Source organism: Bradysia coprophila, unplaced genomic scaffold (assembly GCF_014529535.1).
Source record: "Bradysia coprophila strain Holo2 unplaced genomic scaffold, BU_Bcop_v1 contig_297, whole genome shotgun sequence".
NCBI classification, from domain to species: Eukaryota; Metazoa; Arthropoda; class Insecta; order Diptera; family Sciaridae; genus Bradysia; species Bradysia coprophila.
Genome location: NW_023503555.1, coordinates 2,111,868 through 2,183,956, shown reverse-complemented (window position 1 = coordinate 2,183,956; position 72,089 = coordinate 2,111,868). Strand labels below are relative to the sequence as shown.

The 72,089-nt window shown below is 35.2% G+C and overlaps 3 protein-coding genes and 2 long non-coding RNA genes across 6 annotated transcripts; 1 reads left to right on the top strand and 4 right to left on the bottom strand.

Moving 5' to 3' along the window:
- The first annotated feature begins 3,501 nt into the window (after positions 1-3,501).
- Positions 3,502-5,450, top strand: LOC119078826 (integrin beta-PS-like). The gene is made up of 4 exons (XM_037186534.1): positions 3,502-3,610; positions 3,668-4,466; positions 4,526-4,745; positions 4,862-5,450. Exons 1-4 carry the CDS (start codon positions 3,553-3,555, stop codon positions 5,399-5,401), a joined length of 1,617 nt encoding a protein of 538 aa, XP_037042429.1. The 5' UTR covers positions 3,502-3,552; the 3' UTR covers positions 5,402-5,450.
- An 11,944-nt stretch (positions 5,451-17,394) lies between these two features.
- On the bottom strand, positions 17,395-41,512 carry LOC119078834. Its single transcript, XR_005088070.1, has 4 exons — positions 41,388-41,512; positions 33,753-33,758; positions 19,032-19,041; positions 17,395-17,406 (listed from the first exon to the last, which is right to left on the bottom strand). It is a non-coding gene; the product is annotated as an uncharacterized LOC119078834 (long non-coding RNA).
- Positions 41,513-45,060: 3,548 nt separating this feature from the next.
- On the bottom strand, positions 45,061-45,374 carry LOC119078831. Its single transcript, XR_005088067.1, has 2 exons — positions 45,284-45,374; positions 45,061-45,218 (listed from the first exon to the last, which is right to left on the bottom strand). It is a non-coding gene; the product is annotated as an uncharacterized LOC119078831 (long non-coding RNA).
- A 5,175-nt stretch (positions 45,375-50,549) lies between these two features.
- Positions 50,550-51,523, bottom strand: LOC119078828. Its single transcript, XM_037186535.1, has 2 exons — positions 51,383-51,523; positions 50,550-51,311 (listed from the first exon to the last, which is right to left on the bottom strand). Exons 1-2 carry the CDS (start codon positions 51,427-51,429, stop codon positions 50,636-50,638), a joined length of 723 nt encoding a protein of 240 aa, XP_037042430.1. The 5' UTR covers positions 51,430-51,523; the 3' UTR covers positions 50,550-50,635.
- An 11,077-nt stretch (positions 51,524-62,600) lies between these two features.
- On the bottom strand, positions 62,601-66,129 carry LOC119078822. Of its 2 annotated transcripts, XM_037186529.1 has the most exons (5): positions 65,741-66,129; positions 65,557-65,665; positions 65,251-65,491; positions 64,032-64,794; positions 62,601-63,803 (listed from the first exon to the last, which is right to left on the bottom strand). In XM_037186529.1, the coding sequence occupies exons 1-5, from the start codon at positions 66,013-66,015 to the stop codon at positions 62,711-62,713; spliced, it is 2,481 nt and encodes an 826-aa protein (XP_037042424.1). In that variant the 5' UTR covers positions 66,016-66,129; the 3' UTR covers positions 62,601-62,710. The 2 variants fall into 2 exon arrangements, with proteins under 2 accessions (XP_037042424.1, XP_037042422.1); XM_037186527.1 differs by having other exon boundaries at positions 62,601-64,794; positions 65,741-66,128.
- Positions 66,130-72,089: the final 5,960 nt, after the last annotated feature.

Sequence of the window (72,089 nt, the reverse complement as noted above, 5' to 3'; positions counted from 1 at the left end):
TTGAAAAAACTACCATTTTGCACACCATTTGGTTTTCAGGATCCGTACGAGTTCAACGCACTATCGAGCATCAAATTCGGTGCGCACAGGTGAGATCATTGAAATAGAACAACTTAAATGGGAGCGATATTGCTAAACATTTCCATAGATTTCTTTCAAATTTCGTATGTAGGTCAGTCTGGAATTTTAGACCAATAGAAGGACAGGAATAAATCGGTGTGAGAGCAATATCATATTTTTATAAATTTTGTTCGTCTACAAGCCAGATAATTTCAAGAAACAACTTAAATCTTACATTGTACAAATTGCCCTAACTGGCCGTAAATGTATTTTAGACCGTTTGTACCCGGTTGCAAAAAGTGTATTTTCAACTATTTGCACCCGGGTGCAAATAGCACCTACCTTATTAAATAGCACTGACGGCTAAACAAATGCATTTACGTTAACGGAAGTTTTTTATCGACATCCTCAAGAAAGTAATAAATTACAGATTGAAAATGATAAGCTGCCAATTCAACCAAAATTACCTTTATTGTCAATTAGTTTATAACTTTTTATCTGCAATTTTAAATCATTGCACCGGTAATCCCAACATTCATATCTATCGGCATTGAACAAGCTCTTATCGGTAACGTCCTAATCGGCCATATATTGTCGTTTATCTGACGATTTTATTTAAAATATCGGTCGTTTATTACCATTTAAGTTAGAAAGTTTGATGCTGATTTACAATGATTTATGATTTACTTCCACATTTCCAACAATTGCACACACACATACCTAGCAAAGCATTTCTTTTGTTATGCTGTCAAATTTGACAAGAGAACAAAAGAAAAGTGTGAATAGCCTATGCCAATCAACTTTAACTGATGATGGCATTTTAATGCTTAATTTCCTCTTACTCCCTTTACGCTCCGTTTAAATAATTTAAACTAATAATAATTTAAAATAATTTCAATTTTGTGTTAGTCACTAACGACTATCTTCCCAACAGTGTCAAGAATGGCCTGAATGGCAACATCTTTTTTGTATATTTTCTTCACAACTTACCGATACCGACTGAATTAGCATGAAACGTATTGCAGGAATTTCTAAGGACATAAATTCAGGGAATTGAACACTGAATTGCACAAATTACTTTTACATGCTACATGCGTCGAAAACCGTACTTTTCAAGCACTTCTTTCGACGCCCTTAGCATGTAAAATCCATTACATAACTCGGTATAAAAAGTAAAAAGTCTCGTTTTCGTGTGTTTATTTACCTCGGCTTCGCCTCGGATCAACAAAATTCACACGAAAACTCTACTTTTCATCTTTTTATCCCTAGTCATGTAAAATACTATTTCATGTGTCGGGGCCGAAAATGAGTGAGTTTCGAGATTTTTCTCGGGTTTTCGACCCCTTACATGAAAATTTTTTTGAGCATCTGTTTTGGACGATTGATTTTAGCCACAGGTTAAGACACTTTCGAGTTGATCACGAAGGCGGTGTGATGAAAATTTTCCTGTAGCGCCAACTAGGTTTGGAAATTTTTTTATGACGATTTCAACTTAACAAAAACCAAATTTGTTTTCAAGTTGACTTTTCAAACAATATACATGTCTGAATTGACAAGATTTGTGTTTCACCCGCCTTCGTAAGTCTCTTTACCTGTTCTTTCAGAACCTTGATCAAGGCGACGAGAATCATCACAAGAGGTGAATTTTTGAATGAAATCGGCCATTTTATCATCAAATGTAGTGTGTCATCCGCGTATATGTATTTGCGTGACCTCCCCAAAGTTTACAGCCTTGAACTGAATGAACCACACTACTGTAATTTTAATGTTGCAAACTTTAGACCTTATGTGGAATTTGGGTGGAAAATAGCGCAAATCACAATTTTCAGGAATTTATAAAGTGAAAAACCTTTCCGGTTTCATGTTTTTTCGTGAAAAGACGAGACACGGGTATCTTTATTTTGAATTTTTATACAAAAAATTGAGAAAAAAATCATTTTGGCATAGTCTATTAAGTCTTCTTTGCAACGCTATGTGTAGCTAAAGTAGGTATTGACCGGTAAATGAATACGCAAGGCCTTAAAAAGTCTTTTAGAGAATATGAAAATGAAAAATTGAAAACACTCGTCGAATAGAGAAAATAGTTTTGAAAAATGGAAAATGGTCTTCAATTTTAGAATTTTTCTCGAAATTTTGGCCCTCAGCACGAAGAGTTGTCTACGCATCTGTTGTGGACGGTTTTTTAGGCACTTTCGCTTGTCGCCCTCACTTCGTTCGGGCTGCAACTCGCCAAATTGTCTAACATATACCGTCCAAAACAAATACGTAAATAACTATTCCATTCATCGACATCTAATAAATCATTTCATTTGTACAATTAGGCGATTTCACTATTGAGTGAAATAAATGGAGAATGTAGCACTGATCACAGCAATTTAATGAATGGTTTGTGTGAAATGGAAATAAATAAGTAGTGAAAGTGTATTGTTCCACTTGTAAATAGTCACAACATAATTAGCTTAAAGCACGTAGTTAAACTTGAGCTATAGATATTTTGGAAAGCTAACGTTGGAACCTTCCTCTGCATTATATAAGGAAGAAGAACTTGCTTCCACTGCTTAAAAATCCGATGCGAAATTAACTTAATTATAACTATCTGACCTCCACTATTCTCTTGATAGTTTCGATACGATAACAAAGTCACTAAATAAAGTCTAATACGCAAGTTAAAATCTCTGATTATAATCTTTCAGAAATGACAGACGTAGTGGAGATTATAATCATTAAATCTATTACTTTTTTTGCTTTATTTTTTTATTGTTTAATTGTCAAGTAATGTTGATACCAAATCTTGTCCTTCTTGAAGGTAATGCAAATCCAGAGTTACACACGGATCCAAACTTTCAGGTGAACTTTAGCTCCGTCATGTTTCACACGTAATGAATTCGTTTGCGTCAAGTTGCATCTATTGGTGAATTTAGAACGATTTAGCGGCGGTATGTTGAATGTTGCACAGATATAACATTCGTTTGCGTCAAGTTGTATTTAGTGGTGAATTGGAAGGATTTTGCGCCGTTATGTTGCACAAGTCTTTTTCAAGGAAGAACTTGCCGATGTTGCCATAAGATAATTACATGAAAAATAGGCCATTTTGTACGGAACGGGAGTTTTCCGGAAGGAATGATTCCGCATTATTTTCACCAATGCAAAGGACTGTAAAAATTTCTTGTAAATTATTATTGATTTATTAGCCAAAATTCAAACATTGTGCATTTGCTACTGTTTCCTAGGTCAAAATAATCTCCACGTATGACTATGCAGCCCTGGCCTGTAGCATCTCGATAAAGTGTTATCAGCAGGTTATATTTTAAGATTTGTATTGCAGGAAATAAGAAATGTATGCATCGAACACGTGATTAATTGCTTTATCAGCGAAGAGATTACATGCAAACCGGTATATAAACCCACCAAAAGTGAATGCATAAGTCATACCATCGTCGATAATTCAATAGGCGTGTAACAGTCTAACAGTTTCTTGCATTAACCGAGAAAATGAATTTTCAAATAATTTTCCTTGTACTAATTTCTGTATTCACAGCAGCAGTTTCCGGTTGGTTTTTACTCTTCGCTCTTTCGTAAATGCTAACATTAAATATTTCTTATCCAGCTGAAGTTATCTGTGGTCCTGATGACGCTCTTTTGTCGAATCCCGTTGATTGTGGTTCGTTTTACCTATGTTCGAACGGAGTGCCTTACCTTCAACAATGTGCACCAACGCATGGCGTGGCATTGGTTTTCGACCCGAATTTGAACCTATGCGTTTGGGCGACTGATTATGATTGTACGGAATCAGAGACAACAACAAACTCTCCAGCATCGACAATGGAACCTTCTGAATCAACAAAGGAACCTGCTGAATCAACAATGGAACCTTCTGAATCAACAAAGGAACCTTCTGAATCAACAAAGGAACCTTCTGAATCAACAAAGGAACCTTCAGAGCCAACACCATCAGAACCTCCTTGCCATGAAATCAGTCACCCTACTACTTGTCAGGGATCGCCGCATAATTGTTCATTCTGCTTCGATACGTATTTCAGTGATGGAACTGTCGATATGCCTCGTTGCGATACGTACAATAATTTACTTGAGGGTGGATGCCACTCCTTTGATGTCAATCGAACCGAATATGATTCTGTTGTGGTTACAAATCCTAACTGTACTACTTGGTTGCCGGTAGAGCCTGGTAGAAAGAGAAATATTTCGGTAACATTCAGCTTGGAGAAGCATCCGTTAGACTTGTATTACTTGATGGATTTCTCCGGATCAATGGCCGATGACAAGGCGAATGTTGTGAAGCTTAGTTCAAGCTTACTTGAATTACTTGCTAACCTGACTGATGATTTTCGGATTGGATTCGGAACTTTTGTTGACAAGCCGATACTTCCATTTGGTGGACCTGAAGAGTAAGTAGTAACAACCGACTTACGAATGTACACTTTTGCAAGTCGTCTCTTCGTTACAGTTACAGCTTCCGCAACGATTTTCCTATAACATCTGAAACAGCTGGTTTGGTACAAAAAATCAATGACTTGCCGATATTGGGTGGTAAAGACGGTCCTGAGTCTCATGCTGATGCTTTAGCTCAAGTAATAGAATGTGCCGAACAAATTGGTTGGAGAAGCAACAGTAGACGCGTTGTTCTGTTAGCTACGGATATTGATTTCCATATTGCGGGTGATGGCGTATGTGTTGAATAAAATACGAGAAAGATATTAGTGCGAACATAGAACAAAGTCTACATTCGTGCTAGTATCTTAAATCCTACAAATAAATCCAATTTTCGAAATACATTTTACAGCGAGCAGCAAATATAACAGCTCCATACGTAGAAGGATGTTACATGGATTCCTTTGGTTCATATACTGAAGAGCTAACAATGGACTATCCCTCTATAGAGCAGCTCGCAAACGCTTATTCCAAAAACCAAGCAACAACAACTGCCATTTTCGCAACCAGTTCCAAAACAGTAACGTTCTACGAGCAAGTCGCTTCACAATTCAAATCCGCATACGTTGGCGCTCTGAACAGTGACTCATCGAACGTTCTCGAGTTGATAAGGAATGAATTTGCGAAAATTGAGTCACGCATGGAAATCGAAAAAAGCGACACAAGTGAATCGGTTTCGTTCAAATACTTTTCGAATTGCATGCGTTCGGATGATGAACGTGAGACGACCGTTTGCGAACATTTGCCGAATTCGGGTGATGTGACGTTCGTTGTGGAAATCGATTTGGCTGAGTGCCCGAAGGACGGAGATGAAACTGGTATGATGTTTGACCTGAATCCGGTCGGGCTGCCCATTTTTATTGAAGTGGAATTAAGTTATCTGTGCGATTAACTTATTGTCGATGAACAAGCATTACAATAAAATTAATATTCAAAAACAGTTTTCAATCTTTTACTGGTCAATCTCACGCCGAGTTCGAGCTCGACTCTAGAGTAGGAATCACGCACCGAGTTCGAGAAATTTTTCGAGATTAATCGTAGCCCTTTTTCTTGATTTAGTCTATTTCGTTGGTATTTGTTCCTGTTGAATCTCGAACGACTCATATGACGAGTGTTTTCACTCTACGAAGAGGCATAATCCAAGTATGCAATTACAATGAAACAAATCAAGTTACCCTTGCAAATGGGTATTACGATGTTGTTCTCATCAGATTCAGAATAAATACAACTGTTCAGCGGGCAACAAGCCCCAATAGAAGTGTTTATGTCTCAAAGTAAGGCTCTTAGTACGACATAACTAAAGCCAGTTGGAAAGTAGAAGAAGTGTTATTGGCCCAAGCAAAGTCACTGAAAAGGAAATTGCCCTTCATAAGTAGTTGAAGGTTCCAGTTTCAACAGTTCCTTTGTCAGCAAAAATCAAAGATATGTTGGGCTAGGTACTCTTAGGATTTCATAAACGCTCGGCAATTGTATCGCCATAAAAACTATGAAATCTATTACTTCATTTTGTTTTATCAACACTCAACATGATGCGTAGCTCTCAAGTTCCACTCAGTGTTTGACATCTAATCTTCATGGACGTTTGTTTCGTTAATAGATCACGGGACCCATTTATTGTGACCACGACCAACCGGTTCTTGCGCACAGGCATAAATTCAAAGATCTTTGCTGTATTGTCATGTGGTAGTGGAAAAGTCGCCCCGACTGAGCGATGCTCGAAGGCTATATTTGATTTTTTGTATATGAACGAAGGGTATTTTACAAATTTTTGTCATTCAACGGCCGAAGGATTTTTGGCCGTTTTAGCCAGTTCTGTCCTGAGAAGGTAAAGTTTCTCTTTCCTCATTCGATATAGTAATTGAACACAATTACGTCATGTAACAGCCCCTTTCATTCAAATCGAGATGTTGCCATCGTAGTGAACGGATGAAAACCATGGCAAACCTAAGCTCATCCTTTTATAAATCCCGATATTAATGAAAAGCAAGAAAAATCCTTCTTATGATAGCTTATTACACACCCACCGTGCTAACGTACACATAAGAAACAACTGAAATCTTAATTCATTTCATCATTTATTAATAAACAGCAGTCGAAAGGCGGATTATATTTTTCATTTGTTTTATTTACCGAACCATTTTCTAATCGAAGCAATGAAAATGAAAAAGAAAAGCCTTCGTTTGAGCGGCATTTGTTCTGCGTATATGTACGAATATAATGGGATGACTGGGTGATGAGGGCGAATTAATGGAAACTCATCCAACCAAAAATTAATTACATTTAAATCAGTTTGTGGCACTATATTGTTTCACATGAAAGTTTAAAATGTGATACGCTCATGCACGCACTTTAAAATATCGCTGTACCAACAAAATAAATTTACGCTTTTCTAACAAATAATATCGCAATTGTGCTGTTGTTGATGGGCGGATATAATATTCATATGTGTAATATGGAGTAGTAGATACATTTGAACGTCATACAGCTACGACAATATTTCTGAGTTGAGCGAGCGTGTAATTTTCCATAATGTTAATACCGAATAAATTCAAATTAAATTTCACATATAAATTAAAGGCTGTAGGCTGTTTGTGAAAATATGCGAAAGCCTTTCAGTTTTCGCACACATCCAAAATGGAAATATGTTAGAATTTAGCGCTGGAAGCTAAATCCAGCTGAACGCATATTATGTGTAATGTCGCAGTTCTTTTTTTTCATTTCATCCATCAGCTCGGAACAATGTTCGTTGGATTATTATTAGTCGGATCGCGATTAATTGTTATGCTTCTCATAAACTGAAAGGGACATGACAGAATTTGTTCCACTTGATTTGTAAAACATTTGCAGAGAACAGTAGAAGAATACAAGGCTTTTAGGGCTTGTTCAGAGTGTATGTTGTGTATGTGTAGAATGTAGTACACATTGTACCATGATTTACTCTCGTTCTTTTCGTAGTCAGAAGTTCAGAAGTCAGAATTAAAGTTGCTTCTCCTTGAAAGTCCATCTAACATTTTTGAGCAGTGAATAATACGTTGAAGCCAGGTTTGATAAGCATTAAACATTTTCATAATTTTTTAAGATTTGTTGTCACGGCAGAGTAAAATAAACCAGACAGTTGCGGTTCATTTTCGAAACGTCAAGTAAGGAACCTATGAAGATGAACTCAAATGAACACTGACATAAATTGAAAAATTTTATTCGCAAAAAATATAGGGCTACTAGATTATTCAGGTCCCTTGTCAAACGAAGCACAAGAATCGAGATTTAAAACGTTTGTCTTCATCAGCCTGAATCATTTAATTTGTTTGATATTTCAGTTAACTGTTGCTAATAAAATATTGCGACTTTAGAGTATCAAGGACACTCCCGCCTTCCTAGTAGACAGTTCCGAGAAACAGTCTCACTTTTCCAATATTTTCTCTGTCTTTTTTGATTCGATACACACGAAGGATGTAAATATGGAATATTTCAGTGGAATTATTTCATAGTAGAACGTTGTCTTGAATAAGAATTTAAATGGATAAACGTTTGAGGGAAAATGTCGGAAAAGTGAGACTGAATAACCTATGTACTAGGGCCTCATGATTCACAAAATGATATTTTCTTTTTACAAAATCTCATATTGTGAATCAAGCCTTTCCTTTTTTAACTATTCATGCCCGACATAAACTTCACCAACTTTAATAGTTTTCAATCGGTGAAACTATACTTGTTCCGAAGCATCTGCTGCTAAGGTTTTCACGTGCCATCTGTTGTTGTTGTCCGTTAGAAATATGTTAAACGAGTGGAAGACAGTGCTTAATAGGGTGTAGCGTTTTGCAGTCTTTTTTTTATTTTTTTAAGGCCTGCGGGTAGGCTCGATGCAGAATGGTCCACTGATCACGAAAATAACAAAAACATTTTTTTAAAGTTCGAAGCTCCCATGCGCACCTCTGAAAACCGACTTTTTGGTCACAGAGCCATGGTGAAAGCAGTTCTGCCGCCTGTGTTGAAACAAATTTGTTAAGTGTATATATATCATATATGATAACTACTCGTAGAGACTGTGGCTTCAATTTGGCATACTTTAAAATTTAAAAAAATTCGACACACCGATGAAAAATTACAAAAAGTGTTCCCGACCATGACTTTTCCAGAAATTTTTTGGAGTTAAAGCTTTCTAAAATCTGGGACTGGGAAGCAAAATAGTCGTGTCGTAGCTCATTTTAAAGGGAATTTCAAGAGCTTTCAAACGAATATAGACTCGACGTAAAGTTTCACCGGGTTGCAGATTCGATGACCTTCTAGTGTGTAGAAAATGGTACGAGAAAAACTATATTTTTTTAATTTGTCACAGAATTTATGCAAAAACGGTTCCAAATCGTTCTTAGTATTGCTGGCGTGAACAATGCAGCAATTCTGGGCGATATAATAGACATTAAACGATAATCACACGGTAGAAATGTCCCGTCAAATGTACGTAACTCGGTCGAAAAATGAAAAGTCATGTTCCCGTGCTTACACATATGAAATGTTTCGCTAGTGATTGGTGGACTAAGTTTTTCAACAAATTATTACCGGAAACTTTTTGAAAATGCAAAATCAGCCACATCAAAAGCTTTTTTTTGAATTATCGACCACCTAACGCAAACTAGTGTTCCTTTTAAAGCTCATGGTTATGAATTCATTATACATTTTTTTTAACAAAGCCACATCTATACTACATTTTCCCTCATGTACTTGCATTATAGTGCAACACGTTCGCATAAAAAATGATTACTCTGTGCTCACAGCATAACGGAACAACAAGACTGGAATATACAATTTTTTCCCCGTAATTTTTTTTATTATTTTTTTTTTGAAAATAAACAACGGTTTTTGTTCGGTTTGTTGTTGGACATTTTAAAAATTCACAAGATATCGCAGCTTATGGCGTGAAAAGTATTTGCACTTGTATGGCGTTTACCGCATTCAGTACGTAAATTTTGTGTGCATTTTTATCTCGATTTTGGCAGCAACGTGTCTGTTTGAAATGGTATTTGCGTGAATAAATATAACTGTAAAGTGCAGATAATATTGTTTGGACAGACGAATCGTTTTTTTTTGTGAATGTTGTCTTATAAAAATATGGAACGAAACAGAAATCTGAATAGAATTTATTTATAAACGTTCGTTGATTGGTGGAACAATGACTTAGCTTAGAGACGTTTTTTCGAGTTTACCGTCAACGTCAGACTTCATTTTAGTACTTTTAGTCGACAAAATGCTCTCATAGAACGAGAATTAAACGTTACCATAAATGAAACACTTGAAGCTTAATCTGCACTTTAATTCGTTTCAGCTTTTAAGCTACAACAATCGAAAGATAGAGCACTTTTCATTCGTTTACGCTAGAACAAACGACAGACGATCGAAACTTTTCATTGTTTGAAGTTCTTGAAATTCTTGAAGTTTTCAATTCGGGAATTTTCATAAAGAATTCTACATAACATCCGTAGCCCTGATATGCTGTTTTGTAAAAAGCTTGTGACATTATCATCATCATCATCTGTCGTCTTACTCCTCGAGGGATTGAGAGTCTACAAATTGTCTCCATCGTATTCCTTGACTTCCGTCCATTTTTTCTCGCCATTCAGCGCTTCGTCGACGACTGTTCGTTTCCACGTGATTTTAGGCCTACACATTTTACGCGTTCCCGTGCGTCGAATTGTGTGGCCGATCCAATTCTATTTCCTACGTTTGATCATCACTTTCATTTTCTCGAATTTAGTTAGGTTCCACAACTCGATGTTTGAAATCTTTTCTGGCCAGCGTATTCTCAGGATTTGTCTAAGGCATAGATTGACGAAGACTTGTATTTTGCTCTCGTGATATGATCAGGTAAGTGACAATTTCTTCGAAGTGGTAGTTCACCTCCACTTTTATTTCATGATTTTACAGTTATCCTTGGTGACTCTTTAGTGATTATAATCAATAGAATCCTTCTAATTTTTCATGGAAGCAGGAGGACAGGCAAGGGTTTCAAAGAAAAATAATTTTTACCATGGGAGTGAAAATAAAGACTTTATAAAAAGTATAAAAAGTGACATTTTAAATAGAAGCATAATATTGTTGTTGGTTTGTCATATGCGTGTGGGCAAATGCGTGGGCTCGAATTATTTGTAACATCTAATTTGTCTCCGGCATTTTAATAAAAAAATATTTTTAAACTGGAATTAAGTCACACAGAACGTTTTAAGCCGAAATGTGATATAGAATTACATTAAATGAATGGGAATTCTAGGTAAATGCCAAATGTCGAATGAATTTTTAAGATCAACATGGCTTTGACCTTTTTCATTTAAACCGAAACAACATCCATTTTCTACGAATTTCATAAAAGCTAATTTCCAAAACTCGTAACATCTAATTTAGACTGTTGACGGTGAAGAATTACATGGGATGATTGACACATTTTGATTTGAAATATTTTCCAATTTATCATACGCATCGTTCAGATTTCGGTAAAGGTTAAATGGTGAAATGATTTCGACGGAAAAGTATAAAGCTTCAATTCTTCGGATAAGGTAATAATTTATTCAATTATAAAGGTTTTCCTATTTTTACACACGAATAACTGCCAATGAAGTGAAAAAATTTTTTTTTTGCTTTATATTTATTGTGTTGATCTGTGAATTACGGTCACAATTTGAATGGATTTTGGTAGTTAATGTCCCATTGAATTTGGAAAATGTTAAGGTTACATCTCCATTAAAAGAAAAGTTCGGTGAAAAGTTTCGATAAAAATAATTCTCAATCGAAAATTTCGGAAATTTTAGAGATTTTTCGATAGGTTGACTGTTAAGCATGTTCAGAGATATTTAGTCAAGCTCAATAAATTGATATATCAGTGGCGTAATATTCAGTGAACGTTAAGGGCGGTATTAATGGATAGAAATAAAGTTTTCGACCATAATGTCTGGCTGGGTAAATGAAACATTTTAGATGGATTTTCAAGCGTTTTCTCACGTTGCCAGTGAGACAGTTGAATTGTAATTTTCATAATTTACAAACGGACAGCGTTTGACTAAATTACGATTAAATCTGTTAACTTTTAACGTTTAAGTACCGGTTAGTGATATACCGGCCTGAAGTTATTGACATAAATTTGGAAATAAAATTTTCCATAGGTTTTTTCTCCTAATTTTTGAGAAAACACTTGCCCATTATCTTCTCAAATTTTCCTAAATTTTTACCTATTTTCCATAATTGTATCAAAAAAAATTGTCATATATGTCGGTCATTAACTTTGATTTATCTATAATAGCTGCAGTGGTATGAACGGAGTACGACATTTTGTGAGTAGCTAAGTAGGATGGCACTATATATGTATACTATAGGTAGATGTTGTTGGCCAATCGTGACATTCCTGACTTTCCTTAGAAATGACGTTTCTAGAGAAAGCGCTTTTTCGACTGGTGGCAACTTTGAGTAGATCTAAACGTAAGTATATTCACAACGTGTAGTACTAATAGCCATGTGATCATCTGTCATCAACAAAAACCACAACAATATTAAGCTTTAATTATATAGTCCCTTTATAGGAAAACGTGCGTTACAACTAATGAAGTAAAAGATTTTCTGTAGCATAGTTCAAAGAAATGAAGTTACAGATCTAATCGAAGATTAAACGCTTATCCATTTGTAAGCAACGTTTAGTATCCCTTGAGATATAATACACTTCTACATTGCCAAGTCTGTCAATACGGCTCCCACAAACCCATTTGGTCACATGAATTTGTATGTAGCAAGCAAACAACGGATGTGCGAAGAAATCTTTTTCAATTTTCGTTTCTACACAGAAAGAACATTCAAACCCTGGAATATTGCCACCATCATTCATTCAAACCGTCCGGTAACTAATTGAGCATAAAGTGTAACGCCCAAATGTGACTGCTGAACAAAGTTACAAAATTGAATCATGTAATTAGAGGACTGACAGCCTTCCAAACACTTCGAAATTAAAAAGCCTGTACTGAACAGGTAAAATTAATCATTGCTTTGTGCCATTTCATTTAATGAAATTTCATATGCAAACCGTTACTTATTTCTCCCAGCGGTGCAATATCAGCCCCACAGATTCTTTGTGAGTTATTTCGAATACATAGAGAGAACAGAAAAAAAATCAACCCCTAAAGAAATTTAACAAACACAATAAAGTGTACGCTAAATTAAAAATTTAATATTATACTTGTGTTTCATGTTCATTCACTGGTTCCATGCTACCGTCAACTATATTATAATATACTAGCAGAACACAGCTTTTTATTTTTATTTGTTATATTATGGCATTGCTGCTGCAGCCAGCGCTTTGATGTCAGGTATTAAGCTGTTTAACTTTATTTGTATATGGCAATATGCCATGCAAATGCAAAAATTGTTACTTGTTTTCATTCTGTATTGTACATAGGGTTTTCGGGCCAGTCTATAAATGGTAGTAGTATAATACTCTTACAGTGTAGTTTTGTACGTGGAAGCATTGTTTTCAGTTTATTTCAAAATAATAAGCGAGAATAATTAAACAACAACAGAAGCAGAGTAGAGGGATTGGTTCAACAACAATAAAAAATAAATATTTCGCATTTTGAACTAATTAGAGAAAAGTTCTGCATAGTTCTTAAGCCGAAGTGGGTTTCTTGCTTGACATTGTTTGCAATTTGATAAATACGAAAAGTTGCAACTAATTCGAGTTTCGACTATATTTATCTAATTATTCGTTTCGAGTGAACATATATCCGAGCAAAAATTAAGTCTCAAATAGGTTTCAATCAAACCGGACAGTTTCTGTGGAGATTGCTCTAATGAGGACCCTCTTAAAAGTCTGACAATTCAGCTTTTTACAATGGTTTGGCAACAATACCTGTACACCATCAACCAAATACATCTCGGAATTCATTTATTCAATTCAAATCATCATCAGCATCTTCATTTTCTTCTACTCCGCTGGGGAGCATAAGTTTTCCATAATGAAAATCAGTTGGCTTCATCACCAAAACGAGAAGAAACAAAAGACGTAAGAGAACGGCTCGTGCTTAACGCCTGTTCGAATCGTAAACCATTCTCCCAGATTTCCACAATGAATTACTCACTTCGTTTCTCTTTAGAGTCCCATTGTTACGTTCAGCAGTCTACGAGGTATAACTTATCAATATTATTTGATACTTCGTTTCCTGGTCGTTACTGTTAAAGGCCTGTTTAAAATCAATGAAGAGCAGAAATAGCGGTACGACCACTCAGTTCAAATGCCAGCTGAAAATTTTTAGTGTTAAGATCCATAAATTCGGTTTAGAAAGTAGGGTCGGTAGGGTCCTACGTGTTTTCGTGGATCTGCACTACATACTTCGTTAATTTACTTTGGGTAAATTTTACGAACCATGCCTCTCGCTTGGTGTTCACAAAATCACATTTTTCCTTTCCAAATGTCATATTCTCATTTTCACTTTGTAAACGTATAATTGCTAGCAGCAACGCAAACCAAAAGTGCTTCGAGTGACAGCTGTCAAATGGAGTATTTTGTATGAAAAATGATTACAGATTTTTTTACAGTGCAAAAATTTTTCTGCTTCTCATCTGTTACAAACAACGATAACAAAACATGACAAGGACGTGTAAATAACAGGTTGCATAGGAAGAAGTAAAAAATTTGATGTCAATCACCTTTCGAACCTCTTCGAAGTTGTTGCGAAAATTTTCATGTTACTAATTTTGGAATTATACTTCGGGTGGGTGAACTATAGTCATTTGTGTACCTGTTTTGGACGATTGATTTTAGGCAATTTCGCGGATTGTAGGCCGAACGGAGTGAGGTCTACAAGCGAAAGTGCCTTAAATCAGCCGTCCCAAACAGGTGCACATGTGAGTTTTCATGCAGAGGGCCGGAAACCCGAGAAAATTCGAAAAATTGCCCTCATTTTCGGCCCCGAAGCATGAAAAGCTTATGAATTACTCCTTAACCATTTCTCCAGACAGCAAGAATATTACAAAGATTGTTGCAGGGCCTATTTTAAGGAAATTAAATTTCCAAAAATTCTTAAATTTTTCCATCGCTTTTCGTCATTTTATCTAAAAACACAACAGATTGCATCGTAAAGTTTGTTTTTACTACCTTTTTAGTTGTTTTTCATCTCTTTGAGCTTAACTGATTACTTTGGAATGAGATCTAACAGAAAACAAAATTTGGAAATTTTAAGAATTTTTGTGAAATTTTGGAAATTTTTGGAAATTAAATTCCTTAAAATAGGTCCTGGATTTTTGTCGAATCTACTACTTTATTTGAACAAAGTATTTTCAACAGAAATACAATCTTTTACTTCAATTGTTTTAACCAATATTTTGGTTTATCAGACGATGTTATCCAGAGTTTGTCGATCACAAATTGTATAGCCGTCCGTAAAAGGTTTAACATCATCATACATACGATTTTCCCTAAAATTGCATGTCATAAATTAATGAGTGTCTCAAAAGATCTGATTTATAGTTTTTACTGCAGCATCTGTAGATACATAAATTTAGCAGCAACAATCTTTAATAAATAACATCCATTCGCTGTGTAAGTATTTCGTTTCCACCACATTTGATCTGCATTAAGAATTGTTTAATGTCGTGGTTTTTAATCCAATTTCCACTCTTCCAGTCAGAGAATTTGCATTCCTGTTGTGTAATATTTTAAATAAATTAAAATCAATTTGCATTCATTTAGCTGACGTAAAATTCTATTAGAAGTTCGCCGTGTCTTCTCGAAATGTGTCTGCGTGTAAAAAGCTATCAATTAAAAAAGCTTCGTTTCATATCAATTTAATTACGGTACTTGCATGCTAAATGGGTGAATGACTCTGTACATTTTGATGAATGTATTGTTGTCGAAATGAATCGACTAGATTTTCATAATACAAAAAACGAAACAATTTGAATCAGACGTAAAGCTGCATAAAGGCGACGCCATGCATAAATAAAGCTATTGAAAACGTTGCAGCATTTCTCAAACTGTATAGTTTCAAAAGAGAATGTAGAATTTATTGTAGGCAGAGAGGTACAACGTCGTTATAATAGAATACAATGAGAAATACATTTCTATTTAGTTAAAATGTTATCAATTCAGCACAGACGGAATTGTGCAATTATATAACTTACACAGTGTATCCATCTTCTATTTCTCACTCACTATGGTAGTACATACGAAAATGTTCTATGAAGAACAACAACGGGGGGAAGTTTTATTTAGCAAGCGTTGGTATTTTCACATTAAGTAATGGACTTAAATGTTTATAAATTACAAGTTTTTCGGATGGTGAAGATGTTATAAGAAAACTGAAATGATTGCAGTCATTTGTTTTCTTTTAAAATTGGTACGAAGTGCCTAATTTCTATAGACTTTTGGATCGGTATACAACCTAAAATTAGATTACACATTTCTCCAGTCATCTTGCGAAGAATGTGTTACTGTGGACAACGTTATGGTCATATCTATTTTCATAACAAGGTAGTAAATGGGGTTGTTTGCGCAATAGATGTGAGATTGCCGATACGAGCGAGGCGATCACCATAAAAATACCAATGAAAGTAAATAGATAGGTATGGCCAAACGTTCAAATTTGTTCTAGCCGGATCACATACGGATTTGCATTCCGCCACCTCAAACGAACTCATTTCTAGTGTAAATTTCCACTAGAAATGAGTTCGTTTGAGGTGGCACCATGCAAATTCGTTTGTGCTCCGACTTGTATGGACTGGCCATACCTACTTATCTACTTTCATTGAAAAATACAATATGAAATATTACTTAAACTTGAACAACAATACGCCAATACACTACCATATATCCGATGATACATCATGGTTCTTGACAACTTTTCCTCTAGCTGTACTTAGAATACCGAAAGTACCGGTATCTATGGAACGGTGTTAGGGCATATTCCCAATAAATAAAAAACTGTCCGTGACGTAATTTTTAGTAAAACCCACCAGCTAGACACGGATATTGAAAAGTACCTGAGACCGCTTTTGGGGGCTTGGGCCTGAGACCTATTATGGAAAACGTCTCTCTTGCTTTTCGGCAATTTTTCCCCTATTTAAAACGAAAAGGCTATTCGCACAAGTAGTAATAAATTAACGGAAGTTAAGATTGTACTATTAATACCAATAAAAGGTGTTTTTGAAAAAAAAAAAATTCGCACAAAGTGTGATTAGTATTTATTTGACTGTTCGCAATTTTTCACTAGATTTTTCACAACTCATTCGAGAAAATTGTCATTTTCTCTCCTCAGCTGAGACTTCGGGAGCCTTTGTTGTGAAAAACATTGTGTTTACGGGAAAAAAGTTGGAAATTGAATTTTTTCGGGCTAATTGTGACACCCACACGCTCAGGAGGAGAGTGATCCTTCCTTTTACAAAGTGTTTATAGAAGAGAGTTGTGCATAGTATTACAAAGTATTTGAAGAATAGAGTGATTCTCCCTCTCTTTATAGAAGAGGGTGATTATGTCAAAGCAGAATATGAAACATTAACGGCTACATTTTAATGATTTAAGTCAATGCTAGCTTCATTAACTACATCATATTAAGTTTTACAGTCCATCAGAAAATTGCGAATAGGTAAATAAGGACTAATCGCACAATGTGCGAATTACCTATTTAAAATTGCTTATTACTCAGTATAGGTGACAATTTTAATGACAATAATGACCCCTTTTGACCCGAAAGTACTAACAATTCCCTTTCGAACGATACACTAAACTACTCGGTGACTTTTAATTATCTGGAAAGAACTCCATAAGAAAAGTGAATGTTTTCCGTTTTTGGTCATCTCCCACAAGCATTGAAGATTTTTTTTTTAAATTGTAGATTTGGCTTTTAGTGACCAAAGTACGCAAAAAAAAATCCACTGAAAAAAGCGTCCGATTTCGGTAGGTATATTTTCAAAAGAATCCATCGCACTTATCTAACTTATTATTGTTTCAACTTATCCAAGTAGTAAGTAGTAAATGGTGTACTATTCACTTAAAGAACCTTGTGCCGGAGGACAAAACTTTTGTCCTTTTGAAAAGGATTTCACAGGAAAAAAGGTTAGTTTAACCCAGCTATGCCTTTATGGTGAATATTTTAAACTTGGTGAATAAGTTAGGCAAGCATGACAACCATATGCACTTAGTAAATGTGTCGCAAAATAGATGAAGAACACTGAAATCTTAAATTAAAGAATTAAGAAAGTAGAAATTAAATTTCATCTCTGTATCGTTGAGTCACTGTAGCGAGAGGCGACAAATGAATCACTTCGTATAAACTCGAATTAAACTCATTTATAGCCTGATCTTCGATTCATCATAATTAAGCTCACCCTTAACCACTACAATTATTCTCAGATTATGCTGCAAAGCACACCGAGCATTTTAGACTTATCAAAGTCGAACATAGCAAATCCCTATAATAGCTACGGCTCTGTGTGCTTTACGTGTTGTATACTTATGTATAGCAGTCATACGTAATACACCGAAATGTGTCCTAAACATCATCCAATATTAAACCGTACATAACATATTGCATTTCATTATACTGAAACAATGTCACGGTGTATTTTCGAGATTATTAAATGAACTTGACGACGACGAGAAGTTTTCGAACACCACTCGGATGCAAGTGTACAATGTTATTATTATGTAAATGAAGTAGACAACTAAACAACATTACCAATTGTATGTAGTGTGCTATGTGTATGTGCACTGTAACGTCCGTAATGATGATTTTGTATTTTTATCCAAACATTTCTGGTTACATTTTCATGTTGTTTATGATCACTAACTACTAAAACCGACCATAATTCCATTTCTAATAGCTGCATGTACCTGCCCTAGGCGATTCTTGATTGTGCCGTAGAAAATACAACTTTCCAGAAAGACTACTGTACGTGCACTCTGTCTGGGTATGTACAGTTGCCATAATTAACTCTTGATGAATTCACTTATGCAACTTGTTGTCTAGCACAATTATACAAGGGACTTTAGCGTCTATTATAGTCAAAAAGAAAATGGTGACACGACGTAAAAGTGTGTCAAATAGTTTTGCAGTTAAAGGGGTATTTGGGAGTACCATTTCGTGTCGTAGAAGCAATGTAAACATTACAAATTCTAAGACGACATGTGTGCATAAAGCTTATTTTAACTATGGAACACTACTACACATTGGTGGTGCATTTACATATAAATCAGAAAATCAGAAACTATTTTGGAATCCAAAACTTTTTGAAACTTTAATGGAGTTTGTAGTGGCTTGAATGTTGGAAGACAATAGTAGACGCGTGCCGGTACGAGAGGTAAAACGGTTCTCTCGGTCAGTTTTCTTGAAATAAATTGAAGTTGACTGGACCAGTAATATTGGAATGGTAATGGAGAAAAACACAGTAAATTTTCAGTTTCATTGTTTGCGAATGAAACTTTGTAGCGTTCTTCCTTAAAATAAATTAATTGCGAGATAAATAGAAAAGCCTGCTGGAAATTACAGCCTGGAATAAACGGAATAATTTCTATATAGTCTAAGCCATGTAATACGTCGATAAAAAAGTCATGCACTTTGGCCAAAGCCAGTTTAGAATAGCATAGTCACAACAAATCTAACAAGCTAAGTAAAAGATTCCGTACCAAAAAAGCCGTTTGTAAAAGGTTAACCTTTCACAGGCAGCATGCATATCACTAGGAATAGGATATACCTTATTTAGGGTGTTACTTCTTTTGGTGCATTTTCAAATATTGATAATAGTACATTACTGCTATAAGGCTGAATATAAAAGACGTGTACGTATACGAGCGCTTGCGCGAGTATTAGTACGAGTCTCTTATATACAGCCTTATATCAGTGGGGTATTTTATCGCAGTAGGCAAACGTTTTTTTTTCTACTGATATAATTTTGCTTGCAAAACCTTTAGCTCTCTTATTTTATCGCATACGGTGTGTGTGTATTGTGCGCTATATACACGACGTACATAAGAGTAAACAAATTTACCCTAGATAGCTAAAGGTTTTGCGAGAAAAATTATATCACTAGAAAAAGAGATGTTTGCCTACTGCGATAAAATACCTCACTCGCGTATACGAGCGCTTGCGCGAGTATTAGTACACGTCTCTTATATACAGCCTTATAGCAGTAATGTACTATTACTTCATTAGTCATAACTTTTCCAAATAATATCAATTTTCAATGTCTTATTTCAACCAGCGTCTTGATATATTGTAGCTAGAAGTAAGAACGTTCGTGATTATGGATCGTGTCCGGCCGGCGGAAATCAGAATCACTTGAATATAGCTTTCGAATGACATCTCATTTATGAAAAGCGGATTGGAAATGACCAGGGGGCTAGAAAGTTGATGAATTTTCATGGAAACTTTTTGGGGGAACCCTCATACCGACTCTATTCTGACCCCCCAAAAATAGTTCCTTCATAAAATATCGGTAATGAGACGTATTTTCCAGAACAGAAGAAGTTTTTCAAGAAGACTTTTCGTAGATTTTCGACTTTCTTTCCGTTTTCCGGTAAAGAAATTTATTCCAAAACTTTTCCTAGTAATCAACATGGAACAACGAAAAATCTTAAATAAGGATCTGGACTACCGATGACCATTACCTCTGCAGGTTTCTTTGTCATTGTCTATGATTTTATCGATGATTGAAAATTTCAAATTCAATCTTGAACTAACAATTTTGCCAATTGCAACTAGTGTTTTCTACATCTTATTTTATGATCTGATGGAGTTTTGGGAGGCCTCTTCTTGAAGAATCAGAAACCCGGATCAAAGACCCTTTGATCCCTAGTCCCTAGCCTTACTTCCTCTATTAGGAAAGTTTTCCCGAATTTCGATATAAAGTCGTTAAGACTCTTGTCATCTAACGATAGTAGATCCTCATTTAAGAATTCATAATACTCGCAAGTGCAAAACCTGGGGTGATGGAAAGTGGACAATCCATAAGTATATAATGTCTACTAGTCTCAGGTGCTGGACCTCAAGAATAGATTGGGTTAGGAAATATTTCACATTAGAATTTCATAGAAAGTACTCATGCACTCATGTACTCGGAACTCGGTAGTAATTCGACGTAATTTACTTTAAACGAACCAATTATGCAGAATAACGTAGAATCTTCCATTCAGGCCATTCCATGGAAAACATTATTTGTATACGAGAACAGAGAATCCAAACCCAAGATTCCGTTTGGTCTAACTTTTCCGGCAATAACACTTCAACTTCATCAGTTTCTTCACTAGTTCTAAGTAGATTAATTTCGCAGTGCAGCTGTGCTATATAGTTTTTCCGAGTCGATGAAGGAAAATAATTAAATCAATATAATTGAAAGAGAAGCGGAAGGTAAGGACAAGTATTTGTTGAACAGTATTTCGATTTTGCTTAAACAATGAGAAAATCAAAACAATACGAAACAACGAATTATTTAATGGGGGAATGTGTACCGCTCTTGGAACCTTAAGAGGCTCGTTCAACACAACAATACACCGAAAACTATTAAAAAGAGATTTCCAACCTGATTTAATTACACAAAAGCAGCGCAAACATGCAATAAAGTCAATTTCCATTCAAATCAAAAGCCAGTTCATTGTGTTGATTGTACCGTTTTACATGGAATGAACATGCAGCCTGATAATTTCCTTTTATCTTCCATCTATAATCTCCTCTCTCACACATAATACGTAAAACAATTTCCAATTTAATTGCGAAACTTCAACGCAATTGTATTGTATACATATAATGCAACAAATTCACAGAAATTATTCACATTTTGCGCTTTTCCGCACTAAACCCACACACAATATATTAGTAACATCTCAGTTGTTTTGCACTGTGTAAAAGGTTAGGGGCTCCACACACCCGAAATTCCATCAAATAAAACTTACTTTGAACAAAAACAGTGGTAATCGTATGTAGAGATGGGTAGACATTGGTTACAGAGGCAGCACATTATTGTACACATAACAACAATAATTATGCAAACAATTTTGGAAATTCAATTCAATAAAATGAATAAGGATTTGCTGCAAAACACAGTGTGTTCTATACATAGTGAAGCGATTTTAAAGAGATATATTTATTCAAGCCGAAAATGTCGTTTTGAATGTGAATCAGGAGTTTTTCGTGAGGGTGGAAATCGTGTAACATAAGTAAAATGTGGGTAAATGTACCGGGAAAGATTTGATTAAATTGGTAAAAAATCTCTCTTGAAAGGTAAGGCATGCGTTGTTATTTTAATGAAGCAAAGTAAAACTTTTCAATTTAATTTCATTATACACGAAGACGGTACGGTGTGGGTCCCCTCTCTCTCTCTCTCTCGCAAATCTATCTTAGTATATTAAAATGTTGTGTTCGTACACTGCATTATTGCACCCTAAATGCGAATAAATTTTCTGTAGCTTTTGCTAACGCACGTGCGTTGACTTTGATGACAACTCATTCCCTTTTCACTCTTAAACATTTACGTCTATCTTGATATGGTGTGTATATAGCCTAACAAGACAGTTGATTGGATTAATATAGCTAGTACGTTTTGCTTGATGTATATGTATAACCTTCGAGAATAGAATGTTTATTGGACACGCATTTCCGTATTTCATTTTCAGACGGGAATTGGATATTGATTTGATCAGAAAACAGAAAATAACTTAAATGACTTGCATCGCTGTCAGCCTAACAATTTATTGACTAAGCTCTAAAGCTTGAAGATTTCTGATGAATTTTTATTAGCATTTGATAAATACTCTGACAAAGAAGTTCATTTCACCAACATCTTATGAAGTAGATCAGCTTTAACGGAATGTCACTTATTTGAAAGTCGTCGACTGTAGGTCTTTGTTGTTTTTGAAGGAAAAAATCTGCACGTTGTTCAATACATGTGTACGTTGACGCAAGGTAATCCAATATCTGGCCAGAACATTAAAGATCGTTGAGAAGAGAAAAGCTTATCTTTCAAGTCAGTTAAACTTTCTTTGCCTTTGATGAGAATAAACTGCGGCCTTTGAGTGACAATCTACACATACAGTAACTAAACAAGTTAACTTAGATATAGAGAAATCGTTAGCAGCGCTTCAGTCATCTGTTAGCGATAACGATGACAAAAATAAGGGATGTGCTCTAGCTGGTATCCTCTTAAGTAGGAAAATTTTGGTTTAAACAAATGAAGTAAAAGATTTTTATATCAACTACTTGAAACAAAATAGATTTAATTACCGCTTTGCAAATGTTAAAAATTCCAACTGATTTCCGTCTGGTGGTTTCATAAGCAATTAGAGGTAGGAAGTATTATTTTGCTCGTTATGTGGCTTTGGAAGAGAATCACATTTGATGCAAAAATGAAGAAGAATAACAACAATGCTTCTGCCGGTGAGTTGTGCGAAAGCTGTATACTCAACTTTATTACTTGACTCTGTCCATTTTGCTCACAAATCTAACAATCGGTTCAAATATGTCTGCGGTTGAATTTTGAACTTCCACACTGGCAGTTCAATCTAGTAGTGGAAAGCAGACGAGATAACCACTGCGCTACTGAGTTGTCATAGGGATCGATAATTTGGAACCTTGTGTCGATTGTTAGTAGTTACTCATATACCAAACAAATTCCACAAAAATGATAAACTTACAAAGGAAAAATTGACGAAATTTTGACACTGTTTGGACGGTCATTCACAGGTACTTTAGTAGTATTTAGTGAACATTTTCATAGAAAAGTGAAATTTTGCCTACTCTCGAGTGTAACTCTATGGATACTCAGTTTCTACCATGTAATTATTGTTTCATGCTGCGCTCTGGCAGTAGAACTTCGCTCTTGTTTTCCATATGTACAGTGTAATTAACCTTATTTTCTCCAAGCCATGAGGAAATGTTACCTCTTTGTCTGATGACAGTTCAGTGAAGAAAATATTTATTTATTTTCGTCTTGTTTTGAAAGGGGAGAAAATAGAAATTTTATGCCCCCAACTGTCACCTTTATTTTTGAAAAATTGTGTAAAAAATTGACACAGCTCGAACATATGAAAAACGTTGTGTTCACCTCTGGACGAAAATGGAAAATTCAAACAAGAGTGAAACTTCACTATTTTCCCGAGGGGGACCGCACTGAATTTGCAACTCTTTTGCAACTCTTTTTCTTCGTGCATCTCTTTTGCAAATCTTTTTTTCGGCATGCAACTCTTTTGCAACTCCTTTTTTTCCGCGTGCAACTCTTTTGAAACTCTTTTTAAGTGCAACTCTTTCTGCAACTCTTTTTATAAAATGCAAATCTTTTTCATCGATGGACCGAAAATCGGTGTTATTATCAGGGATATAATTACTTAAATTCAATGAAAATAGAAATGAATGCGGTTGGCTATGAATTGAATTTAAATGTTATTTTGTATTTTAGTATGTTACTCGATAAATAAGATTAATGTTGGGAACCGAAGTCAATACTTTATATTTGTATTACTTCCTAAGGCTTGGGAAGCTTCTCTGTAAAATCTTTTTGAGAAATGGAATATTTCGTTAGATAGTAAAAAGGAGGTAAATTTTCAGTAGTTTGGCTTGTTTCTAATTATTGATTTATCCACCTTCACGTAAGGGTAGCGACTCTTTAGATTTCTACTATTACAATGTAGTGAAACGGTTCTAATCATTCTTTGTTGTCTTCCGGCGAATTTTAGTAATTTTTACAATAAAAAGCCAAAATTATCTGAGAAAAATGGAATGGAGAACATTTGTGAAAATCTCAGTGTAAGAAGTTTAATTTCTTGTCAGTTGGTGTTCTCTACAAACACAGATTGTGTCTCTAACGTTCGTTCTCGAAATTCTTTCAATAATTTTATAGAATCTCTTATCTCCGTATTCGTACATCAATTGTATAGAATCTACCAAATTTATTTATAGAATGAAGATCTTTTTTCTGTGTTAATTCCAGATTTTGAATGTGCAACTCTTCTGCAACTCTTTATTTTTGGCACATGCAAATCTTTTGCAACTCTGACTTTTACTTATAATGCAGAAATCTAAGTCATTTGCGACAAATGTTCAAACTCTGAAGTAGAAGATTTTGTATTATGTGCAACGATTCTTCTATTGGTTATGTTTTGTCTTGATTGATTTAAATTTCTGATTTGATTCAAAGACATTGCTGTCCGATATTTACTTGATTTGTGTTAATTTATTTACAATTATTGGTTCGCGTTTCGCACCTAAAGTTTCTTTTGGGATATTGAATTGCTTTGACTTACAACAAGATTTACGATTCTGTCGATTTACTTTTACTTTTACATAGCATATCACAATGGATATTGGATAAAAAGTGTGAATCTGAATAAAAAAAAGTATTTTCGTGCAAAAGAAATTAATTTTGAATTATGGCACTACTGCCACACACTACCAACAGAAGCTTAATGGCTTCGTGAACAACTCCAATGAAATAATTAAGCCATAATAAAACAGCGTGCAATGTTTTATTAACTTTTTTTTTTATAAAAACGAAAAAAAGCAAGCAAACCAGTTGACCATTGTTCTAACATTACTCTACCTCTGTGGACATAAATTTTTTTGTTCGGAACGCCTGCAGCTCTCTATACATAGTACAGTATGTGGCCTGGGTAATATATGATGTGCAGGGCCGACATTTTACACCATTAAAACAGTTTGATAGTGTTATGTTGTTAATGCTGTGAAAATGGAAATGACCGATAAAATCATTTTATACACAAACTTGGAAAACCCAAACGCTATGCATACCGACCGCTCTCCGTTACCAATATATGTACAAAGTAGAAATCTATTTTATATGGTATAATAACAACCATGGACAAACACTACGTATAGGAAAATAAAATATTTCCACTATAATGTGCAGGATCATGCACTATATCGGATATGGTCACTTTGGGAGTTGTGAAATGTCACGGATAATATTTTCTTTAATGGTCGAACATTAGTGGATAGGATTGAAAATGTTATTGGCCATTCGGGATTGTAAGACCATTTACGAATTGAGTTACATTAGTGGATATGTTGGTCGAGATGTTTTGCATGGACAATGACATGCACTTGAGATCGTGGGATAATATGTTTAATGAACGTCTAGTCAAACAAGAAAACTTTTATTGCTTTCAAATTGTTTCGCCTGATGGTACTAAATTATGCAGACATCTCCACTTTGCTCGAGAACTTCAGTCCGACATGGTTCAAGATGGCTTCATTTGGAGAATGTCTCAGCCGAAAAAGGACTAAGGTCACATAGGTGTGTTTCGCACTTTTAATTTATGTCGTAAACTTCAACACTGATATAACGCTACAACATCACCAACGACTCTTCTTTGATCAAACTCATATCTCCCTTCGATCCAAAAGTCATATCAATTTTTAATGATTATTTCGCACTATTCGCTCTTATAGATGGAATGGATAGATTAGCGGAGCTGACAATTAAGCCATTTCTTCGTAAGATTTTTAGCTTGTTTTCAGATGTTATCTTTGAGAGAAGTAGTTAGGGTGAGATTCTACCTGAAATTCTCAAATATAAGTCAATAGCCTAAGATCCTATGAAATCTACTACTTCATATGCAGATAGTTTGTACCTGTATTTTACAAAAATGACAAGTTCAACTGGCGAATCTATTACTTCTTTTGATCTAACATTTTATATTGAATTTGATGCGAAATGTATTACTTCATGTGTTTTAGGAAATATTTTACTATATATGAAGCCAGAGTTTTCATTTCTGTCGTTAACAGATGGAAGTATGTTGCCATTCTTTCAACAATGCAAAGTCTTGGTTTACGCATTTTTTGCATAAATTTGTCTTTTACACTTATGTCTTCAAGTTACATTTTCCAAAACGTTTATGTGAATTACAGTTAAACCAACGCAGTTCAAGCAAAAGTGTTAATTACGACAGCTGCCAAATAGAGTACTATTTTGCATGAAAAATTGTCCATATTGTTTTACAGTGCCTTTGGTTCGATACATTGTCCAGTTTCAGTACCCTATTTAGAGTGCCGCTTATGCTTGAAATGCGTTGGTTAAACTCATTTGTACAAAATACTGAAACCAAATAGAAAAATGTAAGTTAAATACAAAATGAAAATTAAAAAAAACTTCATGACATGCTCCAAGGCAGGTTGGAAGATAAGATTGACGACAAAAAATTTCACAATATGTCGTACTCAAAGTCATCAAAACAATTTACTATTTAGTTAACGTTTAGCATGTAAATGTACAATTGCTACGTTGTTGTACCATTCATAAATTTTGTCAATTTTTGAAACGTTACAAGACATTTACATTTACAAGACCAAACCAATTTTCTTCTGCTTTTCTTTGGACAAAATAGAACTGACGAGTGACATTTAAAATACAAATGACTTTGCTACATCAACGAATATCATGTATAGATCATGCCCAATTAACTGTAAACCCAAACACTGATAGCTAGACCGGAATTCATAGAGAACCCTAACCTCAAATATTGACTTGACTTGACTTGAACATAACAAATTGGTGCCTGTGCACATACCCGGTAGAGCTTCCAACGATGCAATGTTGCCATATCATCGTTGAATGAACTCTAACCTCAAATATGTAAACAAAATCGAAATTATTTGGAACATAGCACTGTCAAAGGCCAAACACACACCTGTTGACTATTTTTAAAAGAATTGATAGCCATTGTATGAAAAAGATTAGCCAACTTTGATCGGTTCAGTCCTCTATTTGAGTGACGTCAAAGTCAGCTTCGGTGCCAGACAGTGCGTTGCCGGAATCTATTTAATTTTGTGTTTTGTTTGGATCAACACAAACGTTAAATTTCATCGATTTGCTATGTACAAAAGGTAAAATTATTGTTGCTTCTACTATGCCGCCGTAAGTGTTTAAGTTCATTATTTAACAAGAAAACAATGAAAATCACTAAGAAATGTGGGTCTGTTTTAAAACGTAAACACAGCGCCTCAAACGGCGTGTGAACTGTGTCACACATTTCATTGAAGCGTGGAAATCATAAGACCTTTTGAGATGAAGTGGACTGTAGGTCCAATTTTGAGCTTTGATTTATCTAGGTAGTTGTACTGTTAAAGAAGTACAGGGAACGTCGGCGAATTTGCGTCAGCTGTTTTTCAGCTCATCATCCCATATAAACAAAACTGCTCGCACGTCCTTTATCACTGCGGTTTTATCACTGTCATTCGTTTAACTAGATAGGTATTTCACGCGTATAAAGACGCATAGACACTTTTGTTTGTAGGAGTGGACCAGCAGAGTAACAGCTGAAACAAATTCATGTCTAAATTTTATTGATGTCGTTTGTAAGGTAAGGTAACCAAACGTAAAGACTTCTAGGAAATCGGGCGGTTATGGCTAATCAATTGAATTTGAAAATACGCTTGTAGCATTTTCTACATATAGTAACTGTTGTTATTCTGATATTAATTCAGACATATTCCCATCGTACTGCCAGCTCAGCGTAACAAACTATGAATAAATAAAAATTCATTCGATGAAACGACAGCTGAAAAGTATACAAATGAAATACATATCGTCTATTGCCACACACGGGATATATATATATATATCCTTGTTCCGGTTGTGTTTGTATATGCATGTACCATTTTGTATTGGGAAATACGTTTCAAAAAAGCTGGTAAAACAAAGAGAAAATAAGACAAAGTTTTTTAAAAGTCATTGAAAAAGAAGTCAAATATTTCAATGTTGAGTGACGGTTTTCGTATGAAACGAAATGAAAGAACGGAAAAATAAAATTTAAACATCAACAGCAACAACAACAACAGGGAATATATCTCCAAAAAAAGTCTTCCATTTTTTTTCTGTTCGAAGAATGGCAAGTCTGTGAATATATTTCGGTTACCAGAGGGTATATATCCTGTCCGTATAAACTGAAACTTTTAAAATATTATTTTGCTAGTTAGGGATCAGGAAAAAGTTTTTTTAACAAACCTGAAAAAGGACAAAATTCGGGATGTTTTGTGGCTAAAAGTTTTATTGTGCACAAGGCTCCGTGTAATTAGTGAGAAATTTTAAATTGTTATCCCAATAATCTCTAGCCTCAATTTTTTTCCCGTCCTTTCATGTCAGACACCGTTTTGTTATAGAAAATTTTTATATTTCCAGCAGTTTCCGAACATTTTCGAATGAGAAATTTTCGGAATTTCTATCACATGCCACCATATGTGTCCATGAGAGTAAACATGTACGGTTCATGTTTTCTCTTCATGTTAATTTCGAATAAGGTAGTTAACTATCGCCGTATGTAATATACATCATCATCCTCTCTGTATAATATGAACGAAAGCTTTGTTGCGATTATAATACGCAAATGATTCATCTAATTTATGCACTAGACACTTAATATCAAGGTAGTAATATATCAGAAGCTGTTACATATTTCATCACATCGTCTCACATCACAGGCAAAGATTTATATTCCTCAGACGAGAAATAAATGCGAGAAGACGCAAAAGATAGTTTGAATTTGTGAATGTGTTCAGGTGAAAGATCTTTGCATATATGCGAAATTCTATATCGTTGATTTGAAGCGAAGAAAGGTTTGGTCGGAAAAATGTTGTCTGTGTACATGTACATTGTACACAGGTGCTTTGAAGCTTAATCTCAAATCCATAATCTTTCACAGACGATAAAGATATCAGCAGTATAATTATACTCTATTGAATCTACTACTTCTTTCATCCACATCCATGTATTTTCCACAGATTGATTCAAAATCTTGCGTTTCACTTGTTTTAATTGACATTTTGCTATATACGACCACATTTCCCAGAGCTCATTGCTTATTTTTGTGGTCGCTCTCTATAACAAATGACGCACCTCTCCGATTAAAGTACAGCAATTTCGAGAGCAATATTGTTATGCTAACTTCCCACTTCGCCGTCAGTTCGTTTAAAAAAATGAAAAATTTGCCTCTTTTCTATTGTTGGAATGAACTGTCACGTAAACGGAGAGTAAAACGGCGTAGGTGCGTGGCCACCTTTAGAACTGGCGACGTCGTAGATAACCACAAAAGTTGAGAACCTTGAGAACTTTCCAATTAATTGGAAATCGAGAATCTCATAACACTTTGTACAATCAAAAGATTTAGTTAGAACAGCGTTTGTGTATGTTAATTCCATTACAAAAAACGCTATACAAAACTTCTCGCTTCTCGCAGTATAATGGGCTTTGAAAACGCGATATTCATTAACCGCGATGCCTCCCACGAACAACATCATGTTATCGCTAGTAATTAGATGAAAAATACTTCACGTGATGTTAATTTCAGTTTAGGTAGTGTTTGATGGAAATATATGGCATAGCATCCCCTTGTTATAATTATTTAAGTTCACTTCATACCCATCCACTTAATAGGGAAAATTCAGCCAATTAGCATATAAGACAAATAGTTGTTCCCCCCGTAGCCTTCCATTCGATGATACATTACAGAAGTTATAAATGCGTTCATACAGAGAGACTGCCTCGTTCTTCTTCTTCGTCTTCGGCGTATTGTGTCTATGAAAGGCCCCCCGAAAATATTTATCAAAAATAATAACGAGAGATGTTATGTGCGAGATAGGATTTGATATCACATCAGTAGACTATATGTGTACGACATACATTGTCGTTTTATGTGAAAATAAATTTATTCATGACTTTTTCCGAGCCAATTTCGTACAGACAATGATGGTTGTTACGCGATGGTAATATCAAAATTTTTTAAGACCAATAACATAATTTTATCGTTGCTTCAGTCTTAATAGCCAGACACATAAAATTTACTTGATACAATTAACGATTCGAAGACGCTGCTATGTTTAAACGTTCGATTCAGAATACAAGTTAATGAATGCACAAGTTTGTTGCAATGTCACGACGAAATATTGTTAGACTTCCCGTTGTGCTCCTCATTTCGTCATTCTAGATTTATCAGTTTGGGACGATCATTTAAGATCTCGAAACACAGATCTGTTGATCCTTTGTTTCCATTCCCGGTCATCATGTAAATCATGGTAGCCTTCCTGTTGCCGATAGGAACCTGTCTAAGATGTCAGGTCCTATTACAGCAATTTCCGAAGGAACCACCTCTTAGCGTCTTAGTTGAAGAAATTTGGGGCAGTCACCCGTTTCTTCTTCTAGATCGCAGGAACATCTCGGAGTGTCCGAAAGCCTCAACTTATTCATGTGCCGATTCAGTTTGTCATTCTAACCATGATAGCATCCGGACCTGGTCATATTGAGCGATCGTAGTTTTAGATGGGTTTAGGCAGACTCAGAAATATTTGTATAGGCTAGGATAGGTAGCCAGTTCGGTCCTGTTAGTACCGTAATTCGGAAGAAGGGCAGCAATATAGCTCAATTTGTGCAACCCGAACTACAACATAGACAACGTAACCTTCTCCGAGTCTTAGCTTTTTCCTAAATGGGATGAATGACTCGAGGAAATCCATACTTACCATCATATAATCTCATAAAGTAATAGTAGATTACGTCCTTGTTCGGAACTTTTTATTTTGCCTTGTGTGATCCCTGCTGGTAAAAGCTTTGGAAAGTAAACAATGTAGAGACAAGCTGTCAGAGCCAAATTTCGGGAATTAAATCCTGCAAGCAACGCAGGCTCGCAGGGTTGTTTGACTTTGTGGAAGAGATTTCTCACTCACTTTTTGCCAGTTGCTATTATTACATGATTCGTCTTAAAATTCTCTGTCACCCACTGTTTCTTTGTCCTTGCAGATTCCAATTCGAATTTTTAAAAGTATGTCAAAATCAGACGTCTAAATTTGCGACTTTTTCTTAAACAAAGACAGTTACGGCGGTGCATCAAATCTTCAAAAGCTATTAATCACAATTATGAATCCTTTGAGAAAACAGTGTATGGAATGAAGAAATGTTCGTTTTACGAATAAAAAAGACCACCACTTCACGTACTCAACTATTTTAACAGGATTGTTAACTGAAACCACAAAATTCATAATCCATAGCGTGTGTATTCGTTGGCATTAAAGTTGTATTTGTGTCATTAAATAGAGATCGTAAACTATTTATTATTAACACGAAACTTGTTCAAATTATAATTTATTTCGAACAAAGTAAATTTCGTGGCCTCTAATAAGCTCCAACCAAATAATTCGAATTAATAAACACACAACTCACGAGTTTGATATTAATTGAATCCATTACTGGCTTTACAATTTTATTTATATAAAATACAAATGGAATCGGACCTACACTCTGCCACACAAATGTTGTTTGAATTTTCAAATATATATTTGTTTGCCAACCCGACTATTAATATGATTTAATTTGATTCATAGGATTTATTCGGCAACGAAATATTTAAATTGAGTTTTATTGATGTTTATTTTTAGTGCATAACATGTGTAGTATTGCATGCAAAGGTAGAGATATCGGTATTTACCAGTTGAAATATTGCAGTCGAGATTGCAATCAATAGACCTCCCACGCCAAAAATGAGCTCCTAAATTCATAAATAAGGAGGATTTTTTTTTAAATCAGGAGGATTCAGGAGGTTTTCATAGTCAGAAAATAAGGAGATTCGTGACTGTTCTGTTATCAAAGAAATGAAAAGCCAAAATTATTTAAAAATTTATGAAACAAAACTTTTACAAATAAAGACTTTTTGAATGACAAACGATACAGTTATGCATTAATATGCTGAAGGTAAATTTTTTTGTAGAGTCGTAAAGAAGAAGGACTAAAACGACAATCTAATTCGTTTGTCAAACGTTCTAGCTTAGTGACAAGCGACTTATAATCTGTTTCATTAGACGACACATTTAGAAAGTTTACTCATATTCAGCTTGAGTCGTAAAATTTTTATGCCCGTTTCCAAAACCATCTTAGAGTGGTTTTGACAATAGTTTTCTTAAAGTTTACTCAAAAAAAATTCTTCGTTCTTTTTTTGGGGGTTAGACTGCGTCAAGTCCTCCGCTATCGCTCCGGACATGATGTAGGAATCTAAGGAACAATGAAGGAATTTTTGAGAAAGAAGGATGTGAATTAAGAAGGTTTTGATTGTTGTGAAAAAGTACTGTTTTTAACATTCAAAAGTATCGACATATTATAGATTTCTTGCTTACTTCTCTCATTTCTCATTTTTATGGAGAAATAAGAAATGTATAATATGTCGATACTTTTGAATGTTAAAAACTGTATAGGTTCAGAAATGCTAAACAGTTACTTATGCTAAAAAATAGTTAAGGCTCAATTGTGAAAAAATCGAATGACTTGTGTTCACTTTATTCGTAGTTGTCTTCTATTCGTCTGAGCTTCATGTATGTATCCACAGCCCGTTGCCAAATCGAAACGTGAAAAAAACCAGAATCTGATTTAATCTGCGAATCTTTGTAAAATATGAGATTGATATGCGTTTCTCTCGGGTAATACAGTCTTACATATAGTGTTAGATCTAACCTCGGATCTAATACTTATAAGCTGAAAGATCACTTACCACTTAGGAGAATCAATCTTGCTACTCTGTATAACTACACTCACGGAAATTTGAAAACCAACACATTTTCTGTTTTGACGTCTATCGGTTTTTTTGTGAATTTTGCATGTATTTTTATATGGAGAAATCGCAAACTCAAGTAAGACACTGAAAATTAAAATCTGTCGGTTTTCAAAATTCCGCGCTTGTAGAACACTGTTGTATGGGGTTGCATGCTAAATGTTTTTTCAGATACAAGATCAAATATTTGAATTATAGAGTTACACATTGAAGTCCAGCGGTTGAACTCCTTGCATTTAATAATTCTTTCCAGATAGGACTATTCATCTCACAATGATTCTCTCTAGGTCTATCTCATACAACGACATTGAAAGTGTTCAACCGTTCTTAATCAATAATTGGTACCTGTTTGGTACAAGTGAGTGGATATAAAGGAATATGTGAGCGAAGCGAGCGAAAAATTTTCATTTAAAACGGTTGTATTTGCATAAGCTTGTGTCGATAATGAGGTAATTTTCCAATGTTCATTCGTTTTTTTGTCGAAAAAGTTGGAAAATAGGAGAATTTATTAAAAACAAGGAGGATTAAGGTGGGTTTATCAAAAATAAGGAGATTAAGGAAAATAAGGAGAAGTGGGAGGTCTGATTTTGATACACTGATAAAGGGATTTCACTCATTTTGCTGGTGCTGGTCCTTTATATTGTAAAATGCATGTTAAGACAATTGAAGTACAAGATTTGAGATCAACAGATTACTTTAATCGATCGAAGTAATAGATCAGATAGTAATGCTGGTCATAACCTTGCTGTCTGCAGCAGGTTAATGTTTCAGTCTTGGTCCAATATACAAAATAAAATTCACCTCAGCGATGGATGGTGCTTTTTCGATATGTTTTTCGATTCAATCATTAAGAAAATGTATGCTACGTTAATGCTTGGGTACTGAATTCGAAATTGTAATCGACCAATGGTAAAAAACTTTATTTTACCTGGAAAACATGCTAATTCCAGGGGTGGCGTTATCTAATATGCAAAACAAACACCAAAACAAACAAATGGAGCATAATTACTCTTCCCTTTCCCATGGATCGCGTGAAGCGAAAGTGGTCAGAGGTTAGCGTGGTCTAATCATCTTCAGTCGTTTCCACTGGTCCGTTACACGAGACAGCAGTAAATTTTCTGATTGAACTAGTAATTTGAAAATTTACAATAAACGTTCTGCCACCTTTCGATGGAAATTTCGAAACTTACGTGTAGCGGTAAATTTTGAATTTTTTGTCCTAACGTTTCAGTCTTCATCCAAAATCGACAGAACCCTTAAGAGGGTAGACTCGGTGTGAAGTAGGCTATATATTGAAAAATTGGTTTTAAAATTAATGTAGACCATTTAATGAAAATCTGTTCCAGCAATTAGATGGGCAATATGTTTATCTATCTCTAAAAAATGAAAAACGATTTACAATAAGCATCAGTTGGAAGAAAACCGATTTCCAAAATATGAACGTCGCTTAAAGTTAGGCTATGCAATATTTTTTTGGAAATCGGTTTTCTTCCAACTGATGCTTATTGTAAATCGTTTTTCATTTTTTAGAGATAGATAAACATATTGCTCATCTAATTGCTGGAACAGATTTTCATTAAATGGTCTACATTAATTTTAAAACCAATTTTTCAATATATAGCCTACTTCACACCTAGTCTGCCCTCTTAAAGGGTAAATGTGACGCAAGTCGTTTATCTTACTTATAAAATAACTGATATCGCTGAGGGTGACGCATTGTGCGTCGTACGCAAAAGTTTTATCAACAAAAAATTTACCAATAAAAATTTGTGAAAGAATTTTACAAAAAGAAATTCGCGTCACAAGTGGCAGATGATTCGGTTTTCTTCCGTTTAATTTCTTTCAGTTTTTTAACCATTTTCCAAACAATACGTTCCACAACATCTTATGGAAATTAAAAAATTCTAGAGAAATCAGTCTGAATCCCAAAATCTATAAACCAATCTTGGAACACCTCACTTATATCGAAAATAGCCCAAATCCATCGAAAAATCCGATGGAAGTTAGGAAGTGCCAGAGGAATCATCTGTCATCCCAAAGTTTAAGAACCGACCTAGTGGAAGTTTTAATGATCCCCACAATTTCCTACAAGAAATACATCCCAAAACAACACACACCTTTCACCATATTACCATCCATATCATGCACCGAAATATACATGCTTTTATATGGCATTTGTATGAAGACTTTAGAGAGCTCTAGCTCCGAAGATATCGATTTTTTCCAACTTTTGAAAATTCCATTCTTATTTTTGGACCATTATAAGCCTACAACCAAAATTTCAGGAAAATCTATAGAAACGTTTAGGAGTTGCTGTCCACTTTTCCGTAGGAACTAACTAAGTAACTAACCAACGTAGGTGATTTGCATTATCTGAAAATTCGAGATTTTGCTTATTTGTCCGGATTTTGTAAGTGAGCCATTTTGGAAGCCTAATTGTATTCGCTATATGGCACATCCGTTTCCCAACAGCTTTGATAAAGAACAAGAGGGTTGTTGGAACAACGTTTGCACACTATTCACCGAATTTCAATTAAAACAAAATTCTCTTTAAATACAATTCCAACCTCAAGTTTAAATTTCAACAAATTGTAACATAATTTCCCATCCGAGCAATTATTGAAGTGTTAACAGAATTTTGAACTTGACGGTAAATTTTCCGCAACGCTCCAAGTTATAATACCGCGTTGAAAGTATATGGAATTGGATAATCCTTAGATTTAAATTATCATTTAAATTTCATGCATAAACATTTATTACAAGCTAATTAAGAATGATTCCAGCATCTTAAACATAAGGTAAATAAAAAATGTGGGATAGCAGAGAGAGAGAGACTTTCCATATCCATTCGTCCACCGCAGAAAGGAAAAAAGTTTATTTTTTCTATTAATTTTCTTTAAGCAAAAGAAAAAGTTTATGCTAGCAAATGGAAATGGAAACTTTGTTTTAAATGAAAGTAATTTTATTACGTGACTGTCACATTGCTGTGTGGTGGAGAAAAATTCAAATTAAAAAATTCTTTTAACAAAAATTGATTGCGAATGCAAGAGTGGCTGGAAATTTTTTTCCCACTTGTTCTGATGGGTGTGGGATGAGACCATATTCACTCGAAAAGTTTGTTATTCAGTTTGTCGATTAGAATTCATTTCCGTGTTAAACTTTTAATTCGTTAGCTGTATTCGCAGCCGATTGAAATCAGAAAGGAATCATATTGTGATCAATGATACTGTTAAAGTTAAAGTATAAGACTTAAAATGAGTTAAAGTAACAAGTGATTTGAAACATAACTCCTTGAGACAGCATGCATAATCTTTCCATCGGATAGAAGAATAAACGACCCTGTCATTTTATCAATTCAATCAGTTATTATCAGTACAAATGACAGTACAAATGACAGTACAAATGACTGTTACTTATTTTGATCTAAATACATTCTTCTTTAAAATCTTTTACTTCATTACTTTTAACATGTATTTTGCTATTGTTCATTGATTGTTTTGTCGTTGATAGCACATGTTACCTGTCAAGTAAATTGTGGGAATTGTGGAAACTGTGGGAATACTTTGGCTTTTCGCAATTTGTATCTCTTCTTCGCTATTCGCACAACGTACGAGCTCATAAGTATAGAATTTGAGCCTCTTGAAGTAATTGTAAAAAGTAGTTGTAAAATAAACGGAGTCTGGCAACACTGCAGTCAAGGATAGATTGTAGGCTAGATACATTTTTTTTTATACTACTGTTGCCACAATTTCAGCTTTTTAGCCCAAACCCTGAAATAGTTGTAAAAAAAGTTGCAAAAAAATGTCTCTGCCACTACTTTTCCAACTATAGCTGGTTTCACCACTACTTTGGCAACTAGCTTTACAACTACTTTTACTGAATTATTGGCAAAAACAGCTCTCGAAATTTTAACAACTACTTTTACAACTAAGTTTACAATAACTTTAGCAACTACTTTTGCAACTAATTTTACAACTACTTTTGCAAGATCTTAAGATTTTCTTGAGTTGAGTTGAGACCTCAACTCAAGTCAATTCCCAACTCTCTTCTCCTAACTAGGGAATTCGTCCTTTTACGAGATGGAACGTAAATGAGTTTAGTTCATTCCTAGGGAAATCATCCTTTTACGAAATGTAACGTAAAGGAGTTTAGTTCGTTCCTACAAAATTCATCTTTTTCGAAATTAAAACCAATTTTCATTGTACATAAAAGGCGTTTTAACACGCCGAGCGATCCGGCCCATTGCCCCGGAGCGAAGCGGAGGGCCGCAATGCGAGCCGGGCGCCGGAACGGTGTCGGTAACTTAGGAGTTAATTTTTTTTCTCTTGCATCGTCTAATAATTAGCCTGTGTAATTTTTTTTATATAAAATTTAAATTTACAGAACCAAATTATAGACGGCAACTGAATTCACCCTTCGATAAATTGTGTTAGGAAGGTGTTACCATTTACACACACTTATCTTTACCAATATATTCTTTCAGCTGCAAAGTAGTTGCAAAACTTTGAGAACGGTTTTTGCAACTAAGTGATCAATAGTAGTTTGAAAGTAGATGCAAAAGTAGTTGCAAAAGTAGTGGCAAAAGTAGTTGTAAATGCAGTTTCAAAACTTTGGAACTACTTTGCCACTATTTCAGCAAAAGTAGTTGTAAAAAAATGACAATATAAGATGATTTTACGACTATCTTTGCAACTATAGCTGGTTTTGTCACTACTTTTTCCACTACTTCAGCTTTTTAGCAAAAATCCTGAAGTAGTTGTAAAATTAGTTGTATAAAGACGCATCTAGTCTACGATCTAGCCTTGACTGCAGTGTTGTCAGACTCCATTTTTTTTTACAACTACTTTTACAACTACTTCAGGGGGGTTAGAATTTGTATGTCCGAGCCGGAGGAGTAGGAGCTGTATAAAACTACACTTGTCGAAAAACAGTTATCGAAGCGAGTTGCTCAGAAACAAACAAGATACACGAATGGGTTTGCAGGTATAATAAGAAAAATTCACAATTAACCTGTCACATACGGCTATTCATCTGTTATCGATAACTACAACAAAAATAATGACAAGCTGTGGTTAATATTGTATTTTATATAGGATATAGGAAAATGCATGCAAAAAATTGAAGTACAAGATTTGAAATCAACCGATTAAAAATACTTTGATCGATGGAAGTAATAGACCCGATAATAATACTGGTCATATGATCGGCGTCTGTAACAGGTTATAATGAACTACGTATCCAACGTATTCTGGTTCACTTTCTGCAAACTTTCTGGCAAACTTTCTGGCAAACCCCCAACTCGACAAAACAATAATTTCCAAACAGGTGCATAATGTACTATTATTACCTGTCCTATGAGCTGACATAGCAATGTTCCTCCTACGAAAATAATCCATTACTGAATATTTTCGCTTAATTTTTCGTGAATTCTTACGTGCATGGGGTGTTAATGTAATTGTCATGCACGTATTGACTAATTTTCGCGGGGTGCAGCAAGTAAAAATAGTTTTTCTAACATTTCTAAACTTTTATTCTTTTTTGGACACCCCTAAAGGTATGTTGGGTACAGACGTCTCCATTCGATCTGTTTAAGTGAGTTACGTTTTCCGACCATCGCTTCTCATCCAAAACAATTCAACAATTTCCAAACAAACTCATTTCACAACAATACCATAGAGGCCTAAAAAAATAAGCGATAAAACGTCTGTAACTGTAGGGCGTCATTAATATTCGATCCAACAGTTTAGACACATATTTTCACCAGAGAGTGGAACAAAACCAAAAAAATCTTATAAAATCAAAATCAAACGGCTCTGTAATGTAATTAGTGAGATGCTTTCTCATTTTTCTCATTCGCCATTCAAAAGCTAAAGTAAATAGCCCCGAGTCAAAATTCCCATTATAATTTTTTGTTTACACACCATAAGCTTTTATGCATGCGAGTAAAAACTTGATTTTTTTTTCTTTCATTTATTTTTCTCATATATGAATGAGCACCAATACACAGAGCTTTAGTCTCGTTCACGTCGTCATTCTCGAATGCGGTCGGATTTTTCGCTAGGACTTAAATGTATAAGTACTTCCATCGTATACAAATATAATATTCCCTTAACTAAATACTTTTATGTGGAATGCATGTGTATTCAGCATAGAGGATCTGGTAGAAGGAAGTTCTGGTTAACAGAAAGAAATTTCTTCTTTTTTTCATTCAAATGGCATAGACGAACAGCAACATCTATGTGAGATATTTTTATGCTGTACAGTTGTACCTTCATCATCTATCTATCTCTGTGTGTGTAGTGTATGCTGGAAACAACTCTCATATTCTAGAGATGAGCGGGTCGATTTTAGAAAACCCGACCCGACCCAGAACCAATCCGAATTAAATTGTCAACGCTTGACAACTTGAATTAAATTTTTAACAACCGAAGTCTGTACACTTTAAGTCTGATTTCTACTTTAAAATATTCGCCGTACAGTCAGAGTCAGTGAAAATTCAGCATGAATTTGCTTCAGCTGGTTTTTTTTAGCTGATCTATCTATGCAATCAAAACTGTTTATACGGTTGAAGCTGCTACACGGACGCGTTCAGTAGTGGTAAAACCGTGTAAAGATGGGTAAACAGTTTTCATTGTTTGTGTGTATCAGCTGAAAAACAAGTGATGCAAAATCATGCTGAAATTTTACTGCCTCTAACTGTAATATGGCACCATGAAGGGTTTCGGTTGGTTGAAATTCGTCTCTATCGTTTTTTAAGCGTTTTTAATGACTAAAATTTTTAAGTGGAAATCAGGCCTTATTGGAGTTCCATATAAAACCCAATCCGAACGAAAATTTTGGAACCCGATAAGTCAAAAGTGAATCAGGTCGGGCTTGGCTTTCTGAAAAGTTCGGGCAACCCGCTCATCTCTACTCACATTCCCATGTAATATCACCACGCGTATATTATGATATTTGTGTGAATAATAATGTATTCCGGAGGCTTTTCTTGTGAAAAAATGTACGAATTTTCCGAATATGTACACACATAAAATGTGGGTTCAAAAAGCTTTTAATGCCCGAAGAGGAATATTTTCTGAAACGTTGAATTACCAAAGTTAGAAAATATAAAGACAAATATTTGATAAATTTTTATTGAATGCGTTCTCCTCTCTACTACAATGTCTTATTATGGAGAGATATTATGTATGATTGTTATTTATTAGGGTTGGCAAAGTATTTTTGTTTACATAAGAAATGAATAAATTGCTTCCTCATCCTTATTAAGTACAGCATAAAGAGAAAATAAGCGAAAATGTATGGGGGATAGGGTATGGTATATAGGATACGGGGAGCAATCGTAACGAAAATGTGTCCTTCTTATATATATGAATGATTGCTTAAGATATTTTCAATTGGTGGTTGATTTATTGTTAATTTGCTGGTTATAAATTTGGAGCAATTGAATTTTATCTGTTTGCTTTAAATTTGATGATTTTATTTTCGTTCCGGGTTTGTGTTTCCGCTGCGATGTTTAATTTGTTCAACTGCACATACGTCGACTTTTAGATATTGTTCAGATAAAGTCTCGAACGATTTATTGAAGTTGAAAATTAATTCGATTTGTTTGCATTGGAAAATTGATTGGGTAGATACTTTTCTTCGTGAGTACACACATATAAAATACAAAATCTTGAATAGGGGTTATGAGCACAACCACCGCTCCGACATTGTCTATAAGTTTGTTGTCAGAAGATTACATCAAAAATATATTAAATAAGGAGAATGTCAAAATCATAAGCTTTTAACCAGAGTCGGTCCGGATCATACTGCGAATTCAATAGATTTCCGAAGGACCTTTTGAGCTTTTTTAAGAAATAATAATTTTATAATTTTACTCGTTTTACAAATAAATTTCATGTAGCCACCAAGGGGGTCTTTCGGCAATGATGCTGAGATACCAAATACGTTTCTTTAGCATGTAAGCCGGCTGATATATTCGCTGGTCCCAACTCTATACTCTTTTAAGCTTCTGTTACGCCTAAAGACAAAACGTGAAGAATTGGCACTTAATTAGTTTGTGTAGTACAAAAGTTGCTAGTTTTGTATTCCAACTATGCAAATATGATCATTGTTAAAAATTTGCAAATGACTTACGTGACAGTCAAATCTTTTTAATGTATCACCTTGCACGAAACTTTCATTAAATGGGTGCAGAAACAATTTATTTTACTTAGTTGTTAAGTTTATTTCGTTTAAAATTGGAAATCAGTATTGATTGGTGCATACAATGGTTCGCCATATCCCACCAGGCCATAGCAATTAATTTAATCTTTAGTCAAACTTTACATATACAGTTTGTAAACTAAAGGCTTATGCAGAATCAGCAACAGCTGAACGTCACCAGCTGATCAAAAAAACACACTCTACTTGTTTAATATACAATCAAAACACATTCTAAACGACGAGATACATCGATGACCTTAATGTATGTATGTACTGTATGTAGCTTGCCTTAGAATTGTTTCGAATACAAAGGTATTGTCTTCGTCGACCAGTTGGAGATCTTCAGTTGTTCCTGATTTTGCATTGCATAAGCCTTTGGTTTACAAACTGTATTTTCTTTAAGAAAAACTTTGGAATGTAATATGCGTGTACAAAAAAACGTTTTTTAAGACTTTCCGAAAAAATTGAAAAACTCCACTCCACCTCAATTAAGCCAATAAAATGAAAAATCGGTAAGGATGATCATTGACAAAGCAAAAACACTAAATATGTACTTTGATACCTCACCCTGACTCTCAGTTACAACCTTTACGATCCGAAGATATTTTTATTAATTATCGGGTACGATTTCTTTTAAAGTCATAATTGTGAAATTTCCACATTTTTCCCGAGCCCTCTCACTTTTAAAAAAAAAGTTCTTCTGTGAAATGATCACCTCGATATTTCCTATCGATAGCACCATTAGCTTCCAGAAACAAAATGGTGCGTCCGATTAAAAAAAAATCAACAGGAGGATAAAATAGATATCTGAAAAAATTTGTAGCTTGTACCAACTACGGTGGTTTTACAAAACTAGCTTACAATTGTTTTCCAAAAAAAACGCCAACGGCCCACTTTACATTACATTTTTAATAAAAACAAAAAAATGTATCGGAGTTGAGCCCACCCTGAGATTCCGGCCTAGCTACGGGAGGTCGACAGTCATCTGTTATCACCAACGACATTAACAATAAGCGATGAGCTGCACCTAGCGTTGGTTTATGTAGAAAAATGAATGATAAAATTATTGAAGTCCTAGATTTTTCGTACATCAGACAATTTTTAATACAGAAGAAGTAATAGATTGAGAAATTTTAATGTGATGGTTAAAGGTATATATTCAGTCAGCACTAAGGTCTTATCATTGATCTCTGATCCACTGATTTGGTAAGAATAAAAAATGGATGGAGACTTACTGTGTTTGTAAATCTCCGTATGTCGGATTTCGTGCCATTCAGGAACAGCAAAATTCTATTAATCAATTTATCTATCTTAACGTGAAACAGATACATAAATCTGCCTTTAGGTCTATCTACCATTTTCTAAATTATTTTCTCACATTTCCGACGTTTAGTGTTTGCGCATCAAATACATCTCAATCCACATTTTGGAAGCCCTCCAATTTTCCCGTCAGATTCCATTAACCTTTTCAAAAGAAAGAAGTTAATGTTCCACAGAAATATGAACCTGCGAAACTTTTGTAATTAGTTTAATAATTAAGAAACAACAATAAACCAATTAAAACTTGCACCCAAAGTTTTTCCTACAGCGGGCTGTACAACCACACACAAAGCCACGTCAAAGTTTTTATCTTCGTTCAATTTACATAAAAAAAGAGAGTCCCGGTTATATATCTATCACCATCCAGTTGTTAGGTGATTTGGGCCTGAGTGTAATATTATTTATGCAGCGCAAAGGGTAAATAAAGAAAATTAATAAGTGAAAATGAATTGAATGCTTTATGAGGACGACCAGTCGTTACATAGCCTATATATATTATGGCCTAATGGTCGACTCAATGTGTTTTTCTGTGTCACACACTATTAAATAACTGTATACAGAGAATTCGTTAAATATTTTGTCATAATCATAAATAAAAACATTCCATAAGATTATGGAGAAAAGGAAGCGGAAAAGGCATCACACACAAATACATATATAAAATCTGGGTTAGGTAAATAAAACGGTCGTTCACCCACCAATAAATGGAAAGAAATATATATCTACCAAAACATAAAAATAACATAAAATGTCCCCAAAAAGTGTATCCGAATATTTTGACAAGGGTTGCATTTTTGGAACGACGAAATGTTGAACGTAATATACACGTGTTTGCATGACATTTTTTTTCCTCCTCGTCTGTTTACCATAATTGTTGTGACATTGTTTCTCCCCCACCGCCGCTTCCAAAACAAAATATTTACGCTATTATTGCTATTTGACGAAAAGAATGTCTCAACTCAGTTGTATAATACAGTCACGTGTTCGGAATGCGCCCATTTAAAGTAAGTTAATTATTTTCTTACACGGGTATGTGTCTGCAACCCCTTAATGGTTATTGTAGCTAAAAACTAATGTTCGGCTCTTCGAAATTATTTTAAGAATTTGTCATTGTGATGAATGACGGAATACTTTTTCACCGAATGTTAAGAACAAAATTTCTTTTATGATGGCCAAGTTGAAACAAATAATCTCCTACCTTTTCTTTCTGTGCTGGTGATGAACCCTTCCTTTAAGTACAACAAAAAAGTAAAAATAAAAAATAGAAAAAATTGTGCACCGTCCCACATTTTGATCCCATGTTTTTATTCCGTTATCTGTGATGCTGAGTGTATAAAATTGTAAGCAGCAGAAGGAAAGAAAAAAATGCGTTCGATAAAGTGTTTTCTACTTCTTTATGCTCAGATAAAGGCTAGCCATTCTCCGTTTTTATTGTGTCGTATTTGCTGGTCAAAACAAACATTTTCCTTCCATTTTCCGTTTGTATTTACTGTGGTTTTTCATCAGCCGAGAAGATCTATCGTCGTATAATTTAATACGATTTTTTTTATGTTTATTTTAAAGGAAGAAGAACAAAGTTTTGCCCGCAAAACCGTTTCCTTTTATTTGCGAAAACTAAATTGTTATTGCGATAGTTGAGTGCATATATATATTTCTATACTTTGTTGTGTTCGGTTAAGATTTTGTTTGGACATCACTGTGAAAGCTCAGTCTTGGTATTTCCATTAGTCTTCATAAATTTTGTGGACGCGACAAAAAATGAACTCATTTCATTCATAAATGCGATTGAATGCTGAAAAATCTAATAAGTTCAATAGCATTATGCAATTCGGTGTTAGGGAATCTCGCGCCGCGTCATTCACAATAACTCACAAAGTGACATCTTCCTTATACAAAATGTGTCAAAATGTGAATTATTGTGAATGACGCGGCGCGAGATTCCTAGCAGCCTGCAATTCAAATATACATAGCTCCTGTATAAGAATAGCCTTTGAATACCACACATTCTTTTTGATGGAAGAGGAGCACCACATACAAAAAAAATGCCTTTCACTATTAGTTCTACTAGAGATTCTCCAGTACACTTCAAGTTGAAAATATTGAAATAATGGTCTAAAAGTGGTTTTCTTGGTCGATTCTCGCAGCCTTCTGTGTGTTTATGAGAACGGAAAAAATTTTACCCGAAATTTCCTCTACAGTAGTTTTTCCGGTCAATTCTGTAAAATAATGTGAAACCCAATCCTAAGGTCGGAAACAAAGGAGCAATTTTGCGTTGATTGAATCGACAATTATGTTGGATCTTCCATTGTGAATATTCGCGTACAATGGAATGCTTATTATCGATCCCATCAACCCAAAATTGCTCGTGTGTATTCGGCCTAAGGAGAGAATTGACAAGTATAAAAATGCTGAAAATGCGCTTCTCTTGTTTGTGAAATGAGATCAAAATATTTAAATCAAACAGGAAAACATACGTGTTCATAATGTTTAATCGATAGAAAACAAATATTGCGGTATTCATTATGAAATATTCCTAGCCTCCAGTGAATGTTCCAGACAATGATCCAACTGCTTCCAATACCGCGTTTATCACCGTGTCGACTTGAGCGACTGGTGCGCTAATGACGAACTGAAAAAATCCGAAGAATTATGCTTTTCATAACTAGATGAAAATCTTCGAACTCTGAAACTTACGCCAACGAAGTGTAATAGAGTTAGAGTTAAGCAAGAAGCGATAAATTTCATGATTAATTTAGATTTCAATTGTTGAGCACTTAAGCAGTCACACTGACATTCTAGTGGATGTAACGACGTTTTATATCATCGTAAAAAATTATATTACCCGGAAGTCATAATGTGTTTGTTTTAGCCTCCGATACTGTTCATTGTTACTTACTGTAAATCACGGAACTTGAGCTCGTTGATTGTTTGCTTTAAATTACCGGAACTTATCGTAACATTGGAATCATCAAGTCATTTTGCTTTTTGCATTGTGAAAAACAGATGATTATCGCAATATTTCGATGTGCAACCATCTGTTCCAATAAATTCCGTGTGTGGAAACAAACATGAGTTCAATGACTGGAATATTAGAGTGTGACACAGAAAGGGTTTTGTGGTTTGAGTTTAGAAATTATTATGCCGAGGTAAGTTCGGCCAAAGTGAATTTGTTTCCAATAGATATGGCTGCGCCAAAGCACCTAGCAGGGTATTTCCATACCTTTTTTTCTTAATGTCTTCGCAAAATTATCATTAAGGCTGCTAATGGTATTATTGGTATCAAAGTACTACTCTATTTGACGTGGTATGACCTCTATTACCCTTTGGCTGCTCCATTTAATATCGAAACCTTCAATTTGAATGAGTTTCTGTGGGCACTGGTGAAACGCTCGCTCTCTAGTAAATAAAATCGATTCGGATTTTTGGACTATTGATGAGGATCGGATCCACCGTCTCTTGAAATATCTATAGAGAATGAACGCTGGCTACCTTTTGGCGTTAGTTTACCGCAGCGAAAGAGTAAATTTATGTAATCTGCACAGGTTTCTCCAAGTAGGATAAGTTACAATCGCTAAACCGAACTGGTGTGCATACGGTCTTTTGCACCAGCTGGTCCCATTTGAAATTGTATGTGACCAGCTGGTGCAAAATAACGTTTAACGTATGCACACCAGTTCGGTTTAGCGATTGTATAACTCACAAAACAATTTTTCCTTTAAAAGTAACACATTTTTGCTTTAATGGTTTTACTTTTTCAAAAAAAGATTTTGGTTCATAGAAATCATCAAAAAACGAATATTTTTCAGCCTAGATGGGCTAATTTTCAAATGGTCCATTGCACTTAAAACGTCTTACCGATTCTATAGGAATTATTTAACGATATAAGCCAGGTGGGAAAATTCAGCGGAGAAATCAAGAAAAAATGTTTTGCCAATAGTCACTACTCATAAGTCATAGATCAGCCACGCGATATCTTAAGTGTACGATTCGAATCTCAAAGAGCTACACATGTTTTTTGACGGTAAGTGCTGAATGATGTAAGTTAATAAAAGCACTTCAAGCAAAAGTGCTTCAAGTGACAGCTGCCAAACAGAGTACTATTTTGTATGAAAAATTTTTCAAGATTTTTTTCTGTGTAAAAATTTGTTTGATACATTGTCCCGTTTCAGTATTCTATTTAGAGTACCACTCATGCTTGAAGTGCGTTGCTTTAATACAAGAAAAAATTATCAACTCAATTTTAAGAGGCATCGATACTTAGCTAAAATTGTAGACTACATTTGCGTGTCTCGCATTTCATTTTTGAAGATATCTTTTCATCAGAATCCTTTTTGAAAAATGTACGACCACGAATGTGTCAGCTTTAATGCTTTAAATAAAAATTAGTCTTGGTTGTAGTCGTTTGACGAGCTCTGAGAAAAATTAGCAGTTCAACGAAATTTTCATAAACTGTTCAGTTTTCTCAAAGCTGGTCAAACTGCTACGGCAAAGCATCGATGCCTCTTAATGGAACCAATATTTCACCTAAAATTTTTTTGACAACTAATCCCTTCACAATATCTGTTACTCCTTTCGTAGTAGATGTGACGTCGATATTTTTGAACAGGTTTCGAGTTACAATAGTTATCGCCGTTTCTTCAAATATTAACCTGTTACAGGAGGCAAGCATATGACCAGAATTATTATCGGGTCTATTACTACTTTAATATATAAAGGACCATATTACCCATCAGAGTTTGTCATTGTTTTTTTCGTCGTTATCGATAACAGATGAATAGCCGTATGTGACAGGTTAAAAAATTGACAGCAATTGATACGAGCACGTAATCGAATGAAATCTAGAAGACATTATTACGTGTGATACCGTACCCTTCTTCTCAAACAACACATCCTGAGCTTCACTATTTAATCCTGTGACAGTGAGATACCAAGATATTAAGGTTAACACCAGCACTGATTCTTGTACTTCAATGCTAACTTTGCATTCGTTTAGTAATTCATACAACCAAACAATTCACAGCTGGACAGAAATTCGTTTAAAATTAGGAAAATTTTGGAAAATCCAAGAAAAATTGTTCCCTAAAAATAGTTGCTGAAATTTATATTTTGAACAGAAAAAATAGGTGCAGATGACGTAAGTTTCAGTGAGCTACATTCTACACTCATCAGGTGCCACTCTTAGGGAAAAAAATTTAAACAAATTGAATTAGTGCTGTTTGCAGCAAAAACGGTAAGAAGTCAAAAAGTTTATATTCATTTGACTCGTTTAATTTCATTGTATTACCATGGGGACCATAATGTATATTTGGCGTTTACTTATGTTAATAAAGCAATATTTTCGCGTCATTCTCTACCGTGCTCACCTTTGTGCTTTGCGCATAAAATACAATAAATCATTTTTTTTGTTACTTTTTTCGGAATAAAGTGTTCATACATAGGGCTTAAGACATTTATTAAATTCGTTCACATAAGTATATACACATACCCATAACCCATCCGAAAATACAATAGAAAATTCCTCATAAATTTTTCAACAAGTGCTGCGAACACATGCAATATCCAAGTTAATCATTTTGACATTTTGATATGTTCTATGCGGTTTTTTCTTCCAGTGGAAAATATATACTGTACTGTACTTATGATGCTGCATGTTGTAACGCTGGTTTTATATCTGATAGGGAAATGTTTGCACCAACAGTACCGAAATTCACTCGCCGAAAAAAAAATAATGTTTTCCAAACAGTTACAATAAATTACGAACTTTTCTTCACTGCGATGGAATATTTTGTGCAAATTTTATTTATTGGAAGTAAATTTGCGGCGAGTAGAGAGATGAATGGACGAGTGGTCTCGATTGTTATTTAAGTATGTTCGAATGATGCATTTATATTGCAAAATAATGCGCTTAGTCAATGCACTTTATTTATTTATTTATTTACACCAACGGATGTAATTCCACTTCAAGCATAAGTTGTACTCTAAATAGGGTACTCAAACAAATTTTGGCACCGTAAAAGAATGTGAAATTCTTTGTCCTACTAAATAATACTAAATTTGGAGGTGTTATTAGAAGCACTTTTGCTTGAAGTGTCTTGGCTTAGTTGATTTGACTTTCATTAACGTTTTACAAATAGCAGTGCAATCAAGCTAAATGTCAAAGAATATGCTGCTGCTCCTGTTGTCTAAAATATTTTCTTGATGCAAAATCCTTTACTTCATTTGTTTTTAATGAATCCTCTTAATCGTTGTTTCAGGTCAATTTTGGCATTTAAAAATGGATAGTGGCTTTTAAAAGGTTCAATGCAGTTGAATCTTCTTCTTATTTTTCAGCCTTTATTGTAAATATACTGGATGTAGGGCTCCTCTTAGCCTAGGGATAATTAGCCATTGGACCACGATTTTAACATGAATTTCGAGGAAACTATTGGTTAGCAAGCCTTGGGATATTCATCTGTGGCTGATTCGCTTGACCTTAAAGTCAGAAAATGCATCGCAGTTCGGTTCCTCAGCATTCGTTACAATCATCTTCTCCAATACACGTACCAATAGTTGGACATCTTTTCTCCTTTCATTGATAAGCCTAGAACAAGAGTGTCCAACTACTAGTACAAATGTTCGGTGACTGGTGCCTCCGATACTTTGTTTCTTTAATTTTTGCCTTGTGTTACGCCAATTATATTTCATCGGTTTTTCGAAGCTAGTTTTCCATTGTTATCATGGTACTAGCCGTATGAGATAAGACTTAAAAAAACAGCAAAACTAATTCTTATCAAACAAAACATAAGATTATAATTCATCAATAATGTCGTCACAACAGTTCTTTTATTCAATGCTGGCAGTTCGATCGATACTATTACTATACTAGATACCACCCAATTTATACACACAATATCATACCTTAGGCAAAATCACGTTTTCCGATTAATATCCATTTTAAAGATGCTAAATGGCTTTTCAAAGCAAAGATTACACGAATAAAAGGAAATTGTGTTCGCTTGAAAAGATCGATAATAGCAAATACTATTATGCATATATAAACGGCAGAGAGGAGAAAACGTTCGAAAATTTTCCGAATTTAATATAAAATCTGATAAGAAATGGCTTTGACGAATATTAAATTTATCTTTGGAATGGCAATTTAGTGTAAATTGTCTCCTATAAATATTTACTCTAAGCAACGAGAAATATCAATCAATTTTAGTTGTATGGAAATTTTCCTATGTTTAAGGAAATTGTCAATCGAAAAACGGTTTGGCAAATATCAAAGTTAAAGCGCGTCGAATTAATGGAATTTCATTAAAATTTAAAAGCGACGAACAATAAACTCTAATGCACAACGGTGTGTTGTTAATGAACAGACGGAAAGAATAATTATCGAATCTACTACTTCTTTTGTTCAATAGATTGATGTAACAACCTTTACTTCATTAATTTCGTATAAATGTCACTGTCACTATAAAAGGCCTCGTTTTTCGCATACTATGTTCGACAGTTGACTTTCGTCGTTGCTGTCGATTACAGATGTCATATGTCAGCAGAACACGGTTTTATTTATAGGGCACGGTGCGTCTGAATGAATTTTAACTGAGTATTTCGATGCACTTTTGATATTTTTGGATATTATTAGTCACCTCGGAGCCCTGAACAAGGTTCCGCAAAATTTTTGGATTTTCATCCGTAAAGTCGGTGAGAGTGGTGCATAGCCCATCCTGTCTACAGAGAGAGTGTTGGAAAACTGGTTGTGGTTGCAATCGATAGTGCCTGAAATTCTAATAACAGTTGTACAAAAATTCAGTACCATGAGTGCAAGGGAAGCCGACAGAGACATGCTAAAGTTTAAAAAACGTGATTTTCAAACAGTCACAGAGGCGTGGATACTAAAGGTACTAAAGGAGGTAAAGAAATAACTATTGTTTCACGGCATTCTACATTGTTAAAGATCAGTTGAAATATAAAATCATTTTTGGCGGATTTAACGTAACTTTATTTTAAGAGGCAACCTTGTAAATAAGCGCAGACACAACTTCTATTAACTGAGTCTAAAACTCAGCGACCATATTTGGGGTTTTCTTCCAAAACTGCTGCGATGGAGGCCATCAACTGAAAATAGTGAAATAAAGTTGGATTTGTATCTTTGAGCTTTTCGTGATGTAATTCTGATTTGCATGTAGACTGTGTGATACATGGATTCGATGAAAAATCTGCTTCAATGTAGTCCAATGAATTCAAAAGGTTATCGTCAACATTGGTAATGTTGTTGAAGTCCAAATAAATGAACTTGAGTTTCGGTGTGTACGAAAACAAATCTGAGTCCAAGACGCTGATTTTATTGTTGTCCAAGCTGATAAGTTCCAGTTCAGGAAACGACTTCAAATTGTTTTTCGATATGTGATCGATCGATACGTTCCCCAGTCGTATAGCTCTTAATTTCGGGAAAGAAAGAGCAACGGCTTTTAAGACGTTGTCAAGATTATTGGAAATATCCTGATCCACCAAACGAAAGTATTCAACTTGATGACGTTGCGTTGCATCCGATGGAGTGATTCGGACGGTTGTTTCACTTTCGGCTGGCAATGTGCTGGTTATGTTTGCATAACACATCAAAGTCCTGTCGTAGTTGTTCAGCGTCACAACTGTACCATTTTTGTATTCACATTCAATTAGAATGCCAGCTGTTGCTGCTGATATGTGAATCAAAGCAATAAGAACAACACCAAATTTCCTACATTGAATGAAACTGTGATATGAAACCGAATCGAAGCGAAGGCAGAATTCTTAAATTATTTTACTTACATGATGACAACTTGAGATGAGACTGACCACTGATGAAACAAGTTCATTTTAAAATTTATCAAGTAATTTTGTAGACAGAGCCGAGCAGAGTTTTTCGTTTATTTTTGCAATCATGTTCGTTTACATAACAAGGTTGGCGAAGCAGTAGGAAATTGATAAGAAGAATAAACACAACACATTTCGTAGACCGGTTATTTTGGTCATTAAAATTTAAAATGAACTTTGGCTTCGAAAGATTATACTCAGACCTCTTAGATACTTACAGATACTTAGCTGATGTATTTAGAAAGAGTTAAAAGAACCTTAATTAGTAGAGAACCGCCGTTGAACAAACTAGGCACAAAACTAATGAATCGTCTAAATCGTTCAGGTGTTATTGGATATAAACAAGTGCAACCAGTTTTGTTTGTATGAATCGAAAATCTGCAAAACACTTGAAGCCGAACCAAATTTGATTGAAATCTACTTCTTCGTTTCTTCTAAACAATTTTTTAATAAGATGTCACTTCCAAGAGATTATTTTTCTGGTGTCGTTGTCACTAACAGTTCAGTGGCTGCTGTTGGTACTTTATAAGATCCGTTAATACAGTGAATAACAAGTTAACATGTCCCATACAGCTATTCATCGGTTATCGATAACGACAACAAAAATAATGTCAAGCTTTGGGTAATATGGTGATGTATACAGTAAAATGTATGTTAAACAATTAAAGTACAAGATTTGAAATCAACAGATTAAAAATACTTTGATCTGTGGATGCAATAGACCCGATAATGATACATATGCTTGCAGTCTGGAACAGGTTATTAACAAGGTTGTGACCAAGAGCCGTTTTTGGGCAAACATTTTCCCACATTCTCTTAAATTTTCCAAACTTTTATGACGGTTAAGTTAGCTCAAAAGTTTTCTCAAAATTTTAGCGATATCGCTAACCTTGAACGATTTTGCGCTACAAAATCAGTTAGCGCTATTTCGTAGCGCTAAATCAATTTTGAGAAATCTTCAGATATTTGGAATTTTGAGAAAACTTTCAGATTTTGGGATAATTTCAGTCGTACCGAATTTCGAGAAAACTTTCAGATTTTGGGATAACTTCGGTCGTCTCGTATTCTGAGAAAACTTTCAGATTTTGGGATATCGTCGGTTGTACCGAAATTTGAGAAAACTTTCAGATTTTGGGATATCTTCGGTCATACGGAATTTTGAGAAAACTATATAATCTTGGGATATCTACGGTCGTCCCATATTTTGAGAAAACTTTCAGGTTTTGGGATATCTTCAGTCGTACGGAATTTTGAGAAATCTATAAAATCTTGGGATATCTACGGTCGTCTGGTATTTTGAGAAAACTTTTAGATTTTGGGATAATTTCGGACTTCCCATATTTTGAGAAAACTTTCAGATTTTGGGATAACTTCGGTCGTCCCGTATTCTGAGAAAACTGTCAGATTTTGGGATAACTTCGGTCATACGGAATTTTGAGAAATCTATATAATCTTGGGATATCTACGGTCGTACCGAATTTTGAGAAAACATTCAGGTTTTGCAATATGTTCCGTCGCAGTCTATACACCGAAAATTTTGAGTTTGGAAAAGAAAGATCCCGTAGAATCGATTTTTTGATGTTTACGATTTAATTATGGCGAATTAGTGGATCAAGGGTGTGTCGATTTCATTGATGCATAGTACGAAGAGTTGTGTTTCATTTCATTTCAATATTTTTATTAACGAAAAATCTCGAAAATTTCTAATTTTTTCATTTTAGTATTAAAAACATAGCTAACGCCGACCCGTACGAAACACCTATTCGTGTCAAAAGCCTTTAAAATCACTTACATTATCCACTCTTTGCCTTGTTATCATATACAAATAAATTGCCGGAGGCAATATAGACAGCCCCGTACGAAGACAAATTTCATAAATTCCTATTTAAACAGCTATGTACCGCTATATTTAATTAACTATATTTTACTATAAATAAACATTTCACAGAAAAATATGATATTATATAGCTCTATATGCCTGTATATAGCTCAATATAGCTGTATATAGGTATATATACATGTCCATATATGGAATCCCTGAAACCCCACACACATAACAAATTATTTCCATGTTAACAGAAACTCTCTAAGTACCATTTTCCCAAGATATATCACTTTTAATAAAATCCAATATGGCCGCCGGCAGCCATTTTGTTAGGAGACCGGAAATAGTACCGACGCTTTACATTCGTTAATACCTTTCAAACAAAAAAAAATTCATGAAATTCGGTCAAAATTTACTCGAGATATTGTCAAAATACACCACGTTCACTGTACTTCCGAGTAGCCAGATAAGAGCTCACTCCAAGAGACCTAGCTCACGCTCCGGAGAACATGATTTCATAAATTTTTTTAACCTGATTGGTACGGTCAATACCTATCTAATAAAGCTAAAACAGACGAAATATGTTCAAATGTGGCCGACCTACAAGCAAAAACTGCTTGCCGCCCTGTGCCTGTTCCACACCAAGAGGTCTAACTCACGAGTCGGTCATCCGATTTCCATAAACTTTTTTTTTGTCGATCGGTATTGTAAATACCTTTTATTTGACGTATCACTTACAAGTTTAACGTTTAAATGTCCGGAGATATCTTCGAAAAACCGTAAAGCACTTATTGGGCCACAGCTCGGGAGGGGTCGATCCAAAATCACTCATCTTCAAACTTAGCCTGTCTTTTGACATTACCAAACGGGAAAAAAAAGAATTTTCAAAATCGGATGCGTTTTACTCAAGTTATCGTGCAGACAGACAGACGGACATTTTTTTTCGCGGATTTGGCATCTCTAGACAACCACAATAGGTTTCCCCTTACTCAGGGAGTCCAATTCGACGTGTTACAAACGTATGCGTAAACCTATAAGACCCCAGTACTTCGTACGGGTCTAAAAACTGTGAATTGATTTCTAATATCATCAAGGTAAAAGTTTTGATGTTTAATCTTCATTTACACATAATTCAAACACAAAAAAGTAGTCTTTAACACGTATCGGTGCTCGTTTCGTTGAATTTAGATAGCGACAACGCACTTAGAATTATGTGTAAATGTAGTTTAAAAATCAAAACTTTTATCTTGAATTAGAAATCAATTCACAGTTTTTTTTAATACTAAAATGAAAAAATTAGAAATCAAATGAAATGAAACACAACTCTTGGTACTATGCATCAATAAAATCGACACACCCTTGATCCACTAATTCGCCATAATTAAATCGTAAACATCAAAAAATCGATTCTACGGGATCTTTCTTTTCCAAACTCAAAATTTTCGGTGTATAGACTGCGACGGAACATACCGCAAAACCTGAATGTTTTCTCAAAATTCGGTACGACCGTAGATATCCCAAGATTTTATAGATTTTATAGTTTTCTCAAAATTCTGTATGACCAAAGATATCCCAAAATCTGAAAGTTTTCTCAGAATTCCGTACGACCGAAGTTATCCCAAAATCTGAAAGTTTTCTCAAAATTCGGTACGACCGAAGTTATCCCAAAATCTGACAGTTTTCTCAGAATACGGGACGACCGAAGTTATCCCATAATCTGAAAGTTTTCTCAAAATTCCGTACGACCGAAGTTATCCCAAAATCTGAAAGTTTTCTCAAAATATGGGACGACCGTAGATATCCCAAGATTATATAGTTTTCTCAAAATTCCGTATGACCGAAGTTATCCCAAAATCTGAAATTTTTCTCAAAATATGGGACGACCGTAGATATCCCAAGATTATATAGATTTCTCAAAATTCGGTACGACCGAAGTTATCCCAAAATCTGAAAGTTTTCTCAAAATTCCAAATGTCTGAAGATTTCTCAAAATTGATTTAGCGCTACGAAATAGCGCTAACTGATTTCGTAGCGCAAAATCGTTCAAGGTTAGCGATATCGCTAAAATTTTGAGAAAACTTTTGAGCTAACTTAACCGTCATAAACTTTTCTGAATTTTGCTTCATTTTTCTAAATTTTCACTAAATTACTTTTTCCAGAAAATGTGGGGAAATTCGAGAAATTCGGTTATGTATTAGACTATCAAAATGCGAGAGTTTCTTTTAATTGCAACCTATCTTATTCAATCGTTCAAAAAATGGTCTCAGAATCAGAATGGTTAAAAAATGGTGGAAGACGTTCAACTGACTAGACGGTGTACGTGGTGTATATTCTTGGCCATAAAATTGAACCAGTTTTTTTTTTTATTTAATGAACTTTCTTTAAAAAAGAAAGAAAGAAAATTGATTCGAGCCAGACAATCTTAACTTATTTAGCTCTCTGTACACTTGTGGAATCTTGTATAGGCTGTCCACCTAAAAAACGTAAATTCTATTGAAACAGAAAGTAGTCGGAATGATGATGAGTCCAAGTACCATAGAAGACAGTCATTAAATTAATTTCCCATAAAAATCCCTGATATTCGGGTAAATCTCCGCTATAAAATCTTCGATTACTTAGACGTTCAACTCAGCAAGACCCGGTAAAATAAGAGATCAGTTTCGCTTTATTCGTTCAATATTCATTGGCAGTCGAATCGTTCATCGGTAACACACTAAACATCCGATAAATAAAACCAAGAAAATAACAAATTTACGTGAAAGCTTTTATATTTGATAAATCTCATAAATGTGCTGAACCATTACCGCCAAGAATTTCATCAAACAAAAAGTTCCAGTCAATCAATTTTATCACGTCTCTTCACAACCTTTATTATTCCATAAGTAAGTGTATACAAGACACTCCACTCTCTATACATACATTTTTGCCAAACAAATTTCATCTGACTCTGGATTGTACACACACCAAGAGTGGAGTGTATTAACTGTGTGGAAATGGTGATGTTTTAGCTGGATGTATAGATAGATGTATGATGGTGCCTTTTGTGTACACTTTCTTTTGAGCTTTAACTTTGTTTCCCAAAATGGATGTGTGCTGTTTCGTGCCATTTCATTTTGTGCCAAAATTCAACAACATTTACAATTTTCACTTTTAGCACACAAAAGAAACAACACACAACCTTCTTTAGTGGAAACTTCTAAGACCCCCATTTGAATACAAAGTTCCGTTCATTTCATATACATAAATTTAGAGGAAAGACCTTTTCCCGCATATTATTCAACTTTCTTCGCATGTTTACGTAACGTCATACATATAGTGGATATTATGTAGGAGGTTTTTCCGTCTATACATATAAATTTTCTTAAAGTTTACGTACAAAAGTGACAAGCACATAAATATATGTTTGTCGTGTGTAAGACTCTGTATACGTACGTCGTATAGTAGAATGGTTATATTGTGCATAAAGTATAATCAAACAGAGCGTAGTTCAATTTAATTTTGTGTAAAATACGTCTGCTTTTCATTTTGGATTTTAACAATAGCTTCGTCTCTCGACGGTGACATTTCAAATGTGGAAAGCCCGATTTTGCAGATCTTTCGTAAATTCTCACTTCTTTAACATATAAGTATACCCCCCAATCCATCCATTAATATAATATGGCCAACAATATCATGAGCAATATTGCATGCAGAAACTAAAAAGAATCGCTTCTGTGACGCAAGTCTGTTTTTCCATTCCTTTAGCGAACATATTTGGAAACTTTCATTCCTGACTTTATCTTACTTGAATACGGAAGGCTTCGAACAGCTATACGACACCCTGTCAAGTTTCAGTACCCTTAGTACAGTTGATGCTTGAAGTGTGTTGAATGAAGTATATTGCATACTAGTTCAAGCTAAGATTGCACAATTTTGAATGTGTGCGTGAGTATTTTATCCCATTGTGAATGTTCATGAAACGAGTGTAATGATTTTCACACATAATCGCGGACCTTATCGAATTCAGACATACGGCTAATCATCTGCTATCGATGACAACGACAAAAATAATGACAAGTCCTGTGTTATATGGTCCTGTATATAGTAAAATGCATGTTAAACAATTGAAGTAAAAGATTTGAAATCAACAGATTAAAAATATTTTGATCTGTGGATCTGTGGATGCTTGCTGTCTGTATCTGTAACAGGTTAAATCGTTAAATACATTTACTTGGCCAAGATTGTGTCATCACGTTAGCGTTCCGTCAACGAACCAAGCACCAGAACAGATTTTTTAACGATCATTTGGCCCCTTATTTTCTGGCATCATATCAACGTTAAAATCTTAACTTATATGACCACTGCGTCGAGCAGGCCTATTATTAAAATGCAAGACACTTCGAAACTCAAAAATACTGAATTTTCATCGTCCACAACGAACTTTATTATCACAGTTAATTAGTCTACTTACCATCACAGTTAATAGAGGCGGTAATAGTACATTAAGTCCACGGGTCCAAATTTTTATTTTGACGAGTTGGGTGATGTCGAGTGCTTGCTACCAAAATACATATCTTGTGTTTGGATGCAAACTTTTAATTTTTGGGCTTTTTAAAAATGTGTAGCATGTTGTGTTGTTGCTTCCCCTTGAGAGGCTCTTTCAATACAGTAAGGAGTAACAGATTGAACTGTAATCACCGTAATACACTTGTCGGTTGTTAATGGCTAGACGTAGAGGTATTAGTATTTTTGCAAGAAACTCGACGAGTCTCGTCAAGTTTCAGTTGCGAAGAAAATGCGAAGCAATTGAAAGACAGACTTGCGACACCCTATCTGTATTTCTTGTGTCACTGACTGGGAAAGTTTGAATTTCTACGTATAGGATAAGCGAGCAGTACTACTGTAACGAAAAAAGTTTCTCTTTTTTTGTCGAATAAAAAGTTTTTTTTTCTTCTGTTTCGTTTTTGCAAGTTTTCCTCTAACTTTTTATATTGCAATATCGAGAGAAGAACGTGTGAATTTTTCGCCATTTATATCCTTCGCAAGAGTTTTCAATTTGGACATTTGGAAAGTATTACTGGATTTTATTGTTCACGATCGTACCCATTGCATTCTATTATTGTTGGGGATTACAACTTCGAATAAATACGTTGGCATTAATCGGAACAAATGTAAGGCGAAAACTTTTTGGCCGGAAAACAAACGACATGAACTTAATTAATGGGAAATAATGAGAAAACGATAATTAGTTTACTACGAATTTATTATTACTTTGGCTCGTGTCGAGGATAATTGTTTTAGTTCTGTGTTTAAACATAGCACTTTGTCCGAATGAACAATGGTCAACAAATTGATTTAAATTTTATAGTTTCTATGGAAGAAGAAGCTGATGATTGTGTTTGTGATGGATAGACAAATTTTCTAAAGGTCTTACCCTAATGTGTATGATTTCCGTTCAAATTTGAATTTGCCTTCAATTGTCTTTGAAATTTAAGAATTTTTTTTATCAGTCATCATATCCAAGTTTAATCCACCAATCGAACAAACTTCATGCAACGCAGTAGACGACAATGTAATGATAAAATTAAACCACATCTGTTATCTACAACGACAACAAAAATGAGCGATGAATATAATGTGTAAAGCTATGAAATAGTTAAATATTAATGTTAAAAGCATTGAAGTAAAAGATTATGTGAACTATTATGAAAATACCTAGAACAAAAGGAGTAATAGATTTGATGTTTAGGCTGATATGTGAAGATTTAGGTGTGGAGAGCACGTATACTTACTTTATTCTGCTTAAGAAGATTCAAATTGAAGGAGAGATTCACATCAATAGTGAAATTTGAAGCTCTCAGAAACTATGATGTAGCATAATGGGTCGTGTTGACATCAAGATATTTCGGATAGGAGTTCACAAAGCGCGCATGTGAAATATGTCGAATTTTAGATCATACCCTCCCCCATAGCATGCAAAAATGTATTAGCAAGTATTTGGAGCATTTGAGAATGATTTTAGTCAGAAAACATTCCAACTTGGCATAGAACTGCTTCTCTAAGGATTCTAGAACTAAGAATGAAGGTATCCTAAAAATTCTACTGATTCCAACTAATAGTTTTTCAACTTGACATTAACTTGCAACTGATTCTGTATTCCTTTTAGTACAGCCCTGGTAGCAGGTAACAGGCAAATATTTGTAAATTTCGCTGACATAAGATTTTGAAAAAGAAAATTCTCGAAGGATTTTCAATGATTTTCTGAGGATTTTTCCCAGATTTTCAAGCGATTTTTAAGGATTTTCGTGGTTTTTCTTCGATTTTTGAGGATTATCTGATAAAAGGGTTTTTATAGTTGTCAAAAATTTTCAAAGGATTTTCTTCTGTTGACAGAGGATTTTCTAGTATACCCACCACTCCCACTCGCTAGATACTATCAGATTGACGAGTGTGGTGATAGAATATTCTGTATTTTAGACCTGAAATAAGGAAGCAGACTTAAAATTGAAAGGTATAAGGGAATAAAATATTTCCCACTGCCGTTCCAGTAACAATATTTTGACATAATCTCTTACCCAAAGATTTTACAACTTCCACAACACCAATTCCGAAACATTTACAGAAGTAATTGGGTATATATGTTCCGACACAAACGGCAAATATTTTCTCCAGAAATTTAATTACTTTACTGACATCAAAGAGGCGTTCAAATATCGTATATATGTTTGAACAACCGAGTTTCCACTTTGTATACTGAGAGAAAAACATTAATAAAAGTTTCACGCTTTTAATGATTCAACTTATGAATGGAATGATAACCTTTACTGGTGTATCCATACAGACTGTATACGTTCAACATCTGTCATAAAATCAAAATAAAGGAAATTTGTCTAATTAATGACTAATTTATTTTCCATGTGGAAATTGTACATGATGAGAGTGAAAGTGAATAATTTCCGAAGCCATAAGTATACGCATTCCTCGCTGGAGCATGTCAAATTTTTGTAATTGTTTTTCGCTGTGCCTCCCAAGTATCATACGCCACTCTGTGAGGAAATTATGAAAAGCAAACCGAATATTACACGCATTTAATACACTCAAAGCAATATAGGAGGCAAGCGAGCAAGCAAAAATAAATGAAATAAAGAACAAAAATGAATTATGACTCATCTCTGCGTCTCATAAACGTTTCCTCCCCTAAATGAATGGTATATAACATTTCACTTCGACTGGCGAATATGTGCGAAAATGTTTTCACAGCATGGAAAAGTCATTAAAAGCGTAACAGCATTTAATGCCCTTAAATTGTGTGTATTGCTGTGAAATTATCTTATAAAAGTGAAGTGTTATGAACACCGAAAGATTAATGTTAAAGGAAATTGAAATATAAATTAATGGTCGAACATAAATTAGTTGAGGCAAAAAAAAAGAGGAGAGAGAGACAGAGTGTGGAAGAAAAAAACGTAAATTTAATAAAAATTTTGGTAATTAATGATTTCATGACTTTTTACCAGCTATAACCCGCTATTTTTCTGTCAAATGTTGTACAGCTACTTCCCGAAACCAATCAATTAAAAAGGTCCTGCCGTTTTTTTATTTCTTTTGTTTTTCTTCTCAGTTCGAACAATTTAAAGTATACAAATTCGCAGTGAACGTTAGTCTACAGATGTGACCGTATTTGATATTACCAATATTTTCCGTACTTGTTACACCTGCAACAGAATAATGCGAAACAAATCTCGTAAAATGAGAAACTTATACAATAATATCAAAAAACTTTAATTTTGATAGTTGGAGTGCATGAGGATATGTATATTTAGAGTGAAACACGGGTCAACCACTTCAAAAAGAGATGCAAAGAGTTGTAAATCGAGTGGTTGATCAATAGAAGTGACCAAACGGATTTCAACCCGACACCTGAACTAAAATCTGAGCTTGACCTGAACCTGAAATTCGACTCGAATTTGACTTCAGCCTAAACTTTTACTTTCAGGTTTGACCCGAGGGGTAACCGACTCGGGTAATTGACTACACACTCTTAAAGGAATTGCCGGAGTATCCGCTAAATAATTGTAATTGATGGAAATACGAGAAATTGATGGAATTATAAGGAATTGACCGGAATTGGCTGTAAATACGAGAAATTGATGGAATTATAAGGAATTGACCGGAATTGGCTGGAAATACGTTAAATTGTAAGGAAATGAAAGTAAATAAGGATAAGTATGATGATCGGAAATTCCTGGTACTTTTTCCCGATCATTATACTTATCCGTATTTAGTCTAATTTACTTTCAATTCCCTTACAATGTATTAGTGTATTCCCAGTCAATTACTTATAATTCCATCAATTTCACGTATTTCCAGTCAATTACGGTCAATTCCTTTTCATTCCATCAATTTTACGTATACCCAGTCAATTCCGGTCAATTCCTTATAACTCCTTCAATTTCTTGTATTTCCATCTACTCGCTTTACATCTCAGACTTTAAAGCGTCCAGGAACTGTGAAATTGCTTTCTATGCTGACGACACCGGTCTGATGGCTGTTGCTAAACATACCAAAACGATCATGAACAGACTACACGGAGGACTGAAATCCTGTCATAAGTACTTGAAGGAATGGAAAATTCAGCTAAACACGACTAAGACTCAAGCCATTTTGTTCCCTTTCAACAAGTCACCGAAAAGAAATTAATCTTAGTTCAGGTTTGGGTATCGTTCAGAGCATAGAGTCATACTCGAGAGGTGGCATGGTGGAGCTGTCGATTAAAGGAAACCACAAAAATACATATATGGGAAACCAGACATGTTCAAATAAAGACAGCGCCATCTTGACACTTCTCGAGTGTAGCTCTGTGGTTCAGGCCGAGATCAACCCGTTCCGAGCATTTAGTACTAGTGTTAAAATGAAAAAGCAAAGTTTTTCACGAACGTCTTCATCATCTGCAATCTTCAATGTCGACAAAAATATTTACGAGACGAGCTCTGGGTAACACAGGGTGCGTACACCTCCGGACATGTATCAGTATTCGGACACTTATGGTTTTCTCATTGATAAACTTTTCAATGAATGAAAGAACAATAGGTGTCCGACTACTGTTACAAATCCAATTTTTAAATAGGCGTCAAATGAGAATGTTAAGGCGAATCAAAAAACTTGTGGACTCGAACGCCAGATTTTTAGACTCTGACTCCAAGGGTACATGTTGGTTTTCAGTTGTCATTTTTCGGGAAAAAAATCTTGTCAGCGACGGACCGGTACCCTTTAACTCAGTGTATTATTCGTATGTTTCATGTTTCGATGAAAATCGTCACGACCACCAAGGTTAGGAACGGAACCAATTATTAAACGGAATAAAAAGCCAAATTTTCCAATTGTTTTAGCGCAAATGTATTTGAGTAACAAAATAAAAGTTTTCCATTAATTACCAGCGCAAAACTTTGAAGAATTTAGCGAAGTTTGAAGATTTCCTGCAATCATTTCACGTGTGTGATGTCACTTTTATCATCCATCAAGTTGATGATGCTGCTACTACAGCTTTCATTGTCGTCATCGACTGGAAATCGTTGTTTATTAACCCAGCCAATTGATGACTGCTGTACACCTCGTATTGTTTCTCCGTTTCCGAATTTAAGAGTCTTCAAATGACAATCATAATCAATATGAAGCGATTTTGTGTTCTCATTGTTTCGGTGAGTCTTTGCTTCACTTATGAACGTACGAATCGTAGACACAGCCATACTGACGCTGTTCAGTGTGTCGAAGCTTCCATCCAACGATGGCAAGTCAGCTTTGTTTTTTTCCGAATTATAAACAAAACTGACGCCAGTTTTGTCAATGCTTTCGATTGAGCCGAATCCATTTTGTAATGACGAGTGATCGATTTTCTTCGATTCATGGGAATTTTCTCCCTGTACATCCGATTCAGGCTTACCGTATCTATTCGATTTGAACGAATATTCGTCTAATTTCATTTCAGATTTCTCGAGTGTGTTCGATGTTCTCTCACGCTTGGCCGGTCCAGATTCAATTCCATCAGATTGGACGAATTCGCTGGAATGTTTTTTCTGCTGCAGTTTGAAGGGGCTCTCATCCGTTTTAAATCTGTTTAGACTTGTCGTTCGCTTAGGCTTGACAGGTTCCAAAAGCAGTTCTGTTCCGTCAGAAGCTGTGCCGGGGGCACCGGAAATTTTCGTCGGTTTGAACGGATTTTGTTCCGGATCCAGTTCAGTTTTAGATTCGTTCGATTTACTCGCCGCTGTTCGCTTGGTTTTAACGAATTCGAAATCGGTCTCTGCTTCACCAGATTTGCCAGAAACAGCGGACGTTTCCATGGGTTTGACAGATTCAGAATGCTGCAGTTCTGTTCCTTCACATTTGCTGGATAAAACGGATGTTTTCTTCGGCTTAAATGGATTTTCCATTTCCTTTTCAGGTTGGTCGGTTATGCTTGCAGCTTCCTTGTGCTGGACAGGTTTTAAGTGCAGTTCTATTCCACCACATTTGCCAGATGGACCTTTCTTACGCTTGAATGGATTCTCCTCCATTTTCATTTCAGACTGGTCTGATACACCCTCTGCTCCATTCGGCTTTGTTGATTCCAAAACGGATTCAATTCCGCAAGACTTGCCCAGAGCATCAGACGTTTTATTCGATTGAGGATTTTCACATACCGTTTCGGTTTTGTGGGATTCACTCGTTGCTCCACTGGACGTGTCATGTTCCTGATCACATTTGACGGATTCAGTAGAAGGCTTCTTCGGCTTAAAGGGATTCTCATTGATTTTAATTTCAGATGTGAGCGCTGTTGCCTTGGGCTTGACGGATTGTGCTTCTCCAGATTTACCTGAAGTATCAGACGTTACCTTCGGCTTGAAGGGGTTTTCTTCTTCTGTTTTGGAGTTGTTGAATTTTCTCGCGGCTCTAACGGGCTTGATAGGTTCCCAATCACATTTGACGGACACGCTAGCCTCAAGTCTCATTTCAGCTTGGTTGGATGCACTTGTTGTTCCCGTAGGCTTGGCAGGTTCTAGAAACAGTTCTATTCCATCAGAGACGCCCGAAGCACCAGATGTTTTCTTCGATTTGAAGGGATTTTCCATTTCGAATTTTGATGTGCTCGAGGTTCCATTCGACTTGGCGGCTTTTAGATCAGCTAGTTTACCAACTGATTTGTCGGTTGCTGGCTTTCTCGGTTTCAAGGAATCCAATTTAGATTTGTTTGATGTATCCTCAGGAATGACTGGTTTTGAATGCCGTTCTACTACATCATCTTTCCCTGATGCACCAGAAGTTTCCGTGGGTTTTGACGGATTTTTCTGCGCTTCCACTTTAGATTCAACATTCAATTGCAATGTTCCCTTCGGAATCGAATCAACACGCTCAGACACATCATGAGCTGTCTCCGATTTGAATGGATTCGTGATCATGTCGAAATCAAATTTCTCGGATGCAATCGATGTGCGTCTGGAGTTGATGGATCTGGACAAAGTTGTTATCATTTCGAGTGACTGATGAAATTCTTCTTTCATACGTTTCTCGCACATATAGGTGGTCATACCTACAACAGATAAATGTAGCAGAGTTATTGGCTGTGAATAGTAGACTTATGCTGGGAATTCTTGAATAATCGTTATAATCTGCCCACGAAAGGGAACTCTAATTAACGGATTTTTGCGAAGGTTAACTTGGGATGAGAAACTAGACAAGACTCCATGCTTCACTTATCTGCTTCCAAATTTCAATTTTTACGTGAACTAAGCAAGGGAGACACTGATTTGGATGTAATTATTGGAAGGCCAACACTATCTACAGGATAAAGTCACCACTAGAAGCTGCAATGTGAGCCAATTTAGTAAAATCGAAACGGGAGCAACATTTTAATTTCGGGTTAGTCAAGACGCTGTGAGCACTGATTTTGAACAAATATTTAAAGTTAGAATCCAGTGAATCTAGACCACCAGGTCCACCCCTAATAAGAACGACTCAACGGAGGAGTTATATTCTGTACAATTACCTGAAGATCCACCACAGGGAATGCCTTTGTTCAATTGCAACAATATTTCGTTGATGACAACCACTTTGTCCTTCCACGTTTCAGTCGACAGTGTACCAAATTTATGCTGATCCAGGTCAATTTCTTCGATAAAATTGATTCGTTTGGCCGAATCGATGACCGATTTGAACGTGTTGCTCATATCTTTGTCCCAGCTATGCTTAACCTGCATTTTCACGATCAACGTCTCAAAGTCCAATGTCTAAAAATCGGTTTTTCTTCGATTAAATGGTGTTTAAAAGGATGATGATGAATCCGGAGACTTACGCTTACAGCGGGCAACACGGAGACACCTCCCAATTGCACAAGATTGAAATCTTTTTTGAGATTTTCGGTCAACGGCTGAATGAACTCCGCTTCAGTTTTGCGTAATATTCTGAACAATAAGAAAAGAGAACAAAAGGCACATGAAGCGGGTAGGTTTTTTTTTGCAGCGAAAACACTAATTTACCCATTGTCGATGCACCACAAGGTAATATTATCGCCATTGACATTAGTCACGCGTCCCCGTAGCCATTTGTTGGAAATTACGTCGAAGAAGGTGATCAATTCATTTTTATCTGGATGGTAAGTTGTCAATTGACGGTCATGCAAATCGTTTCCATAGCATTGTAATGCGTAGTCAAACTTTGAATATTCGTTGTTCACACAATCGTCCACGTATTTGAAGTAGAAATGATGCGGATCGACACAGTGTGTGATGAATATCCGTTTTTCGGGAATCATTTTTCGTTTGAAAATATAGATTTACTTGTAAAATGACAGCTCTAATCAAAAGACGTACTGTCACAACCATTCGCTGTTCGCATTTATTTCGATCGTGTGACAAAAATATGGCACGGAAATTTGCGAAAGCGTCATTCGTAAAGCGTTAATAAGTTTCACACACACCGAGCGCATTCATAGGGTTGTTCGTTGTTACCGCTTAGGCTAGCCAGGAAAGTACAGGCTGAATCTTAGACTTATTCGGTTAAAACAGGTGCTTACCAAAAAAAGCGAAACACTTACAGTCAGCGACTTTGAAATAGCTAACGCAATTTGTGTCAGCTGATCACTCATACGAACAAAAGTGTTTATTTGGTTTACACGATGAAATAGTTAGGGGTCAGTCACAAGGTACTCACGCTTCTAAGGGGAGTGGAAGATTAGACAAATTCATGCGCTGCATACATTTTCAAAAGAATGTAAAAAATGCTTATAAGGGCTAAAATTTGCAATTTTTAGTGTGCGCTGATCTAAACAAAAATGTGCGCACTCTATAGGAGAATGGAGTTTAGAAACTAAGGGTAAAATCTAATACAATTCAGTACTTTTCTTCATAAAAAAACTGCTGTCACTGAATTATTTTTTCATGAACAAACTTCACTGCTGTGCTTCCATGGGAAGGAATCAATGTGAAGTTGTTACAAGCCAACCGACTAGGCGAATGAATGGTCCTTAGCACGCGCGAGGGAGGTGTAAAACCGTTTATGGACGTAAAAACCAAGGTTTTGAAAGAACAAGTTAAGACACTTCTGAGTGAGTTGAAACACAATTTTTGGCAATTTATTAGGCATGTTTTGCAAGTTTCTGAAAAAACAGATAAAACGAAGGCACACAAATTTTGAAAAAAATAGATACATTTTGATGAACACACTCATTACAAATTGTTTGAAATGTCAACTTGAAGGGAAAGAAATAGTTTTTATCAAGTTGACATTTCAAACAATATGTCCAATAAAAAGCATTTATTTGTCAACTCAGAAGTGTCTTAACCTGCTCTTTCAGAGCCTTAATTCCCTTGACTGAAAGTCAGGGTCTTACACCAGAAAATACCGAAAAATGTGGGTAACAAAAAGGCTCACTGTGATTGAAAATATATGAAATGCTATGAAAAACGTTAAATGTGGGTAACAAAAAATCGTTGAGGGCACGATAACTTGAGTAATTTTTAACCAATTTGGATGATTTTTTTTTTAAATACGTGGAATTAAAATCCCGAGGCTAAGTTCGAAGATGGGCTATGTAGGACTAAGGATCTGGAAGCTATCCGAGAAAAACGGGATTTTATACTGTTGATCATAGCCTCAATTAAAAAAGATTACTTTGATGAAATTTGATTTGGTTTGGTAGTGTGGGTAAATCATATAAGTTTGTTTTCGACGTGCATGAAACTAGTAGGAAGAATAATTTCTTCATTCGATGCCCATCTTCTAACGTGTAAACATCTCTTGCTAACAACTTGATAGCTTACTATCAAATTTAATAGTTGACTAACAACTTTATAGTTGACTATCAAATTTGATAGTTGACTATCAAATTTGATAGTTGACTAACAAATTTGATAGTTGACTAACAAATTTGATAGTTTACCAACAAATTTGATAGTTGACTAACAACTTGATAGTTGACTATCAAATTTGATAGTTGACTAAAAAATTTGATAGTTGACTATCAAATTTGATAGTTGACTAACAAATTTGATAGTTGACTAACAAATTTGATAGTTGACTATCAAATTTAATAGATGACTATCAAATTTGATAGTTGACTATCAAGTTGTTTGTCATGTATCAAGTAGGCAGTTTTTACTCCCTTTACAACCACATCTTACGCCAGCAAAATGCCTGTTATCAAATTAGCACACTTTGATTAAAAGGTGTAAGAAATTTTAATAAAAAAGTTAAATTTTTGCAGGCAATATAAAGTCGGAGCATTATAATTTGATCGATTCTACTCATTTAATTCTTTTTTAAATAGGCGCGTGCTATTGGCACTTGGGTGCGAATAGTCTATATGAAGGCTATTGGCACTTGGGTGCCAATAGTCTATAAAAAGGCTATTGGCACTTGGGTGCGAATAGTCTATATGAATGCTATTGGCACTTAGGTGCCAATAGTCTATATGAATGCTATTGGCACTTGGGTGCCAATAGTCTATACGAAGGCTGCTGGCACTGGAGTGGAATTAGCGGCGCAAAATCTTATTTCAACATGAATTACACAAATCATCTTCCAATAGCATTCGTATAAACTAATTCCACTCCAGTGCCAGCAGCCTTCGTATAGACTATTGATAATTTTGTTACTAAATGAAAAATTAAATATTTTTTAAAAGTTTACGTTCTCATTCGTAAAAGAATAATTTCCCTAGGGTCGAACGAACACCCATACGTTCTTATTCGTAAAAGGATAAATTCACTAGGGTCGAACGAACATTCAGACGTTTTTATTCGTAAAAGGATAAATTTTTGAATATTTTTGATTTTTTGTTTCATTTTGTCAAATCATCTAATGTAAGGCTCGGAACGGGTTCGGGTTGACCTGTTTTAGTTCAGGTTGACCTGAACCGGATTTATGACCCGAACCTGAAAAATTATTTCAAGTTCAACCCGAACTTGACCCGAACTTGAATTTTCGATTTCGGGTTTAACCCGAACCTGACCTGAACCCGAAATTGTTCAACCCGAATTTGACCTGAACCTGAATTTTCAATTTCGAGTTCGACCCGAACCTGAACTGAACCCGAAATTTTAAATTTAATCAGGTCGGGTTCGGGTAACCCGAAATTCTGAGCGTTTATTACACTAAAAAAAGTCAAAAATTTCGGGTTACCCGAACCCGACCTGATTAAATTTAAAATTTCGGGTTCAGTTCAGGTTCGGGTCGAACTCGAAATTGAAAATTCAGGTTCAGGTCAAATTCGGGTTGAACAATTTCGGGTTCAGGTCGGGTTCGGGTTAAACCCGAAATCGAAAATTCAAGCTCGGGTCAAGTTCGGGTTGAACCCGAAATAATTTTTCAGGTTCGGGTTAAATCAAGTTCGGGTTCCGGTCTGACCGAACCCGACCCGTTCCGAGCCTTAATCTAATGTAATATAAAGAGAAAATCACATCGAATTTGTGATCATAGGAACTTTAGTCTAAATTGTGTGTTTGTCGTGTTCTGGTTCATTAAACTTTTCTTTACATAAATCGTTATTTCACTGGAACTTATGTCCCAGATTCCTGCCTGATTCCAACAGGTTATGGGCCCAGGAGCGTTTATCAAGTCGTGTGGAAGATATTATTAACATAGCTAAGCGTAGCATTGCGGCATAGAATTTCATAGAAGCATAGCAAGGCATAGCGACATACATTCGCATAGCAAGGCAAGGCAGCATAGGAATTCATAGCACCACAGCAAGGTAGAGCAGCACATCTAAATGTCAGGATCAACTGGAGACATTATTTATTTCGGTGAATTTTGAAGATTTATGAGACGTGGCTTTGGTACAGCATTGCATAGCAACGACATAGCAAATGGCGTAGCTGAGCATAGCAATTGGCGTAGCTAAGCATAGCAAGATGCATAGTCGTTCAAAGCGTAGCATAACCAAGCACAACATCAGTCAATATATAATGAAGGATTGATTGGACACACTAACGTAAAGAACCAATTTGGTATGGTATCTTCGGAGGTCATAAATTGAGGAGGAGGATGAAAAATTAAGTTCATCAAGTCGATCTGATTGAGGAGGAGTGTTGGAGATCAACTTAGCAATCACATCGAATTTGTGATTATAGGAACTTTAGTCTAAATTGTTTGTTTGTCGTGTTCTGGTTCATTACGGTTCTGGTTCGTCACTTTTCTTTACATAAATCGTTATTTAACTGGAACTTATGTCCCAGATTCCTGCCGATTCCAACATGAAAAGAACATCTCGACGCTCCTATTAGTAAAAGGAGAAATTCTGTTAGCGTCGATCAAAACACATCTACCTTACTCTTCGTAAAATGATAAATTTCCTAGGGTCGAACGAACACCCATAAGCTCTTATTCGTAAAAGGATAATTTCTATTAGGGTAGAGCAGAACACATCTACGTTCCTCTTAGTAAAAAGATGAATTCACCAGGGTTGAACAGACCACCTCTACGTCCCTTTTCGTAGAAGCATAAATTCGGAAAGATAAATCGAACACCCATACGTTCTTATTCGTAAAAGGATAAATTCACTAGGGTCGAACCAATACCCAGACGTTCTTAATCGTAACAGGATAAATTTTATTAGGCTACAGTAGAACACCTCTAGACGGAAAATATAAGAACGCCAGGCGACAGTTTCAATGTTTTTTTGAAAATTGAAGGCATACGGAATACAGAAAACAGTTTGGTGTTGTTACATGGCGCTTCTTAACTTACTGAAGATTCGATTTCAGTTGACAAATTTCATAAAATGCCTCTCAATTTTAGAAATTGTTAATTATTTAGGCGTTTCTACGCCTCATAAAGACGAACTTCTGATTATGTCATTAACTGTCATTTAAGCAATAACAAACATAAACAACATTTTATGTTAATAGCCTTCACCCAAGTGCCAATAGTCTTCATATAGACTAATCGCACTCAAGTGCCAATAGCCTTCATATAGACTAATCGCACTCAAGTGCCAATAGCATTCATATAGACTATTGGCACCCAAGTGCCAATATTCTTCTTATACACTATTCGCACCCAAGTGCCAATAGTCACTTCGTTTTAAATAATTGTAGTTTTCGAAGAAATCATTTCGAAAACATTACAGTATAAAAGCTTAGACACGTGCATTTGAACGGATTACCGCGAGTAAACAGCTCTAATGCGCATGTGTAAGCTTTTATACTGTAATCTTTTCGAAATGATTTCTTGAAAAACTAAAATTATTTAAAAATGAATAGAATCGATCAAATTATAATGCTTCGACTTTAAGATGAATTTTTGAAGATTTTTTTTAAATACATGGAATTAAATGAATCAAAGAGAATATTGTAAAAATTTTATGAGTGTGAAGTTTGCGGCCAGAGCGAAGCGAGGGCCGTAATTCACACGAGTCGTGACATTTTATTCACGATTGAAGGTTTTTCGAATGGAAAATCGAGGGATTATTTTTCCTCGGTCTACCAATAAATTTCTCCTTTTACAAATATTTTTAATCCCTTTACCATTATAGAGTGGTACCAATTTACCGAAAATATTGGTAAACGGAGTTATTTTTAACGATGAACCAAAAACTAATTAAGTTCATTTATTACCATGTCACTGGCCCATGTGAAGGTATATTAAGTACCGGGGAACTTCCTTTTTTACGCAAAAGTGTAAGAGAAGAACATCTATCGCACTTTTTTATTTTGTGAAAAAGTCCTCGTTCCACATTCACAAAACAAGCTTCGCATCTACTCTGATGTAACAAAAAGGCAATCAAACAGAATAATAGACAGCTCAGTGGGAAGTTTACGGTCAGAGCGAAGCGAGGGTCGTAATCTACACGAGTCATATTTTATTTATGATTTGAGGTTGATTGGAAATCTTGAAAATTGAAAATTTTAAAGAAAATTGAGAGCTCAAAAAGTGGTCAAAAATCATTCCACCTTACCCTCGATGGTTTCCAAGAAAAACGAGCCATCAGAACAGTCGGAGCGTTTGCTGCGACTGAGCCCCGTACAAACCCGTATATCTATTGCGTACGTGACCCTAGTGCGTCTGTCACCCTACTTTGACCGTAAGCCTATTGCGCCGGTTAATGTAGTTAAAGTAAAATTATTATGTAATATGTACATCTTACAAATTGCGCATAGCGCAATTACGAAGCCCCGTACGACGTTCCTTTCAAATGAAACAAAAATTTCAAATCGCCCTAAAATTTTATTTTTTTGAAGGGCCTAGTATCGGCCTCAGTCCGAGGACCCAAATTTAAAATTTTTTTCAACTACATTCTATTCGGCCTTTGATTACCTTCCAAATGAAACAAAAATTACGAAAAACGGATGAAATTTGCTCGAGTTATATGTAAAATACACATAGGGC

What these genes read in the sequence shown, in the direction of transcription:
- LOC119078826 (XM_037186534.1), top strand. Translation starts at nt 3,553, where the DNA reads ATGAATTTTCAAATAATTTTCCTTGTACTAATTTCTGTATTCACAGCA. An exon ending in CCATTTGGTGGACCTGAAGA is followed by an intron (nt 4,467 to 4,525) that starts GTAAGTAGTAAC and finishes TCTTCGTTACAG; the next exon opens with TTACAGCTTCCGCAACGATT. An exon ending in TCCATATTGCGGGTGATGGC is followed by an intron (nt 4,746 to 4,861) that starts GTATGTGTTGAA and finishes TACATTTTACAG; the next exon opens with CGAGCAGCAAATATAACAGC.
- LOC119078828 (XM_037186535.1), bottom strand. Translation starts at nt 51,429, where the DNA reads ATGAACTTGTTTCATCAGTGGTCAGTCTCATCTCAAGTTGTCATCAT. An exon ending in TCATCTCAAGTTGTCATCAT is followed by an intron (nt 51,312 to 51,382) that starts GTAAGTAAAATA and finishes CATTCAATGTAG; the next exon opens with GAAATTTGGTGTTGTTCTTA.
- LOC119078822 (XM_037186527.1), bottom strand. Translation starts at nt 66,015, where the DNA reads ATGATTCCCGAAAAACGGATATTCATCACACACTGTGTCGATCCGCAT. An exon ending in CCGTGTTGCCCGCTGTAAGC is followed by an intron (nt 65,492 to 65,556) that starts GTAAGTCTCCGG and finishes ACCGATTTTTAG; the next exon opens with ACATTGGACTTTGAGACGTT. An exon ending in TCCCTGTGGTGGATCTTCAG is followed by an intron (nt 64,795 to 65,250) that starts GTAATTGTACAG and finishes TATCTGTTGTAG; the next exon opens with GTATGACCACCTATATGTGC.